The 51,842-nt window shown below is 38.0% G+C and overlaps 1 protein-coding gene across 1 annotated transcript; it reads right to left on the reverse strand.

Moving 5' to 3' along the window:
• Nucleotides 1–336: 336 nt before the first annotated feature.
• Nucleotides 337–51,143, reverse strand: LOC139740944 (nuclear pore complex protein Nup85-like). Its single transcript, XM_071651529.1, has 19 exons — nucleotides 51,105–51,143; nucleotides 48,605–48,716; nucleotides 47,499–47,603; nucleotides 32,484–32,544; nucleotides 21,194–21,267; nucleotides 19,330–19,443; nucleotides 12,808–12,929; nucleotides 11,350–11,436; nucleotides 10,676–10,846; nucleotides 10,203–10,346; nucleotides 8,089–8,192; nucleotides 7,135–7,218; nucleotides 6,517–6,582; nucleotides 5,316–5,366; nucleotides 4,172–4,272; nucleotides 3,374–3,592; nucleotides 2,296–2,395; nucleotides 1,580–1,742; nucleotides 337–447 (listed from the first exon to the last, which is right to left on the reverse strand). Exons 1-19 carry the CDS (start codon nucleotides 51,135–51,137, stop codon nucleotides 337–339), a joined length of 2,022 nt encoding a protein of 673 aa, XP_071507630.1. The 5' UTR covers nucleotides 51,138–51,143.
• Between the last annotated feature and the right edge of the window lie 699 nt (nucleotides 51,144–51,842).

A 51,842-nucleotide genomic window follows, 5' to 3' on the forward strand; every position in this document is an offset into this window, starting at 1 on the left:
CAAAATTCAAACTTATCTGTGCTGTATGGAGGAAGACCACTGTTGGACAGTGGTCATACACATGGTGAGTGGTCAAACACACGGTCAGTGGTCAATTGTGGTAAACTGCCTGTGTTAAAAGAAGATACACATGCACACAGCCTATGATAAAGTAGGGGCTGTCTCCGGGGTAGAAAGTGTCCATGGTTTCTCTCAAAATTCAAAATTGTCTGTGCTGTATGGACGAAGGCCACTGTTGGACAGCGGTCATACACACAGCCAGTGGTCAAACGTAAGGTCGGCTGTCACTCACATGACCAGTGGTCAAACTCATGGTACAGTGGGACAGGCCTGGCATCACGAGGCAGGGAGACAGCCACAGCCTTCCTTCAACACGGCCTGGGCCAGGTTTCTTGAGAGACCAAGCTGGAGTAGTTCTAGCTTCTCCTTCTCCAACTCCAGCTGACCCTAATGACACAAACGGAGAGACAAGCAGAGCATTAGCAAATCTTGACAATGCTACAGTCACACACGGACGGGTCACAAAACGGATTTGATCTGGGTAAAAATGAGCCGGATTTGTCCCGGAATGGAGGGTAATTTCTGTATGCTACAGTTATACATGGCCGGATTTCGAACTGGGTCCATAAAGAATTGAAACCGTATCGACCCAGTTTGAGCCGTAGAGACCTGTATTGACCCATATCCAACCGTATAAAAATCGCTTCAAATCCTTAAATGAATCCTTTCTGATCCCAATTGACCCGTGTCAACCCACTTCGATCCGTACCGACCTGGATGTAGACCTTGTCATCATCCGTTGCATGAAGGCAATGCGGTACACGGCAAGGGTCCATATGGTTTTGCGCTGTGGGATGCAGCGGGTCGATGCGAGGCAATGCGGTTCGAACCGGGTCAATTCGGATATCCCTACGGAATTGAAATCCGTAAGAAAATTTTGAACATGACCAAAAGATTTTCACTGCCGTATCATAGCCCCCGGAATCTTATCAGGAATTGACACGGGTTATGATGTGGGTCAATGCTGGTCTCTACAGCTCGAACTGGGTCAATACAGTTTTAATTCCTTATGGACCCGGTTCGAAATCCAGTCGTGTGTGACTGTAGCATAACTGTGAAACAAGAAATATTTGTGGCATATTTAAGACTTTCCTATTAAAATTGGAGCTGGCAGCCTTTTCTGTAGCATGTAATTTTCACGAATTGCTGACCACAAAAAAATTATGAACATACTACATATATGGGTACTAGTGATAGAGGAATTTGTTGAACACACACAGTTGGTCGATATAAAACACACAACAAACCTGAATGCCCAATACTAAACACTAGCATGCAGCAACATACTGGCATTCAATTTAATGTAAAAACAAATTTTTTGCATGCATTTCACTTTCATGACTCTTGGCTCTTCGCACAATTCATAGATCCCCCCCCCCCTACACACAACATCAGTTGCCCTGACTAGAATCGCATTTCCCACATCTCCGACTGGGTAAATATAATTCTAGTTCAGGCGATAAATGTTGTATCCCCTCAAGGCCAGTCCATATCATTTAACAGTGCCTTCCATCCTCACCTTGCTCTTCTTGGGGAGAACATCCCGCTGGTATTCCTCTGACTTGAACCACCTGTCAAGCTCCTCGTGACACTGGAGGAGCTCGTAGGTCTGAGCGCTGCTGAAAACCAGTTCGTCCAGCTCCAGGAGTGGGAGGGCGTCGGTCAGCAGGGTCAGCCAGAACCTGCAGGTCAAGGGGGAAAAGCAGAGTCCCTCGTCAAAAATGGAGAGTCTGGAGAATTGTGGCGTGACAGGAAAAACAGCGACACAGACGACATGACCCTGAACTATTTAGGAGGATATCCCATATTCAATTGCTGATCTGGCCCCATTCCATACAAGATGTAAAAATGACACCTCCTGCAAGAATGGCAAATGCCCATAGGAGCAGCCAAAGCATGATTCTTGTTATTACCATGACACTTGCTACTCCAGCAAAAAATTACTTGGGTAGCAACTTTTTAATGAAATCGGGCCCAGGCAGAGATGACAACTTCTTGGCATTAAAAAATAAACAAACACACAAACAGAAGAAATATCATTAAAAATCAGATCTTTGAGAGGAAAATCAGATTTCATGAAATCTCGACACAACTTGCCCGTTGGTCCTGGGCCAGTGAATATCTTATATCTAATACGTATACTAATATCTAGTTGCGCAAGATACCCCCAAAATTTGTATGATCGAGGATGATCAAAGGAGACCATACTGTACTAAAGCCAGCACATACACTCACTGTTTGGGAGCAAGCCTCGCTCGTAGCAGCGACAGAAGAAGAGCCCCGGCTTCCCTGAAGTCACCTTGCTCGTACAGTCGGTGGAACTCTCTGTACTTACCTATACAGATGGAGAAACACAAAACAAAACCAAAACCAAAACCAAAACAATGAAAACCCATCAAACATTTGTGTGGTCAGAAAACTCTATCTCTGGACAGGCATTACAAGTTTGGAGGTACAGAACTTTATACAAGGGCCACACTTCGAATGAGTTTTGTTCACGGAAAACTACTTTCCTATTGGCACTTTTTCAACTTCATTTTTTGTTTTTCCCCTCACAAATTTCCATGGGAAAAAAGAAATACAGGCTAAGAATAAAACACAAAAACAACTTTACTGAAACATGAAGATCAAGATTTCTGTCTAACAACTGAAGGCGCATATTCCTGAAATCCTACAAAATGCAAGATACAATTTTCAGGGTTTACATCAAGGTTATCCAGAATTGCTCCCTTTAGTATGTTACTGTTACAATGCATATTATCTAAAGATGCCAGTTAAATTGAATACTTTCTTCATCAAGTATCTTTAAAAGATAGAAATCACATTTCTTAAAGCTTTTGGGAGGAGGGGCAAAAACCTAGCTTCCTACCTATCAATGTGGATCTAAATGGGGCACTTTTCTTAATCGCAAATATTCGTTAAAGAAAGACAAAATATTCTGTAAAGATTTTTGGAGGGGGGGGGGGAGGAGCTTACTCCCTACCAAGGAATTTGAGTCTAAATGGGACACTTTTCTCATCAAATATTCATAAAAGACAGAAAAAATATTTCTTACAGATTTTGGGAAGGGGGAAAAAACTGTCACCATACCAAGGAATGTAAATCTAAATGGGACACTTATCTCATCAACTATTCATTTAAGACAGAAACTGTATTTCTAAAAGATTTTAAGGGGGGAGGGGCGGGGGGACCTGTCTTCCTTCCAAGGAATGCAAGTCTAAATGGGAAAACATTTTTCATCAAATATTCATAAAAGACAGAAACTGTTTTTCTTAAAGATTTTGGGAGGAGGGGAAAACACTTGTCTCCCTACCAAGAAATGTGAGTCGGTCACTGAGGAGCATTCCCGCTCCCAGATTGTCCAGGAGGTCGATGTTGGTGAAGCCCCCCTTCAGGCTGTACTCCGTCAGGAACTTGTCGGCCAGGTAGGTGGCGAACGTGGGGTCGTGCGACCGGAGGCACCACGACAGGGCGGAGCCGAGGCGACCCTGACGGTAGCAACGCATCCCAAGAACTTTGCAAATACTCTGGGCTGTGAGGAAGAAAAAAGAAAGAAAGAAAGAGGGATAGTGAGATGGATATTCTTGCTGTATTCTTCTCTACTTTTGGCGCGTATCAGGCAAAGGTGACAGATGTAGAAACAGTAAACCATACAACCATTTTTATCACCTCCACAAAGGGAGGAGGTTTGCTTTCATCAGTGTTGGTTTGTTTGTTTGTCTGTCTGTTTGCAAAATAACTCAAAAAGTTGTAGACGGATATGAATGAAACTTGCAGGAAAAGTTGATAATGACACAAAAAAACAGATGTGATTAAATTTTGGCAGTGATCTGGGAATTTTTATGGATTTTTGAAGGATTTTCTATCTTTTGGCAGATGAGAGTCTAAAAGCCCTTGCATACGCGCTCTAAAGCACACGCTCAGGCGAGGCGCCACATAGCTGGAAGCTGATGACGTATAAACAAAAGGTACTATACTGGCGAATTGCTTTTCAGCATGCACGTACACGAGTAATCTGAGGAAATGAGCTGCTTGGCGGAGGTCTGCACTCTACAAGTGCTTTTCTAGCTTATTATTTTTTTAAAGTGTAAGTCAGAGCACCACTTTTTACCTTGTTCCTGCATGTTTCGGTCCTCACACAATTTCAGGACCTTTAGAGCTTTCCTCTCCGTTTGCAGGGGAATCCTCTCGATGAACAATTCCAAGTAGTGCCTGCAAAGGAAGAGAGAACACACTTAATGTTAGAGATAATGAGAGGTACACCTACTTTTTCTTTCACTCTTTGTGTGTCATGTTGCAATAATTTAGAGAATGCAACATATGAGCACTTTTGGACAAAATTCTGTTTTCTAAGACAACATACAGTCCTGGACTTCTCTCCAGAGTATGGCCAGCAACAGAGACGGGTGGAGAACCTTCGTTGCTGCCCTACACTCCAGGGGGTGTACATGGTAAAGGGTTGACCGTTGAGGAGCTGTGGGATAGTGGATAAGACTCCCGACTCCCGATCGAAGGACCCTAGTTTGATTCCCGCCCAGTGCTTACGTCCTTGGACAAGATGTTTTTACCCACCATGTCCCTCCTGACCCAGGTGTATAAATGGATACCTGGTAATGCAAGGGTAATAATGGCAGGGCCTTCTGGTAGAGCAGCGGCAATACTAGAGAGGCTACCCTGGATAAAGAAAACATTATTATTATTTCTGCTAATAATGTAGTACAGCCACGTTGCAGAGAAAATTGCAAGCTGCACTGTACTGTGGCATACTGCAGTTTATCCATCCGTTTGCATGTGAATGTGCATTTGAGCAAAATACGCAAAGTTGACAGGTCACTGAGTGAGTCAGGTGTGCAAAGGGGGCACACAAAGGGTCAAAGGTCACAGGAAATGGACTGAGTCTTGTCTTTTTTGCAGGTATCTTTACAGCGGCATCTCATACATCAATTGGTTTTGCAGAATGCTGGAATGTGTTATGCATTTGCTCTTCATCCTTCAGGTTTGTGGTATGATGCCTGTGAACTGTATTCAGAGCAAACTGCATAATTTTCACAGGAAGCAAAATTTGAGAGTAAGATCTATGTTCTAGGTTTCAAACTTATAGTAAGGTATCCGAAAGCATTAAACAAACTACTGACCTCAAAATACTCTCAACTTAATTTCCATTAAAATTTGCTTCATGGTTCTAATTATGCATTTCCATCTCACGTCCCCTCTCCCCCCAAAAACAAACAAAAACAGAGGTTAAATCTACGTACCTTCCAAACTGATGACAGTAATCGAAGTAGTCTGCAACTATATGCCATAGACTGGAAATAAAAGAGAAGACAAAACAAGGAAGACAAAAGAAAGGGACAGTGATGTAATCCACAATCCAGTGTTTGAGTGTCTTTTATAAAATGGGTTCAAGAAAGTAGCCAATTGGAAGCGCTGAAATGAGTCACGTGTGCGTGAATTAATTTCTCACTAACGTTACATCCACGGCCTGACGTCACAATGTTTACACTCGCAGTGCGCACTCAATCAGTTGTTACTAGTGCATCGCGCGCTACTATACGCGCTGGCAATCCTGTAAACAACTTCTAGTTCGGGCTGCCGGCCGGCCTTTCTTGTGTACGTGTGCATGCATAACATGTGTGGCGTACGTATACTCTTATATGTACAGTACTTATATGTGCGGGATTTCCGAGTGCGACGTGCGTAAATGTTTGGGCCCACAAAGGTACGTGAAAAATGCTGTTACAGTGTTAGTTTTCGACCCATTTTATAAAACAAATGATGCACAGGATTATTTCGTGGCGTTAGTGGAGATGCAGCTCACTCTCGGGTACTTACAATGTAGTGCAACATGCACTCGGCTTCGCCTTGTGCATGTTTCACGATTGTAAATACCCTCGAGTGTGCTACATCTCCACTAACGCACTCTATCCTGTGCATCATTTGTATAATGTTGCTTGTATGAGCTGCTTTTAGTCACAGTCAAAACTACACAGTAACTAACATCATCAAAAAATTAATTCAATTGTCTGTCAGAACTTAAGACAAAACACTGCAAGATTTTGTATGATACCTTATTGCAACTTTTTAAAGAACTACTAAGAAAATGTGTTGAGTACATATAGAAAAAAATAAACAAAAACATAATATATTACGTGATATACCGTCATGCTTTTAGTGGAATCGTACAGTAGTTCACTATACAAAAAAAGCATATGCCAACTGGCAATACAACAGAGCACAGGAAAACTTTAGCTCACCGGAATGTTCTTCAATATGTACCCAACACGTAATTTTTACAAACTTTGGGCAAGCTGTTATTGATCATATGACAGACAAATGACAGTTATCATTATTCCACAAGATTTTAAGAGCACCTGACCAGTCATTGGTCCATTTGATGTTGAGATGACATGGCATGCGTAAACAGCTGAGAAGAGAATCATGTGTGACGCAACCTACCTGTTGTGTGACATCAACGTTGACGCATACTCCAGAAGGAGGAACTCTCGTAAATCGGAACCAAAGCTGGATGGAAAGAAATTGTGGAGAGATGTCACTGTTAATTCTAAAAGGGCTCAAAACAAAACAAAACAAAATTAGGTATTCTTTCATGTTCAGCTTTCTCTTGTTTGGTTGATTACTTAAAAAAACAAATCTCACAATTGGAGGTAAAGAAAACACACCATACAATTCTACCAGAATGAATTGCACACTTTTTAAAACCCAGCGTAACATGATGGTTACCTCTTTGATTCAAACTCTTGTGGTATTTTGTTGGAAGCCACATACGATGCATAAATCTTAAATCTCAACATATCGAAGGTATGCAAAACCATGTGCACTGTCAACAGTCATGAAATACAGGAGGTGCAACTATTGCCAACAGGAACAGGGTGTTTTAAATTGTGAGAAATTGCAATATCTTGTTGTAGGCAAAGGTTTGGAAAATGTGTGCAAGTTCCCATAGAGTGGGCATGGTAACATGGTGGCACAGCGGCTTCAATTGTCTGTACAGCGTGAATGGGCCAATGGGATATCTAGATATACTCCCTATAGAGATCAGTGGTTCCTACTCACTTGAGTTGGTGTGAATCCAGTTGGCCACAGTGGTGTAGGAGGTCCGCCAGGTGGGCTACAAACCACCAGTTGCTCATGTTTGCGCTGGTTGATACAACAACAGGGGAAAACAAGAAAGTGATAATGGAGCTAGTAACATCCATGGATCAAAAAGCATACTGATGCACAGTCAGAAACAATACATGTATTTTGATGGCAAAAATCACATTTTGGGTAAAAAATGGGAAACTTGCACATATCAAGCTTGCAAAGTAAAAGTTCCACAAAATATACTTCTACAATACGTTCATGAAGAACATCTCTTACATTTTTAGAAGAAAAAAAAAATACACAACAGCTCTCATAAAAAATAACATGAATCTGAAATAAGTTCTGTTATAAGAGAAGAGCTGGCAACATTAACATATGACAATCACAGAGGTTTCAAGGAGGATTCAGGGAGATGTACCAATGTTTTATATACAACTAAGTATTTGAGAAAGAACCTAAGATCAAGGAGGCCTTTGAAATTTAGTTTTTTTCCTCAGAGCATTTTAAAGAGAGATGTTTCAACTCTTCAAGGAGCCTCCTGTGCAATCGGGGAGACTCAGCAGGTCTGTGAGTGAAGGACGTGATATAGTCTGGGCAAAATATCACAACAACCTTGCCCGAGGCATGGACATTGGAATGGACAATGGGATGGATATTGGGATGGACATTGTGATGGACAGACAGACAGTTGGAAGGAGAAATACAAGTGATCAGTCCAACACAACTTCAAATATTCATATCTTTGCTTGAGTGGGAAGTTTCGTGAGAAGTTTGCAGTCACACTGGCAAAACTTCAAGATCTTTAAGATCGTAATCTTAAACTTCACAACCTTTTCCCAGTGTGACTGTGGCTATCTGTGATCATTCAACTATATGTGGTACATGTTGTGCCTTTGTTCTGAATTCTCTTGAAGTTCTTCCCACCTGCTAATTTTGATCATCTGATAGATGTCAAACTCCAGGGCCTTCTCCAAGATGGTATCCAGAGGGGTCATCCTACCAGACACGCCCAGGGCATCCATGCTGGCCTGGAAGATCACAATCAATCAATCAATGTTAGACACTGTATAAACCATATCTTTCGTGGGGTTTTTATTTTCACGAATTCTGCGAGTTGGATGCTACACTTGTGCTTGCAAATTTCACAATATACAAAAATATTATCTGGTCCCAACATGAAAGCAATGTGCACACATACATTTCTCTGTACATTACTGTACACCATGATCAAAAATTGAACCACTTGTGAATTCCCGATTCGTGAAAATTTAGACTCGCGAAATATATGGTGTATACAGTATAATGGTGTATACAGTAGTGTGAATAATCGTAACAAAAACCACATAAATATGAATGTGAGCGTAACTTTAAAAAAAAAAAATTAAGAATTTTCATTAAGCTCCCATACTTTATTATGAATGCATTGTATATGAGATTAAATAATTCCTACTCATTACAACAACAACAAAGGAAACAAGTATAATCCTACTATTAGGATATTACTAGCATTCTGCAATCCTTTTGAAGTATTTGCTTTAAATCACAAAACAAATCTGAAATGCAAAAAATAAGAATCTGCACAGTAACTACAATGAAGCGTTTTACAAACTGAGGGGTGGGGGGGGGGGGGGGGACCCTAAACCGGTAGTTTTCTTCTCTACCCCTCCCCCCTGGAGAATATGTATTGTCAGTTCATCTTGACTATGCAAACACACTTTGCTGAGTACACATTCTGAGAGACACATCCTGATGACATGACTGCTTCTCTACGAGCGAATGGCAAAGTTTTGTCAAACACAACAGTTGATTACACAAATGTGCCATACTTTCTGGATTGTGTGATAGAGTATTAAAGTCAATATGACAACTAGCTCTGTATGCATGTAGTTGTGGGTCATGCATGTACCATGTTCTAGCTTGGTATGCGTGTATGTTGTTTGTTGTGGGTCATGTATGTTCCGCGTTCTAGCTTGGTATGCGTGTATGTTGTTTGTTGTGGGTCATGTATGTACCGCGTTCTAGCTTGGTATGCGTGTATGTGGTTTGTTGTGAGTCATGCATGTACCGTGTTCTACACGTAGCTTGGTATGCGTGTATGTTGTTTGTTGTGGGTCATGTATGTACCGCGTTCTAGCTCGGTATGCGTGTATGTTGTTTGTTGTGGGTCATGCATGTACCGTGTTCTAGCTTGGTATGCATGTATGTTGTTTGTTGTGGGTCATGCATGTACCGTGTTCTAGCTTGGTATGCGTGTATGTTGTTTGTTGTGGGTCATGTATGTACTCTGATAATGCAACAATGCTCTTCCCTTGTTTTACTCTCAAATTCTGGCAGAGCATCCCACTCGCTGTTTCTGTCTTATATTATTTTTCGTGGAATGTTAGTTGTGTAATGACAGCCTCGTTGACGCGTTTTCCCAACCACACTGAATACTCCCTTACCTGTTGAAGATGAATAGAATTTTTTGTGATGTGTTGTGTGGCTCGGTGTGGGTTTTTTTTTTTTGGTGTTTTTTTTCTGTAAAACTTTAGGTAGGCTTGTGTCCTTGCTATATATACATATATATTTTTCTTTCTGTTTTTTTTTTGTACTTAAGATTTCGTAATATATGGTAATTTGTAGAGTTAAAGTTTGTATTAATTGTTTATATAGTATGTTTGTATGTGATGTTCTGTGATGGTTATGATATTATTCTGTTTATATTAATATACAATTTTTGTATATCTGTGTAATTCGACTTTCAGTCGCCCACTCAGATCTTTTTTTTAATAAAGACCTTTTAATCAATCAATCAAATAACCAATCATTTCTTTTTTCTTTCTTTTTTTTTCTTTTAAAACAAGAGCTTGATGTAACTAGGCCCTTTCGGATGAGAATCAACAAGCTTACGCTTGAGAGCGGAAACAGCCCAGTGGACTAATACAGATTGATCTGTGCCCATCAACACTTGAAGCACACACATGGGGTTAACAAGGAAAAGCCTGTCACTCGATGACTTGTAGTTTGAGAGAAAAGAGATTTGACATTTGTCCACTGACCTTGGCGTGAAAGTGCAGGTCCAGGGCCTTGACTGTAGGGTTGGTGTACAGGAGCCTGGAGACCATGAGGTGGTACCAGCCACCCAGCTCCTGGACCAGGTCTGACAGATCCTCCAGGAGTACCTTCTGGTTCCCAGACAGAATCTATGAGAGAGAGAGAGAGACATGGTAATACAGAGATACACACACTCATCGGATACGAGGGAGGTTTGCTTTGCACCTCCCCACCTAAAGCAGTTGGATTACTCCTATTTTTGATTAATAGAAAGAAACTTCATGTATTTGCATTGTAGTGAAAGTCCATTCTTTTTCCTATTTATACACTACAAATTAAACTATTATTACATTACTTGTCCTTTCCGGATCTCAAGTTATCACTCGCTTCTACAACGTGCATTTCCCACAGTATTTTGTGAATGCAGCATCTATAATATCAGCAGGGGTAAAGCACAATAATAAAATCAAGTACTGACCTTGCAAATGACCTCCAGCCGTGGGTAGGAGGTGAAGCTGTGATCCTCAAGGCACTGCCGACACAGGTCTTGCCAGTGGCGCCACTTGAGGTCGAACTCGGTGACCGACTGCCGACCGAGGGCGCCAAAGACAGGCATGCGTCGCATCAACTCGTCAATTTTGCCAAAGGCCTAATGGAGATGGGAGACAGGGGATCGAGTGAATAAGTGTGAGCAGCAGAAATTCATATTGGATGAATCTACTACAGCAAAGTGGCTTAATCGTAACAAAATGAGGCAAATAACAGATAATCAAGGAAAAGTTCATCACTGAAAAGGTATGTTTAATACTTGACATTCACCATTTGCCCCTGGTAACACTTTGAGAAAAGAAACAATGAAAAGTTGCCCTTGCAGAAAAGTTTTGAGTGTTTAATATCTGACATCTTTTGCTCTCTTTCTGTCTGTCTCTGTCTGTCTGTCTGTCTGTCTGTCTGTCTGTCTGTCTGTCTGTCTATCTATCTATCCATCTATGTATGTATGTATGTATGTATGTATGTATGTATGTATCATCTATCCATATACGCTGTATCTATCTTTTCCTCCCAAACAGTTTGGGAAACTCTTTGTAAGGGATATCACCTCAATTGGGTAGAAAAGAATCTTACTGACGCATGAGGTGCATACATGCTTACCCCGTGGGTGTCTTGCTGAAATTTTGGGTTGAGGGACAACAGGTGCCGCGCTTCTGTCAGCCTTCCCTGCAAAACGTAGATGTAGATCTGCACAGAGAAGATCACAAAATATGTTTAAGAGTAGAGTGAAGAATCACGAAAAACCACAAAACAAGCAAGCACAAAGGTGACCACAGATTTTTTGGTATACATTGTAGAGAAAAGGTTAACGCCATCTTGAACAATTTGGAAGAATCAAGAAAAGTCACTATCAACTTAATCAATTAGATATAATAATGCAGATCAAGCATGCAATCTTACTTTAATAGGGAAAACTGAAATACAGTATGTCCCCAACAAATTACAAAGTGAGTTAATCCATATGCAACTTCAGAGTATGAAACTATGACTCATTGCCCACATCTAAACAAAACAAAAAAGAAAACTACAAATGTCGCTACGGCGACTGGTGTATGCCTCCGCCATAATCCATGGTTCTCCTAATAGGTCTATAGTACATTGTCTTGACAATGTGTGATGACAGTTTCACACAATTGGCAAAATATTAAAATGACAGGTTTGCCACAAATGTGCTGAATGTTCAATTTCCTAGAACTAGGTTCAATTGGATAAATGATTAAAACGTCAGAGTGCAAGAAACTTCCCACAGAATATATATTGGGTTATACATGCATACATCAAGTTAAAAAAAAATCCTTCAAGCATTGCATAAATATAAGGAAAGTAGTGATATTTTGAGGAGTTGACCTTGACCTTTGACCCCCTGACCTTTGATAGATAATCACTGCCCATCGGTGCATGCATATACAAATTTGTATACTAAGTTCCATGAAGATACCTTGAACCATTTGCGAGATATGTAGAAAAACATGAAATTTCAACCTTTTTTTCACAAAATAACCTGTGACCTTAGACCTTTGACCCTGTGACCTTAAAATCCAAACAAAGTATTATCCCCCCAGGTTATACCCTCATACCAAGTTTGATGTAAAACCACCACATGGTTCTTGAGATATTGACAAAAACAAAACGGGACGGACGGACGGACGACCCGAAAACATAATGCCTCCGGCCACTTCGTTGGCGGAGGCATAAAAGACATTTGATTTGCTTCAGTGGTCAAAGAGAAATGAGGAGTTTTGTAGAGCATGTCAGAAATCCCTTCCCTCCAAGTTCTGTCCATTATCTTTACACATTAATATGCAGTTCCAAAAGCATCCAAGTGCCAAACTTGGAAGAATCTGACACATGACATGCTTTAATTACAACAATCCACATTTCTCTGTGACTACTTAACCAAATTAAATGGGGTTTCCTGCAAAATCGAGCTAAGATGTTTTATTTAACGACCCATTAGACAGTTTAATCACATTGGGAGTTATCAATGCGAAAAACCGATTGTAATGCTTTTTGGGACATACTGTACAAAAAACATCTATGAGAGATAATTGTCCTCACCGCTGACCAGTACTCGTCATTGGTCTGGATCTCCTCCGCCGTCAGGACGCTGCGGGCCTTGGCATCGCCCTCGGTGAAGTGGAGCCGCACCCAATCAAGGAGCTGCTGCAGGACCACGCCCCCTGGATGGATACAGGACAGGGCAATCTCATTAGTAGGTGAGTGAACACCATGTACACAGTGTCTCCATGACAACAGGCACTTCTCCCATTAACCCCTTGGATGCCTTGACTGCTATTTTGCATAAAACCACAGCCCATTGTATACACTGTCCTACAATATGTAAGTCCCTGGCACAGAAAGGGTTAACATGATTTTCTTGTATTGCATCATTCTTTCAATGTTTTTCTCTTTTTTTTAATGTGCCTTCTAATTCAATCTGAAATCACATCATTTTTGGTTATGAAACAAAAAGAAGCAATATTAAGTAATTAGCAAGGATATACATGTACATTGTAGATAAATGCAAAGCAGAAAAGCTAAAATACTTAATGATCTAATTTGATATCATACATTTCTATTATAACAACCTAAAAATAGAAACCATATGCAGCAGTACTCATACCTATGCATGTACAGCTGTATCACATAATATATGATTATGCTACAATACATCCATAATGAATATATTAAATATGTTGTTCATATTTCAATCATTACACTATCAAAATATCGCAACAAAAATTATGTACACCGTATGTACACTATTGCACTTGGATTATGCCATGATCATACTGTGACATATATAAAGAATATCTCTTATTTTTCTTTAACTACAAGTACTTTGATCACAAGGATACAAGTGTAAGAAAAGGCAAATTCAGCAGTCATTACATTACCGAACATAACATTCAGGGAGAAACATGTGAGATCCATGTGAATGACATGTCACATGAGTAAAATAAAACATATTTTGCTGACAAAAAGTCACCGCATAATTTATTCGCTCAGTTTCCTGAAGTCAGCATGATTATGAAAATGCTCCCATTGTACACCAACTCTTGCTTGAGCGAGCGGAAGGAGCTTTGTGTGTGACCGATAGCAAAATTATGACCTTGCTCTAAATCGTGGATTTTGTGCACCTACATTTGTATGCCACAGGTATTGACAGACAGCCAACCTCTATTTTGACATCTAGCACTCGGAGAAAAGCATACTGAGTAGTGATCGACCGGTGCTTTTAGAGGTGGGTTTTTGAGTAACATGAATGAACGCAGGTATAAAGAGTGTGATGGGCACAATGGTTGATACTGATCATCATATAATGCACGAGCTCATACATAACCTACTGACCTTCTCGCAGTAGCACAGAGACAGCGACAAAGATAGAAAGAGACAGACAGACAGACAGACAGACAGAGAGACAGAGAGATACACTGTAAATAGAGAGATAGATAAAGTGAGAGATAGATTAAGATATATATATAGATACAATCAGTAGATAAAGAGTATACATAAAAGAAGGGTTGCAGAAGCTTAGAGAATACCAAAGTTATAGAAAAATGAGGAATAGAAAAAACAAACAAACAAGCAAATAGATCTATAATCTCTTTAAATCTGAATCTGAACTGATTCAAATCTGAAACCAATCAAATGGAAAATACTGCACAAAACCATTTTGGATTGGTTAAAAAAAAAGAGTGATTGTTGGTGACCTACACCAGAATCTACGTGTACATGTACACGTACAATGAGAGAAAAGATGGGGTTAAGATGTATGCGATACTGTAAAAGAGGATATTTTCACGTGACTAACCTTTTTTTTTTTTTTTTCTCGGCCGGACAAGAAGGGTTTCTGTGTTTTTAATTCCGCGGAATCAAGACATCAACTGCTGGAACACGGAAAAGTGTATGGGCAGCAAAAGTATTCACATGCTTTTATTTTCACACTAGTTTTTGGTTGCGCAAAATGCGCGGAAATGTCAACACTGCGAAAATTTCCACTTTTACAGTAGGAGGAGAGGAAAAATGAACAGGAGAGAATGGGTCCAAACAAAAATGGTTATAGACAAATCACCTTCATCCAAGTTTGATATGAGTGCTGGATCAAAGTCCATGTTGTCAATAAACCATTCAGTAAAGCCAGAATAATTTGAAAAGAAATATTTCACGGAATGTATGCATGAGTATTATGTATTTTCTGAGGGTACCATATCATACAAGCTTTGCTTTTTGGTGGGACCCTCCATTTCCATTCCCATCCTTATTTAATTTGTAGTATGGTATATACATGTACATGTATATATCTTTAAAAATACAATTATGTTGTTACTCATGATCACATGTATTTTGTTGATTTACATTTTTGAAATTAATACAAACATGTTCTGTTAATGCATTGTATATAATTTTCTGTTTAGTTGATGGAAATGAAAATAAAGTTGAATGGAAATGAATTGAATGTGTACTGTACACTGCCATTGAAGCAAGTCTAATTTTTCCTGAATCAAGACTTTTAGACAATTTCATGAGTGGTTTAACTTGCTATCGTGGAAGACATCGTAATGAATGAGGGAATGCATGCATGCCATCACATTCATGTCGGGATGAGAGCGTATACAATGTACTTCTGGGTGTTGTAAAATTTGTGAATAGCACACGACTTACGATATTCGCAAAAATAAAAAATAAAAAACTTGCAAAATAGCTGGCGTACAAAGTACATTGTATATGCTTCTAGATCTACATGTACACCCACTCCCCCCCCCCCTAAAAAAAAAAAAAGAACGCAGACCTCCGCCAAGCAGTTACTTTCCACCGATGATCTTGCTCTTCCATACAGACCAGTGATTTCCACACACTGAAAAAGCGCCCGATTTCCCAAATATCAAAAATCCTTCACAAAACCCATAAAATCTTCCGGATCACTACCAAAATTTAATTATCTGTTCCTCTTGTCATTCTCAACCTTTGCTGCAAGTTTTATCCAAATCCGGGAAAAAACTTTTTGATTTATTTTGCACATAGACAAACAAACAAACTAACTAACTAACAAACAAACCAACGGTAACGAAAACATAACCTCCTCCCTTGGCGGAGGTAATAAAGTGAAGACACACTAACACATTGATTGATGGTATAACATAATAGTGGTTCCTAAACCACCACAATAAGTGCATAATTCATACACAGCTCTGACATCCCCTTTTCACTGCAGAATCTACCACTGAATTTTTTGCAGCTCTACATCAATCAAGTAAAAATACTATCAATAGAGAGTAGCACACACGTTTCCTTTGTGCCCTGTAACGCTCGCTCTTACAGAGAGGATAACAATAACAAACCAGAAAAGCACTCGCAGAGCGCAGATCCCCGCTAAGCAGCTCTCTTTCCACCAAACAGATTTTAGAGGTACCCATACACGCGTGCTGAAAATCACCCAATTTCCCAATGATAAAAAAGCCCTTGATTACCGCATCAGCTCCCCGCATTCTGCGTGGTACCTTGAACAGAGCACGCGCCTTAGTACGTGACATGCAGACCTCAAGTTATACGCACAGCTTGAACTCCCAAGTTCATTGATCCTATTTGCCAAAGTATTAAAAAAAATCTTTCAAAAACTCATAAAAATTACTGGATCACTAGCAAAATTTATTCATCTGTTCCTTGTGTCATTACCAACTTTTTCTGTAAGTTTCATTCAAATCCCTCCATAACTTTTTGAGTCATTCTGCAAACAGACAAACCAATGCCTACAAAAGCATAACCTTCTTCCTTGGCAGAAGTAAAAATATGAGCAAACATAAAATGTTCCATAAACTTCATACATATGTACATACAAACTGTATCGGGTTTAAAGTTATCTGGGGATTAAAATATCATTGAGGAGGGAAATACAACTTCACATACACTTTGGAAAATACTGCCAAAGTGGAAATTTTTTAGAAGATTTCAGTGAACTTTAATTACAAATTGTAGTTAAAATTTTGCAAATGAGAACACTTTTTGTACATATTTGAAAATCCCCCCCCCCAAAAAAAATTATACAAGTGCACACCCCGTCCCATTTTGGTGTAAGTTCAGTAAGATAAAAAGAATTCATCAAAATTCTCACACCTTATGATAATCCCCACTCACATTTATGCATTCTGAAGGTAAATAAGGCTAGTTACTAAATATATAGTATCATTTTCTACTTTGTTGCTTTGCAACCAAACTGTAGATTTCATTATGAGACATGTAAACTTCTCACAAGTTTCTTTGTGATTTCTTCTCATAAGATGCATCACCATTCCCCCCCCCCCCCCCCCCGCCCTGCTCTCATCAGGCCTTTTAATGGTTTATTTTTCATCCCCATGGCAACAAGCTACATTCTTAGAATGACATTCTTGATGATAACAACAGTTTATCGAAGTACATTGTAAGCAAGCAGATTGCATTTTACACACAACCTGCAGTTTTTTGAGGTACATTTAACTCTGGTAAGCTTTCAACAAGCATCAGAAGACTCTACGGAATCCTAATTACTGTTTTCCTAATGTTTTATATCATATTTTTATCTTCTTTCTTTTTAGATGTACATCTGGCACATCACATGATGAATTACAGAGTGAAAAAAACAAAAAACAAATGAACAAATTTGGAATTGTGTTTCAGTGTACAATGCCAGCAGAGAATCTTGATGTGAACACAGCCAAACCAGTTTAAAATGTGATCAGCTACTTGTATTGGCAAACATTATGCAACCTTGTACAATCATGCCCTTGCAGGCATCACAGATAGTGCGATGACATCAATTGGAGTTATGCTGCCCAAGTGAACAGGGGTGCGCGGAGTGTTTCAGTGCAGCACCAGTCTTTACCGTATACTACTTTTAATAGATTACTTGGACAAAAGTTTTGTGTTTTTTTTCCTGTTTTTACTCAGTCTTCAAGGGGGGGGGGGGGGGGGGGGGAGGGGAACATCAACTGAACATACATGACCATCTGAAAGTTCATTAAGTACCATAGATCATAGGTCCTGAGCATTATTCATTAATATCTAGACCCATACTTCTCCACATTTAATGTTAAATGAACTGAACATACCCATTTCCTATGCAATGTAATGTGAGGACGGTCTTAAACAGAATTCCAAACAATAATTCAATCTTGAACGCCTCACAGGCATCAAGCAGAATGCCAGGGTCACCGACAGAATTAAAGAACTGTTCCGTGGCTGTTGCCAAGCAAAACAAACATTTAAAAAAGTGAATGAAAAAAAAAAGAGTGATAGAAATAGAAATGATAATCTGATGAATAATTCTTTATGTCGGAATCTTACAATCACTAGCACAACTTGTGCACATCTGTACCGCTTCCCTCTCAAATTGTGTGTGTGACGCAAAGCAGCCGTCTATTGTGACTTGACGGTTGACAAAGAAGGATCTATTATTTGCAGAGCAGGAAAGGAGGCTGAAGAGCTTGAATACAAGCAGCAAAATTTTTCTGGTCGATCAGGCATTTATTATGCCAGTCAAGGTTACCTCAGTTTGGAGATGGAAGAGAAAAAAAAAACAAACAAACTGTGATGACAGAAAACACCATGATAATATTCATTAGATTGAGTGGTTGGAGGGGGAAAGTGAGGCAAGATTTCATCACTGGTTCATCTTGTAAATGAAAGCGGTGAATGTTATTTTTGAGAGGAATGCCGTACAGGAACTGGCAAAATGCCAGTATGCTGTCTCCACATGGACGTAAAAACGCCTCATGATTGCCATCAAGGATGTTTGGAAACAAGGGAAAGGCATGCTCTGAGATGCAGCTCTGATGAATGCATGAGCCAAGACAGAGATGGGAATGAGAAGTGATGAAAAAATTCCAGCTAATCTCAATTTTGTGTCACCTACCAGAGAGTGTCCTGATGATGATATAAACTAAGGCTGTGTTTATCTAAAGAATTTCTGATTCAGAATCATGATCCAGAGGGAAGCTATTGCTGTCAGTCTTAGATAAGTCAGCCACTCATGACTTTTGTTCATTTCAGCTCTTCCTTTTACTGTCTTCCCCTTCCTCCTCCTCCTCCTCTTCTTCCTCCTCTACATACTTCTGCCATATCTTCTTTCTCTTCTTCAATTTCCCCTTCTTTCTTTAGTTCTCCTTCATCTCCTTTCTCTCCTCCTTCTTCCCTTCCATTGTCTCCTTCTTTACCTCGTCCTTTCATTTTCTTCTTAAATTCTTCTTCGTCTTTTGTTTCGTGATCATCTCGTCCTTGTTGGTTGCCCTTTACTTCTTCATCTTTGCTATCCTTTTTTTTTTCTCTTCTGTCTCTCTACTGTCTTGTCTTCATTGTTATTTGTATGCGCTCAATTTCTTTCTCTCTTGTGCTCTTGTGAGGCTATTCTGTTTTTAGTTGTTGTTTTTTTGTTCATAAAAATCTTCTATATACTTGGGTAATCATCAACATTGTCATTTGGATAAAGTTCACTCTATGATGTTGTTGTTTTTGTTTGTTTTTGCTGTGTTGTTGTTGTTGATGTTGTTGTTGTTGCTGTTGCTGCTGCTGTTGTTCTACAATGTATTAAATAAAGAAATTCCATACCTGGGAGTGTCTCCACAAAGAGGATTTCACACAGGCTCCAGATGAGTCCGATAGTCTGGAAGATTTCGCACTGATCGGCGTATTCCCTTGACTTGGCTTCATGCTGGTGAGGATCTGTTAACACATCCACAATAGAATTACAAAAATATCTTCAAAAGTCAAACATTTTGGAATTAGCTAGTATTGAATCTCTCATTTTCACAAGATGCATACAAATTGGAAGTGGCGGAGATGCCATCGTCTTTTTACTCTCCTGCTAGCTTAAACACAAAAGAATTATTATCTTTCCTCTAAAATTCGTCGTTGCTGAATCAATACCTACAGCAAATGAATTCATCATAATACTCTGATGTTACAAAATTTGCAAAGTGTGATCATAAGGCAGAAAAAAATGGTTTGTTTGCCCTTAAATCACAGGGTTAAGAGGGTTTAACCCCCCCCCCCCCCATTGTGTTTTATTTTTCATTCTTTATATTTTGCTTGTTAGCAAGCTTGGGGAGAGAAGTTGTAGCAGAAAATGTGGAGACTTTTTTTTCCCTTCTTCTTGTTATGACCTATTGTCATGGAGTCACCTCACCCACCCCCACCCCAGCAAAGAGGTAGATCCACCCCTGTCTACATGTATTTGTTGAAAGATACACCGTATAATATGGTGTGGAACTGGATGTGGCAGAGCAATGAGGGAGTTTTGCCAAAATTCACATCTATGCCTTCTTCTGGATTAGGCAAGTATCATGTAATGTTAAATACCCCCCCCCCCAAGTCCAATTCTAACTGAATTTATCAGTTATTGTTAGCTAGAACAGGGTCATAAGTGACCCTGTCACATGTGCTTACTGGATGTCTAGCAAACGTCCATTGTTTCTTGCATTGTGGGTTGGAAATTAATTCAGTAATTGTGCATTACAAAAACACACATTCAAATTCATGACATCCTTCTGCCGAGTTGTTTTTACTGTGCGGACTGACAAATTGCCCTACATTGGCGAAAATTACGTAGATGTAGGGCAATTAGTCAATCAGTTGCAATAACAACTCCCATATTCAACAATTTCATGTTTTCAAATGTATACAAGCATGTTTCATCACGACACACCGAGCAAAATGTATTTTTTTCATAATACCTTAATATTAAACATACAATCACACTCTGGATACCAGTACATTGCTGACATTTTCTAGATATATTCCATCTTTTTAATACCAAACCTTTTGTGCCAGTGACTTTGGACAACGTGTACAAGGCTGCTGGGTCTAAGCACATGAAGAGTTCATGCAAAGATTTCTCCTGCCATCAATACAAGCTTGCCTGACATAGCAGCAATACCATAGTGCTTTTGAATATGTACATGTTTACAGTGTGATGTCATAACCATTCTTCACCATGGAAACTGCTTTTAAACAACCTTGAGTACCCTCAATATCTGTGAACACAATGGTACAATGTACTGTAATGTAAAAGTGGAAATTTTCATGCATTTCGCGCGACCAGAAACTAGCGCAAAAATTAAAGCACGCTAATATTTTTGCTTGTCATATGTCCAGTAGCTGATGTCTTGATTCGGCGGCATTAAAACATGCAAAACTCTTCTTACCCGGCTGAGCGCAAAAAATTAGTCACGCAAAAGTATCCACTTTTACAGGCTAATAGCTATTAAACCATGCTTGTACCCAGTTCCAACCCACTGCCCGGAGCCTTGTGCAAGAGCATTTTGTGTGGAACCAGCACTACGCCATAACAAAAGGTTATGATGCCAGCATCACTTTGGAACTCTTTAATATTGATGAAAATTGAATGGAGAAAGGGCTGATGAAATTTACATCATTTGTCAATGGCATGGAATATTCCATAGTTGTAGCTTACCTTGGGATGCCTTGCGTAAGTCCTGCACGCACTCAGCAATGAATGCTCTGTACAGGCGGCTACACTTGATAAGCCTGAAAGAATCCAAACAAAAAACCTTCAGGATTGCTATCGATGTCACTGTATTGTTAAAGAGATGGCAACGTTTCGCTTGAGATAAGAGCTTCAGGTTTCCATCGTTTATTTATTCATTTTTTTTTAGATAGTGAGAAACAACTCAATTTTAAATTCATAAGATATGCTGTAGAGCTTTCTCGTATCTACCATACTTCTCGCTGCCTGTATATGTTACAGCTTTAAAGGGCTCGTATACATGTAGTTTTGGTTGATACCTGACTTCAGGTTTTTAACATTTTGGGGTGAGATAATGAGAAACCTCTTATGAAATATGAAAGAGCATGCAATTCTAAGAGGGATTCAACATTTATTTGATGGAAATTCGTTATAAATGAAATGGCTGAGATACCCAAAACAGAGCAATACTAATAAAATAAGGGACACACATTTTACTATGATCGCTAAAGTTTTACTTTGTTTTTGGATGTCTCAGCCATTTCAAAACCCATTTTCATCAATAAACTTTGAATTCCTCTGAGAATGGCATGCTCTGTACCATTTCATAAGTGGTTTCTTGATATCTCGCCAAAAGTTAAAAGCCAAATCCTCAGCTCCACCAATACTGTACCATCCCTTTAAAGTTCAGTGACTGCAATTCAATTCAATTCAATTCAATTCGGTTTTATTTCAAATCAAAAGAAGCATAACAGTTAGTCCGCAGACTAATAGTGGTATGCGTACAGAATAAAAATACATGCATGATTACAGAACATTCACAATCCAAGAAAAAATCAAAAAGTTAAAAAACCTATTAAATTATTCAGTCATACCAATATCATACAAAGCGTATTCCTTACAGTCCTATAATTACACATTACATTTACACAAAATTACACATGTGGTGATATTGCTGTAAACATAGATGCAGACATTCAAAAACAGACAATATACATGTACTATGGCTAGAGCAGAATAAATTTCCAAATGCAACATAACGAATAAAAAAACAACAAAATTAAATCAGCGGATGTATAGTGCCATATATGAAAAAAAAACGAAAATACAACAGTTCATATCTTTGAAAAATAAAACAAACAGAGATTGCACTGATATCAAATCACCTTTCAGCACTATATATCATTAGTATCATATTACTATTGCACTGCACTTCAGAAAAAATATATATTTCACATGGTGGGAGTATGAAATTGGACATACCATGTAGGTAAAATGTACACATACACTTACAACAGGGAATACATGTGTGTATATCATAACAAATTTAAAAACCATGAGTCCAGAAAAAAAAATCAATGAAACATACCCCTTTTACTAAAATATTATCTTCATCAACATAACCATACACAGATATACGCTCATAACTATATATAATAAACAGATGTATCATGTACATACATATAAACAGAGTAAAGATAGAAACGCCAGTTTCAATCTATTTGTTCATTATATCGTTATTACTAACAGATATAATTTCGACAATATATGATATTGAAATCAAATTTCATTCAAATATAAAAATTGCAATTCAAATTTCCAAAAATTGATTCTACGTAACTATTGATTTCTTGGTTTATCAAATTACAAAATGCATTGGGCACAATGAGGCTATATCTGTTCAACTTACCAATGAGTAATGTTATTGCAAAATGTTCAAAAGTTTCACAATTACCGGAGTACTTGATTACCCAACTCTATAAAAAATATAAATCATGAGATTCCAAATGCAAATACATGATGAAATAACAAATTTCTCAAAAATTTCATAATTGCTTAAATACTTGATTGCACACATCTTATTCTTAATACAAAATGCATTGGGCACAATGAGGCTTTGTCTGTTCAACTTACCGATGAGTAATGTTATTGCAAAATGTTCAAAAGTTTCACAATTACCGGAGTACTTGATTACCCAACTCTATAAAAAATATAAATCATGAGATTCCAAATACAAATACATGATGAGATAACAAATTTCTCAAAAATTTCATAATTGTTGAAATACTTGATTGCACACATCTTATTCTTAATACAAATACATCAATTCACGTATGAAAGAAGCAAAATAAAATTTGTTATTGCTCTAATTATAGTTGAGTGATGTATATACAATTACAGAGAATTCAAGAGGTTCACAATTGCTGGGATGCTTGATTGTGCGTACCTTTTCGTTCTGATTTTTGGCAGTGTTAATTTGTGACCATTTCGGAGTCCTGTTCGAGATACAGATTGTCTACTTGAGGGAAGCAGACCTCTATGTCTGTCAGAGAGCAACAGAGATTTTCCAAAGCTCAGGATGAGGTCTGTTCGACGAGACTCCAGGGTTGGGATGTCATACAACACTAAGAGTTCATCATAATGATATTTCTCAGGAGAGGAGATCATGCGAAGAGCCCGCTTTTGAACTCTCTCGATTCTGGTGGACTGATGTGCTGTGATGCTGCTTCCCCAGACTGGAGCACAGAATTCCATCAAGGGGCGAATGTAAGTTGTGTAGACGAACACCAAATCACCACGAGAAACTCCGAATGATTTCAACATGGTAAGAATGTACAGGCGGCGAGATGCTTGTGAGATCATGTGATCAACCTGAGCATCCCACTTCAGGTTGGCTTGTATAATCACACCAAGTAGACGAAGGGCAGGTACTGCTTCCAGTGCTGTGCTTTCAAGCATGATAACAGGCGGAGCTGGAGCATTGCGTAGGAAGCTAACATGTATGATCTTGCATTTCTCAGGTTTGGGCGTCATACCATTGACGGAACACCACTGTGACAAGGTGTCCACCTGCAACTGGAGCTGACCAGCATGAGATTTGTGTCGTATGTCTACAAGTGACAGATCATCAACATACTTCCATCTCCTCTCGGTGCTCATTGCAGCATCGTTGATCATGATGAGGAAGATTATGGGCCCCAACTTGGTCCCCTGAGGAACTCCACACGTGAGCTTCTGCTCGGTCGAAGATGTGCCACAATACTTCACTGTTTGAGTGCGACAAGACAAGAAGCTTGAAATAACAGGAATGATAGCTGGGCGGACACCATGCTCCATCATCTTGCAAAGTGCTATAGAGTGATCAATTAAGTCGAATGCTTTTAGGAAGTCAATAGTGCAGAGAGTGGCCTCGTATCCTGGTCTCTCAAGACATCGATATACCTCATCGAGAAGGCTCACAAGATAGTGGCTCACAGAACTGCCCCTCATATTCCCAAATTGCTGTGGGTCAATCATCGGCTTGACATCTGCCATCATCCATTCTGCTAGGAAACCCTCAAAAACACGGGCAAGGATAGGAGTAATTGAAAGAGGTCTCAGCTGACTGAAATCGACAACGGGTGTTGTTTTGGGGACTGGACATACAGACGCAGTTTTCCAGCAGGATGGGATGTGTCCTGTCTGTAAGCAGTTGTTGAAGATGGTGGTCAAGGGTTCAGAGATTTCATATGCGAATTCTTTGATGAGGCGAATAGGTATGTCTCTAGGATGTCCAGCCTTGGATGCATTCAACTTCTTGAGACGCTTGTAGACTTCATGTCGATTGATCTTTGGAGGAGGTAGGGAAGGTAGATATGCGGGCAAGGCAGATACATCAAGGCTAGGAAGTCGGTTGCAAATACTGGCAAAATGGCAGTTGAGTTCGTGGGCAAATTCAGCCGGCATTTTATCAGAAGCCAGCTTAGAGACAGAAGACTTGCGCATCCCTGTAAGGCCCTTGATTTGTTGGTGCCATTTTCCAGGTTCAGTCCGCCTAAGGTGATGTACTTTTCGAGCTCCAAAGTTCTTTTTTGCCTGAGAAATCTCTCTCTGAACAACGTTACGAGCCTGCTTATAAGATTGCATATCACCCCTGTCATGATGGTCATTTCGGGTGGTTATGAGTCGTCTAATGCGGTTGTTCATCCACACCTTGTCATTCACTCGACGTTTGATGGACACCTCATCAAAATGAGAATGATAGCGAGCAGTAAGGATTTCCTGGAGCCGCTCTGCTTGCAAGGATGCATCGGGCTGTTCATCAACATCCGACCAGTTGGCATGTGTTATCCATTGACCAAAGGAGCGCACGGATGAATCACGATGAGGTCGAACCGAGAAATTGACATTTTGGCGTGGAGCCTGTCGAGTCAAAGGTTGGAGTGATACGATCAGGTGGTCACTCTTACCTAGGGGAGCACACGTAGTAGGCTCTCTGTAGTCACTCCCCATGTCAGTGAAGATCTTATCAAGGATGGAATTGCCTCTCGTTGGCTCCAGAACGACCTGCCGAAGCAATGTGTGCAGCTCGATGGGCTGGGTATCAAGATCATTGAAGTCTCCTGCTATTAGTAGTGTGGTACTATTGGACAGTGCTCGAACTAAGTCTACAACATCAACGATGTGATCGCACATTTCATCACCATAGGGACAGCGTGGTGGGAAATACACAACACCGACAACTATGTCATGTCGCCATGCTGTATCTGAGGATGACTTTAGCTTGACCCACATGATTTCCAAGGATGGAGGGGTGTTGGCTTCAAATACCATGGTGGCGGTGATATCATTGCGTACATACAGTGCCACACCTCCGCCAATGCGACCGTCAGAGCGATCACGATGTAGCAGTTGGTATCCAGGAAGAAGACATATGCTGAGGCAGGTTTGTCGACGGAAAACCAAGTTTCTGTGACTGCAATCAGATGCACATCTTGAAAGTGTGTGTGTGAAGTTGCAAGGAGTTCATCTGCCTTGTTACAATAGCTTGACAAACATCAGAATGAAATGAAAATGAAAGTCAGAATGCTACCCATACACAGACATTGACTAATCACATTCATACTATTGTACACAAAGTTCTTTACACGAGCAAAGTGACAACAGGTTTGTCTTTCCCCTTATTGTGCACATCAAATGCTTGGCTTTCATATCTAGATGACATTTCATCTGATTGACAAGGGGAAATCTGTTAAAATATCTACCAGACTTGTTACCTCTGTCAAGGGTGGAGGTTATGTTTTCATTACCGTTGGTTTGTTTGTTCGTTAGTTAGTTAGTTAGTTAGTTAGTAAGTTAGTTAGTTAGTTACTGTAAAAGTGGATATTTTCGCGCGACTAATTTTTCGCGCTCGGCGTTGTTCGAAGAGTTTCGCGTGTTTTTAATTCCGCGGAATGAAAACACGAACTTCTAGAACATATATGGCAAGCAAAAATATTCGTGTGATTTTGTTTTCGCGCTAGGTTCTGGTTGCACGAAATACGCGAAAATTTCAACACCGTGAAAAATTCCACTTTTACAGTAGTAATAGTTACATTTGTATAGTTTGTTTTTTTGTCCCTGTGCAAAATAACTCAAAAAGTAGTTAACGGATTTGGATGAAACTTGCAGGAAAGGTTTAGAATGACACAAGTAACAAATGATTAACTTTTGGTAGTGATCCAAGAATTTTGGGGGAATTTATGAAGGATTTTGTATATATTTTGGCATGTAATGTCAGTGAACTTGGGAGTTCAGGCTGCGCGTATTTGAGGTTTGCATGCGCGCACTAAATTGCATGCTCTAGTTTCTGCTACAACCTGTAGGGCGAGGCGCGCCGTGCAGCTGAGGGCTTATGAGGTAACGAAGGCTTCTGTTTTGGGAAATCGGGCGACTTTCAGCACACAATGCTAGAAGTGTGTATGGGTGGAAATCACTGATATCTCTATGGAAGAACAAAACCATTGGTGGAAATGAGCTGTATGCTTGGCGGAGGTCTGCGTTCTCAGAGAGCTTTTCTAGTTTTAATTGATGTCTTACTGTACATGTATGTTTAACCCGTTGAGGACGGTTTGATTTTGCTACAACATGAATTTCCCCCAGACATCTGCCCGAGTACACTCGGGACTCATCCCAACAGGTTAATGACCCATATAGCAATGCACCAATTAACTCACTACACAAGGCCATTGAATCAGCTTTTATTCTTATTTGCGAAGCCCCCAGTTATGGCCAACATGAGTTACAGTGAATTTAATCTGAATTGGCCTTATATGGTTCCTTATCTCTCACATTCTTTTTTTCACTAGATTTATGTGAGTGGAGAGAAACTCTTTGTCTTATTTCTTGTTTCCCCGTAACAACATTTCCCAGAATCAGATGTACTGTATTGGGAGAGATTATCTTATTACTGAACTATTCTTTTTTTCTCAAAATGTGTTCATGCTGCTATCTAATGAATATAAACTTCCAATGAAACAGGATGAGTGTGGTTGCATTTGTAGGGCTCCACATGATGATGTATATGGGTAGGCTATAAAAACTTGTCTGCCCTGACGATTTCATCAGATGCTAATGCATTGCGTACTCAAGCCTATTAGTATTTCTCCTTACTGCTAGCAATGCGTTCAAACGCAAAAAAACAAAAACAAAATAAAACAATTCAAAATGCCATTCGGCCAACAACACTGGGAGAAATTAGGAGGCCATTACTGGCTGTTTTTCTGGAGAAAACAAGGAAAAGTAGAAATTACGCGGTGCGTAATATATGTGACCGTGCACCTCAAAACGAACATAAAGTCGCACACACTGATTTTGCGTGAGGACTGAAAATAAGTGAAATGGGTCAACCTAGCCGAACTTGACTTTTTCATATTTTCTGAAAGAGCGGGTTTTTTTTTACATTATGCTAAAATTTGGTATCATAAAACGGGCAGGAAAATGTGTTCTTTAGCAGTTTATCTCGAACATTTTTTGGTAGAATAGTGTGATTAGACCATGTGTGTCTTTAGAATCCCTTTTTCATTTCTGAAAAACCTTGTCCACACTCTTCACTTTCAACTCTAATAACTTTTGAAAGGAAACTTCTACTGCTTTGAAAGTTGGCATTAATTATGGACAGAATGTGTTAACGAGACATGCTTAATTTCAGTTTAATCTGATAATCTCTTCATTGTTGTTACTCTGGTGGTTTACTTCCTGTTTTTTTTTGTCCCATTCATCGCACAGCCAGCACGGTTTGGTAAAGATTAAGCGCTTGAATAGACACTGTACTTCAGAGCCTCTTTTCTCAGTTCATACTTTTCCTGAGTTTGTGTTTTCTTTCCAATAGTTAGATAGGTTAGGAGAGTCCATTTGATTTGAGTTATACATCATTTTAAGGCTTAAAGTCTGCTCTTTCAGAATGTGATCTTAACTAAATATTCATGTCTGGCGACTTTTTGTTTGTTTTGAGGTGCAGGGTCACATATGTCCCCGCCGGAAGTGGCATTTTGTAGCAAAATGTGCAATACAGGTCAACAATCAAGGTCAAAGGTCAAAGAAGTCAAAGGTCAAAATTCTGTGTAGAAGTTTTGAAGCCCTCACCTAGTGCGATCACATGAAGCAAACAGAATAAAAATCGGGTTAGAAATGGCAAAGGAGTAGCATTTTGTAGCCAATGTACAATATAGGTAAAAATCAAGGTCAAAGGTCAAAGAAGTCAAAGGTCAAAATTCTGTGTAGAAGTTTTGAAGCCCTCACCTAGTGCCATCACATAAAGCAAACGGAATCGAAATCGGGTTAGAAATGGCGAAGGAGTAGCATTTTGTAACCAAAGTACGATATAGGTCAAAAATCAAGGTCAAAGGTCAAAGAAGTCAAAGGTCAAAATTCTGTGTAGAAGTTTTGAAGCCCTCACCTAGTGCCATCACATAAAGCAAACAGAATCGAAATCGGGTTAGAAATGGCGAAGGAGTAGCATTTTGTAGCAAAATGTACGCTATAGGTAAAAAATCAAGGTCAAAGGTCAAAGAAGTCAAAGGTCGAAACTCTGTGTATATTAAGTTCTGAGGCCCTCACCTAGTGCCATCACATAAAACAAACAGAATCGAAATCGGGTTAGAAATGGCAAAGGAGTAGCATTTTGTAGCAAAATATAAAATATAGGTCAAAGGTCAAGGTCAAAGGTCACAACTGAAATTCTGTGTAGAAGTTTCAAAGCTCCCATGTAGTGCTATCATATAAAGCAAACAGAATCAAAATTGGCTCATAAATGACACAGAGAAGAAGCAAATTGAAGATTTTGATCACACACGGACGCACACACGGACGCACGTACGGACGGACGGACGGACACACGGACACACACACGTACGGAGCCCGTTTCATAGTCCCCTGCTCGAACTCGTTTGGCGGGGAAAAAAAATGATTGGGTGAATTTATAATGCATTTCTTACATTTTATACTCACAGTGCCTCACAGGACAAAACGGAGAGCTACAAACACAAATGCTATCATTTTTTAATTTTCATCAAAGCGAGCACCTCAACTGTTCATTTTCAAATATAATTTCATGCAATATGTATAGGCTCTCACAGATTCACCGCAACTATTTCTCTAGAACGAGTGAAATTTGTTTTCCCCTTTCTTCATGTACACAGTATATCAAGTCAAAAGGAATTTGGCATTGAGAGAATTCTGTTTCAAGCCAGGCACTCAATAATATGAGCAAAATTCCTGGAGTTAATATGCATTGTACACTAAAGATCTTTTTCACTATTTGTCGACAGCTCAAACGTAGGAGGAAGGGGCATTATTTGATGATTCACACGCTGCAATAATGTCAATATGAAAACATATTTAGATTTCTGATACAGGGTGAAACAGCCACTTCAAGTTCCTGTAAAATCCCCTCCAAGTTCAAATTGTCTTTGAGCAAACAGATTTAAAATCAAACTATGTACTGTAAACACAGAAATTTTTGCGGTACATTAATTTTTGCGTAATTCACGCATTTTTTGGGCAGTACTAATTCTAAAACCCACAAAAATACCTCCACAGTTTTATCTGCACATTTTTGAAAGGGCTGACAATTGCACAGTAGAAACTCAAGTACCCGCGAATATGTTTTTGAGCCGCCCAGCGTGAAATATACACTAATCGCGTGAAAATATTGACGTTTACAGTAACAGAAGGAAGTTTATCAAGCTTCAAGTTCTAAAATTTGAATGTTGCAGAGATCTAAAGTACAACTGTGTATCATGCTTTCTCATACAATGTACATGTACTGAAATTGGTGGAAGCCACACCATTCAAATCTGTTGAGACAACAATATCACTCCCTCTAGAATCATTGGTTTCTGTACAATGTGAAAGAAATTAGAAATATCATATTTTTGGTCAATAGTTTTACAACTACAATTCCTAAAAATGCCATCATTGCTACACATCAAGTCATTAAAATTGTACAATAACTTGATTTTGAAAATATTCATTCATCCGGTTTTATTTCATTTAAAGAAAAAAAAAACATTTTGGTAATGTACAAGATTCATGCATGTGTATTTAGGGTTATGGGACACTTTAGAAGAGGTGATGACGTTATTGCATCATCTACATGTAGGTACAGTGTACATATTGTACATGAACAGTGTACAAGTATGTGGTATACATTATAGTGCTTGTGACCAATGTCAATGTACCATGAAAACACTGGAGACTTCAAATTCATTAACCTTCTAATCTCATGTCAGAGTTAACTCTTTTACACTTTTACTGTCGTATAACCTTTTCTGTATTATTTTTCTACAGTGTACTTCCTGCTGTTTGCTGAAGTAAACATGAATACATTAGAGTTTTTCTTTTTCCCTTTTATATACTGAATAACAGTCTCAAAATACCAAAGACATTGAACACACACCCAGGTTGTAAAATGTCATTATTGATTTAACAGCGCAACACTATTAATGCAGTTTGTCCCCCGAAGCAGGGATATGCAGTCAGGCAGTCAGTTCTAAAAGAGCCAAAAAATGCGGTTGAGCATGACATATCACACGTCGATTCCGCAAGCCGGATACAGTTCAATTCAAGATCAAGTTGTTATAAAAGCAAGACAGTTGTACGTTGTTGTGTTTTTTCTTTAAGGATTATATCAGTCCTTTGGGAGTGAAGCAACACAGGAGGGGAAATTTGAGTGAAACTAAGCAGCTAATTTAACCAAGGTTCATTTTCACTGCATGATCGACTTGTCAGCCACTTCTCACAGAAAGCACTCAAGTGTTCACGACGCATGAAGGAAAATCTACTCTCACATGAAATGAAAAAATTTTGTTGTTTTTTGTGGAAGACCTTCCATCAAATGCATTTCGAAATTGCAACAAAAACCAATTAATATGTGTGGGCTGATGAGGAAAATCATTAAAATAATGAGGAAGCATCAACAATTTTCCTACATCATTTGTATGCAATTTAAGCATCTCAAAACCAGGATTACAATGTGTGCTTGCCATATTTTGTAGCTGTTGTTGTTTTAAATAGAAGGAAAAAGAAACTCAGCTCTAGAGCGATTTTATGAACACAGCAACTCATCAAAACTGGATGTTCCTACGCAAATGAAATTCATGACAGCAATCAAGTATCAAAGAAGAGAACTCTGAATTTGAAGGTTCGGATATTTTTTGATTTCTCAATTCTATGTGGATAAAAAAAAAGTCATGTATTGCAAAACTGCCATAACAACTGATGTCAAGAAAACTTAAATTTAACTTAAAAACCCAATGGTTCACATTCTAGACAAAATCATTTCAAAGTTGAATACTAAAATGCTGATTTGCTTTATGAAAAGTTTGAGTGCATCTATAGCCACTCCAATTTGTACATGTTTGCACAGAGCGCCCCTATACTGTATTCCTGCTGTCAATCTCTCAATCAAGGTACCCGTGTTGATACCAGGCACGTAGGAATATTACCCAGTTTTGAAATTGAGATATAATCATAGCTTTTCTTCAATTTTTCCACTGTCATGCCTGTGATGAAGATTTGTTCACTGGAGATGTGCAAATACAAAATATGTATATACCCAGAGGGCGAATTCTTTGTACATCACAGAATCACTTCCGAAACTCTTTCAGAGTGCAATTTGAAAGTGGCAGTTAGGCAATTATCACGGCTGATGTTTGAAGGACAGGAGTTGAAAGCAGATTGCAATTATTTCAGCGTACAATGACAGCTGACATAGAGAATACATGCATCACTTTATTAAAGAAGATGTCTGTCTCCCTGTATTTATGATACCAAAGATCACAGGTATTTACACACACACACACACACACACACACACACACACACACACACACACACACACAAAGAAGTTTACAAAAGCTGCATCCTGCAGTTCACCTACACAGTAAGTATACATGATCTCATCTTTACCAAGATCATAAAACTTTGACTAAGCAAAGCTCCTGCAGGAGATGAATAGAGAAAAGAGATTTATACGTACTGAGGCTTCCTTGACATGTCTTTTTCATCAGGGGTGTGTCTCTGGAGGGAGGTGAAGACATCTGCCATTGGAGAAAATTAACAAATAAACACACAATTAAAAGGCATAATTTTCCATATACATGTATTTGTAGAAGAAACAAAAACCCAGCATTAGTGCTCTAAAACAGTTCTAAAATGTGAGTTAGAGATTTATAAAAACACCCACTGTAAAAAATTTGAATCCGTATAATCGATGTTAAGGATTGTTAAATACACAAAATGTGAATAGTTATAATAAAATGTTTCCAGACTAAACTGTCTACAGTTACGGTTTAATGAGAAATACTGATATCTCCTTTCATATTTAAGGCTTTATTGCAAAAATTGTATGTGGTAGGATGTTTTGTGATACAACAGACCTACACATATGCATCAAATGAGATATAAAATATCTTGAACATTTTTTCAATCACTGCTCCCAAAGGCAAACAAGACCTTTAAGAAATGAGTATCTAATTGGTGCCAACTTTTCTAGCTTACTATATGGTCAGTTTCACGGTAAAGGGTGTAACTTTCAATTTTTAGCCTTTTGGCCCACCCTGAACACATAGATTTACAGATCTCAAAGATTTTTTCCCATGTGAGTCACCTTATGAGTAGCCACCTTGGGTAGCATAATCAGGTCCAGGTATTGATGCGTTTTGTTTTGACAGTCACATATGTACCCTAAAAATGACTATTTTGTTGCATTGAAATTTATATAACATTTTTGAAATGTTCATAATTTTCTACAGCAACTGCAGAGATCTAATTTTTTATGTTAAAAGCATAGTTGTATGGTCAATTGAAATGACCAAATTAGTTTGGTTTGCATCTGGCCCTTTATTTTAGAATGCTATGACTTCAAATTTGAGGTTTCGGAGGCTTCATTTTCCGTTAACAATTGTTTACAAACTTTGATGGACAGTAATGATCAGTGGGTGTGTTTTGGTTACTTTCTTTTATGCTGAAAATAGTAAGGTACATCTAAACTTTAGACTTACATCAAAGTTTACTTGATTCTAGGGCTATTTGAAATTTTGTGATAATTTGATTCCATCAAGTGAAATTTCCGTTAGCAGTTTTGAAGCCTCCGAAACAAAGTGTTTAGTCAAATAATATGAATATAGATAAGAGAGGTGACCTAATCTATATGTCAAAATGTAGGATATGGGGCCCTAACCTAATAGACCAAAAATAGTTAAGATCCGCCAAACTCTCTGAAAATAGGAGACAATACAAATTTTCCGTTAACACGTGAAGCCTCCGAGACGCATTGAAGCCTCCGAAACAGCAAAAACATCTAATTTGACATTTCTGATAAATTCTTTTAGTGTCTGCCCCAAATTATGCCATGAAATCATCAACAGACATGGACAGACAACAAAAATGATAAAAACATTATGATACTGCATTAATTTTTTGAGCCAATACACTTTATAGAGAAAAAGTGGTTTCGGAGGCTTCAAACGGATGTTAACACTGCATTTTTGTGATTTTCTCTGGACAAAATCAAATTAGATTTATTGTTCACCCACCCAATGAGTGCTTATGACATATCTAAAGATATTTAATCACATTCAGTTTTCTGGCTGCTTTGTTTACTCACCAATATAGATTTACTATACGATTTAGGGCAAGTCCAAGATATCGCGCACCTTACGTATGGGACATTCAGAGATTTCAAACCTCTGAAAAATAATGAAGGAGCACTTGGATTTTACTGTTTATCATCAGGAGGACTGGTAGCCCTGAGAAGAATATTGTGCTTAAGTTTGATGTCATTTGACCATGGGTTAATTATTTTATTAAGAAAAATATGGCAACTTACGTATGGGACCAGAGAAAAACTGGATTTTTCAAAATAAAGTTTGAATTGAAAATTCTCTGAAAGTACCTTACTGATCAAGTTCTGTTTAGAAGTGAAGAAAGGTACAATACTGAAGTATCTTTCAGCAAAGTTTCACTGCAAAAGAATAAAGCATATTTTCATGAAGTTGGTTTAATTAACGAAAGTACACCTTACGTATGGGACATGGCTCAACTTACGTATGGGACATTTGTCTTTAGTGCACAAGTGTATTCATGGGAATGACCTTAAATTTCCCCATAGTGTCATATTCAGTTCCACAAATCATACTACAACATGTAACAAATGAAATAGACTTCCAAGTGGGTACTTCCCCGGTTCAGGTACCTAACAAAAGCTAAAATAAGACAAATAAAAGTAATTACCAATTTACAATTAAATGTCTTAGTTCAAAATGGATTCCATCATGCATTAACACTGTCCTCATGATGTCTGGTATACAGATACAGTATACATATACTGACACTCTATTTCTAGCCCATTTGTAATACTCTGGTCAATATTTTTTATCAAATGAAAAAAAAATGTGCAAATTCTAGCTTGTGACCTTGATGTAGCATACGTGCACATGTACCATGACTAATTTGTAGTCTTAATAATTTTAACTGTAAAATCAAATGTCATGTACAGTGTAATTTGCAAATTTTATACAGTTTGAAGTGGGTACTTTCAGTAGTTCTAGGCTTACCTTGCAAGTTGTCTAAGTTTTTATAGAGCTTTATAATTGTTTGAAATGCAGCACAAAACACAACAACAAGAGTAACTCATTTTGCTCTGTAATCATCATGTTTTGCCATGTGAATTTTAGCTTCTGCAAAATCAATCAAATTTTAATGAAACTTTTAGATTTTAAAGGCAGCCGATCGCCATCCCTAATGGTACGTAAACTCCGAACGACCGAAGTTTGTGCATGCAATTGCGCAATGCTACCACTGAGACAAGTGTGTGTGTGTGCGTGTGTGTGTACGCATCATACACAAACATTGTCACCGCGAGCTGCGGTGATTGGAGGAGAGAGGCCAGAAGACGCTGCGGCGTGTGTGTGTGTGTGTGTGTGTGTGTGTGTGCGTGTGTGTGTACGCATCATACACAAATATTGTCACCGCGAGCTGCGGTGATTGGAGGAGAGAGGCCAGAAGACGCGTGGCTCTTTCGGCCTCTCTTCATGCGCATGCGCACTGAGAGTGTGCGTCCATTCGGAAGCTCTCGTGGCTCGCTGGGACAGCCATTTTGGGTTAGGAGATAAGCACAGGGAGCTCTCTTGTAGCCTATCGTATTTTCGCTGACCCATTGAGCCAGCGCTATTCTCATTCGGGGGTCACTACATTTGATACAGAATGGGGGAGGCAGCGTGTTGCGTTCGTCTCCGTGCCGCACAAACCACTCGCCACGACTGAGTGTCTTTAAAAGCTGTGGTAGAACAAAGAGATAGAAGAATGTATGTACCAATGCTGGCACACTTTTTTTCAAATTGCTTGGTCTATGCTACCAAAGATGACAAAATTAGTGTTTACTTTGTACATGCTTGTGTAGTGATACAGGAAAGATTATCATTAATTGTACATTCAAATCTTAAGGGAAAAGGTAATTCTAGATTTGAAACACTTAAGTAATTCACTGATCTGAAACTTACAATTTTGATAAATTCTAATAACCTCATTTGATCATACACTACCAGATTGGAATGCATGTTGATAATTGTGTAGATGTGGGGACCGTCTACAAAGTAAGTATGAGTTGATGAAGGTGTCTCAGAGCACATCTGTCTCTTCAAACACAAAATAGAAAAGAAAATTGAATTCCCTATTTGTTTGTGTAATTTGTGTTTTTAGCACTCCAACCACAGAACCAGTATTGATATTGTGGTTCATGGCAATGTAAACTACAAAAGTCTTCATTTTACAGGATTTTCAGAAATCATGCTCATGACCTTGATAAGTCATGATATATTCTGAGGGGGTGCAGTTGAAATATTAAACATCATATCAAAATAAAAAGTATTCTCGTAGGGTTTTTCCTTTGCTATCAACTCTAGTAATGACATTGAAGTTACCTGCTGTCACCTTGATTAATTTTTCTTTTCAGTAAGATCGGTAATGTTGTCATTGATGAGCACCACAAGCACAATTGTTTTGATTTCCCTTTTGAGGCTGTACAGCCTGTAGTACATGCTGAACAGTGTACTGCACCTAAAATGACACTCAGAGAATCACATTCTCTTGGACAAAGTCATTTTGTAGAGAGGTAAAGTTGAAAATGATAACTGAATTAAGAAAATGTCCAATATCAATATGTTAAAAGGAGGAATGTTAATTTAAGGCCAGCTGCCCAGCCTGTATTGAAAATAATAAAATACATATATAAATGAATATTCTTTATTTTCCTTTCTTAATCATAGAAAGACTCAATAATGCTGTTCTTACACTCTCCCTGAGGTCAACTGAGTAGGAGAGGCAGATATATAGACATATCCTTCAGAGTAGGTGCAAAGATATCCATTAACCAAACAAATGTAAGGACATAATAGCATCCATGTCAAAAGGCGGTTTTCCCATTCACTTTGCATGTAATGTCCCATACGTAAGGCATTTGTCCCATACGTAAGCAAACTTTAATTAGTTATAAGATGAAGGACTAATTAAATTTTGACATTTAGTTTTGCTAATCTGGAGTTGAAATTAATAAATTAGAACTTCCTAAAGTTTGATTGGTCAATGTTAGAAATCTTAAGAAAAAACTTAAAAAAACATACTCAAATCCTTACGTATGGGACACTTCGTTCTGGGAAAGTGCATAATTTGCATAATTAATGTGCTGACCTTGTCTTACCAACTGGAAATTATACTAGCTCATACAGGGGTCATGTCCATAAAGGAACTAGGTCAAGGACAAATTCAACTGATTTTAGATGAATATTTTTGATTTGTCCCATACGTAAGGTTTATTTTTACTTTATGCAAATTAAGGCCATATTTCTTGCATAAATTTGCATAATTCAATATTTTCTTTGCTGGAAATATATGATTTAACTCTTTGGCTACAACATGATATCAATAACTTTTTGATTAGATCAAGATGAATTTTGAGCATCTGAGGGGACATTATCTTGGACTTGCCCTTTACCTATTTTTCTTAAACAGTGCAGACGTGTCACACATAACTCACCTTTTCATTCAGCAATAAAATATGAGCAGATGAGGATGTTGCCCTACAAATATGTTTAAACAGTGTATATCAACTAAAAAAGACACAATTTATCCATCACTTTCTACATAACATACATGATTTTCATAAAAACATAAGGCATACCAAATTAATTTTCCAGATGTTTCGGAGGCTTCATTTTATGTTAACAGCATGTAAATGGAATGTTTTGATTACAATTGTGTAATTCTAAGTCTATCAAATAACTGTTTGGACTGAATGAGACGTAATGATTCCTCAAGCAAGGTGTAGATAGTTGCTTAAATGTATGAAAAGCATTTATTTTGTAGGTTTCCTTTTGAAACAATGGAACAGGCTAGATATTGAGAGTAATGAAAGTGACTTCCAGCTTGCGTGCATGCCCACATCATGCAACAGTAGTGCAACAAAGCAAGTAGTTGTGGATACATCAATGTTCTTAAGTTGGATAACTCATTTTTACTCTTGAGAGAAGTTGAAGTGTTGTGACCATATTTGTATCACTCTTTTGACTGGTTACACTTTGATGATGAAGACCAAACAATTACTTGATTATTTAGTGTTAAATACACTTTTTTTTAAAAAGAACTGTCCTGTCCTGAAGATTCAAGGACTTTAATAGATGGTTATTCAAGAGGGAAGCATACACTTAACTAAGAAATATATTACTTTTGAATTTAAGGTTCTATATTTTATGCATGATCAAGAGCAAATGGTGGAAAATATTTTTTTTTGATTTTTACACTTTCGACTCACTATCATCTGAGTGTAATAGTTTCGAAACACAATCTTTTACATGTCCATTTATAACCCATTGACAAATCCATTCCATTGTTACTCACATGGCATTTGATTTTGCCATACTAAAATCTTGACTTTTTTAGCTTTCCATTTCTTAACAAGTTCTTTGGCTTTCATTTCCAATACTTATTTGGAGGAAAGTAATTAATCGATAAATTTGTGAGTGCAGATTATCATTTCTGTGGTGTGACTTGGATCACAGGGTACTATTTTGGAATTTTGACATTTGATTACTTCATTCAGACAGGTTTTCATGTCAGTCTGTATGTCAGATCTAATGCATGCTAGGTGCAACACAATCTTGATACTATATTATACCTATTTTCCATACTTTATCATGCTGGCATGGACCACTTGACTATTTTTGATTAAACAAAATGTAACTTGTGTTACGAAACATCTCTTTGCATATACACGTGTGAGACTCTATGACATGTTTGCAGATGTAGTTCTCAGTGCAGTAAATGGACAGTAATGGTTGGGATAGGATTGTTTATAAATGACATATAGACCTCTACTTTAAATAGCCTGTTTTCATGGGGTACATGTACATGTAGTTTACATGGGTGGTTGACTGGAGAAGTTATGTTCATGAAGAACAATATTGAAATGATTGAAATCTTTATAATCTGTTTAATCCTGGCTTTTCTGGAAAAAGTTACAAGCCCCTAACTATTTTGAAATTCAAAGGGTTAAAACTGTAGTCTGTGGGTTTATATACTATTTAAAACAAACTTGTGGGTTTCTAACAAACTTAGATATATAAACACATTTGCTGCTTTTTAATTTTTTGCTAAAAAGGTCATTTTTATAAACAGTAAAAGTTCTGTGAGCAATTTCTCAATGTGTACCTTCAAAAACAGGCCTCCTAGCTGTCACAGGAGTCACACAAATTGGAATTTTATAAAATAACTAAAAAAAAGAAGCCTTTGAAGAATTAGTAAATTAAAAATTAAATTATATGAAACAGGGGTGACTTGTATACCACATAAAAAGAAAGTAAAATTCTAACTATCATATATTATAGGGAACTATACATTTGGTCAACATTTTTTTTTAAATTCAAATTCATACACAGTCATGGGTAGGGTATGTACATTTATCTTTTCAACAGGTGATTCAAAAAGATGAATGGGATCTTGACCATTTCAATTTCTATCGAGCTCCATGATAATATCACCAATATATTGATTATTCCAACTCCATTTTGATGATGACAGTTTGATGATGACCCTTACATGGAATGGCTGATCGGTGTTCAAGATTGCTGTTCTATGACCATGATCACTGCATTTGATAGCTATAGTAGGGGATATCAGGCATGGTCCATATGCAAAAGAATGTTTATAAGCCTTTTTTCCCTTTCTATATTTTACAATGCTATGTTGTAATCTAACCGTCATGCCATCACATACAGTTGTAGTCTATTTTCTATCCCTTTCTCATCAACAGTTGAAATTGATTTCACATAAAAACAATTATGATGGGTGGTTTATGTCAATATACATCCCACAAACTGCACTTATAAAGCAAGCAAGCATAATCTTTAAGTCTAGCTACAGTTCTAACTCATTGAAAGTAATTCTTACTGCATTATGATGAAAAGTTTGACAAATGCATACAGCTGTGGTTTGTACGTGTGTAGCCTCATCATGTTCTGCATTGCCAAAGTCATGCATATGCAAATACAGTGTACTATGTATACAACTGAGCATAAAGATTTAAAATATTTTTCTTTGTCTCTTAACATATATGTTGGAAAGTCTTTTTTCTGCATACAAATAAATACTATTTTACATGTTACAACATTGTTAGTTGTGTATTTGGAAACAATCAGCTGCATTAATGTACTTCATATCATCTTAAAATGGACCATTTTTGCATGTTAACAGTTATGATGAAGCCTCCGAAACATGCATTGCTGCTAACTTTAAGCAGCAAAAAACTAGAAATGTCGCTATGGCGACTGATGCCTCCGCCATAATGCATAATTCTCCTAATAGGCGTATAGTACAATGTCTTCACAATGTGTGATCCATGACAGTTTCACATAACTGGCAAAATATTGAAATGACAGGTCTGTCAGAAATGTCTTGAACTGGGTTGCTATAATTTTCTAAGAGTGCAGGTACACATATTTGGGGAATTGAGAATTTTTACTTGAATTCTGACGGACCTTTTTATTAGTTTTTGCATTGAGTAATTTCCAAGGTATGATGAAAGAGTGTAATGATGGTACAAAATAGATTTTTTTTTTTTGTTGTTGGGGGGGGGGGGCATTGAAACCTGGCCTTTGACCCTTAACCTCTGACCTTTGACCATCTAGCTGGAAATTTCCCAGAGAATCTCAGGGTAATGCATGTATTAAGTTTTGAAACTAATAATGCAAGCATTGCATATACTAGTACATTATATATGAGGGAAATAATAAAATTTTGCGGAGCTGACTATTGACCCATGACCCCTAAATTCCGTAGATAATCCCTGCCAGTCAGTACATGCGTATTTACCAAGTTCCACGAAGATACATTGAACCATTAGCGAGAAAAGTGATATTGCAACATTTTCGTCTCACCTTTGACCTTTTGACCTTTGACCTTATGACATGAAACTCTCTCTGGAGAATCTTTACGCAGTTGTACACGTCCACACCAAGTTTCAAGAAAATACCTTTTGGGCATTGCATAGATATGGGGGAATTTGCAACATTTGTGGCATTTGACCTTGACCTTTTGACCTTTGACCTCTTGCCAATGTCACTAAAATCTACTCAACTAATTGTCCCATCATACATCATCCTTGGACCAAGTTTGGTGAAAGCTGCTTCTTTCAGTTTTGAGTTATCACGTAAACAGATAAATTTTAGGATTTGACCTTGATCTTTGACCTTTGACCTCTGTCCGATTTCACTGAAGAACTAATCAAGTAATTGTCCCATCATACATCATCCTCCAACAAAGTTTGGTGAAATTTGCTCCATCCAGTCTTGAGTTATCGCGTAAACGGATACAATTTCATGATTTGACCTCGACCTTTGACCTTTGACCTTTAGCCGATTTCACCCAAAATCTAATCAAATAATTGCCCCATCATACTTCATACTTGGACCAAGTTTGGTAAAATTCCAGTAAATATTACTCAAGTTATCGCGTAAACGAAAGCGGACGGACGTACGGACGTACGTACGGACGGACGGACAACCCGAAAACATAATGCCTCCGGCACCACTTCGTGGCGGAGGCATTAAAAAAAAGATGTTCCTAATCAGTGTACTTTTATTGCTACTGTTGCAGTTCCCTTTAGAATCATATTGCCTCATGTAATGTCACAAATTTGAACTTAGCATTGCTCAAAGTGTACACAGTTTGTTATTCACTTTTGTGGAAGCCAATTTCCTTATAATAATAAGTATGAAGGGTATGCACTGCCAAAAAATGTACATCTGTATACTGTTATTCACATTTTATTGATGCCCTGTTGTTATTCTAGCATGTAGTGATAGTTGCTTACTGTAGTTTTATTATTTTAAGTGAATACAAGACTAGAACTTTGTGTTAGCAGTTTTGAAGCCTCCGAAACACACTAGTTTGTTAACTGAAGCCTCCGAAACTCACAAGTCTGAAAATTTCAACTTTGTCAAAAATAATCGAATTTCTTCGGGATTTTGGTTGATAAATGTTTGTTACCAAGAGATAATTTAGGGCTATGTTTAGAGTGGCTCTTGCTTCTAGAACATTCTTTTAACTTAAAAATAGTTTGTCAGGTACCATTTTTACCTTGGAATGTGAAGTTCACATCCAAATAATTGCAAGAGCGAATATCTGTTGGGGGAAAAGTGTTTTGATATTTCAAATACATGTTCACAGCAAATGAAAAGTTGCATTACATCCACCATTTATCTTCATTTGGTTGCTGTGGGTGACCAAAACATTCTTGTTGTTTTTACCTAAATTTATCTAAAATTCCATAATAGTCACTTCATTGTTCATATTTAGCCAAAGAATTAAGCTCTGGAATGACAAAATATTGAAAATATAGACATTCCTATATAAAATAAAGGCAAAGATAAAAATGGAAACACAACTTTAATTTTTGACCCTTGCCACATCAAAGTTACACCCTTTACTGTGAAACTGACCATATACAGAACCTTGCTACACTTGTAACAGACTCTGTACAACACTTTGAATACTCAAAGAGTGTTCATTTTGAGAGAAAATTCACAGTATCTGTTGGAAAATTCACAGTATCTGTTTGATATACCGATAATAATAATAATAATAAACCGTATTTGTATAGCGCATCAGAATCACAAAAATAGATTAATGTCTCCATGCACACTGATGGAAGGAACTAATAGAACTTAGGAATATAGACATGAGAGAGAGAGAGGAGGCAAAACAAGATGAAAGGTGAAAGAGCAGCAACAAACATCGTATGTGACCGTGCACCTCAAAACGAACATAAAGTCGCACACACTGATTTTGCGTGAGGACTGAAAATAAGTGAAATGGGTCAACCTCGCTGAACTTGACTTTTTCATATTTTCCGAAAGAGCGGGTCTCCTTCTACATTATGCTAAAATTTGGTATCATAAAACGGGCAGGAAAGTGTGTTTTTTAGCAGTTTATCTCGAACATTTTTGGTAGAATAGTGTGATTAGGTGTGTCTTTAGAACCCTTTTTCATTTCTGAAAAAAAAAACTTGTCCACACTCTTCAATTTCAACTCTCATAACTTTTGAAAGGATAGTGCTACTACTTTTAAAGTTGGCATTAATTATGGACAGAATGTGTTAATGAGGCATGTTTAATTTCAGTTTAATTTGATAATCCCTTCATTGTTGTTACTCTGGTGGTTTACTGTCTGTTTTTTGTCCCATTCATCGCACAGCCAGCACGGTTTGGTAAAGATTAAGCGTTTGAATAGACATTGTACTTCAGAGCCTCTTTTCTCAGTTCACACTTTTCCTGAGTTTGTACTTTCTTTCCAATATTTAGATAGGTTAGGAGGGTCCATTTGATTTGAGTTATACATCATTTTAAAGCTTAAAGTCTGCTCTTTCAGAATATGGTCTTAACTAAAAATTCATGTCTGGTGACTTTTTGTTTGTTTTGAGGTGCAGGGTCACGTATAGTGTTAAACCTAGTCCACAGACAAGTTAAAGAGATGAACGTTTTCAACAAACGCTTAAAATCATCTACTGTGTTGGTTTGCTTGAGATACGTGGGTAATTTGTTCCATAACTCTGCTGCTGCCAGTTGAAAAGATCTTGCGCCATAAAACTGTATTAATATTGTGGGGGTGTACAACAGAAGTTTAGACTGAGAGCGAAGATTTCCTGCTGGACGATATTTTGTTATGAGCTGTTGAAGATAAGTAGGGCCTAGTTCATAAATGCCAGAATTGTTCAACTTTAACACTTGATAGGAGAATATAACACACATTATCATGTGGCTTAACACATACACAAAGTTCTGATCCAATTATTTACCTGATGAAGCAGAAGACTTGTATATCCAACCTTGTTACAGCGGGATTCCCATTTATTTCCAAGTTGGTCTCCCTAGCACAGCCCTCTACTCCTTATTTTCAGACAGTTACATGTTACATCAAACAGAATTTTAAATCCTGCTGAAAACTGGTTTCTTTGAGTTTTTAAAAGCAAAGTAAGCAATAGAATTAACCCTGAATATCAATTTAAAAGGAACTAGAAATGTCACTATGGCAACTGGTATGCCTCCGCCATAATGCATGATTCTCCTAATAGGTCTAGATAGTACATGTGGACAATGTGTGATTACATTTTCACAAAATTGGCAAAATATTGAAATGAAAAGTTTGTCACAAATGTGTTGAATGTTCACCTTCCTTGACCTAGGTTTAATTGGATGAATAGGAGAGCATGTATTTGGGGATTTAAGGACTTTAACTTTACTTTGACCCATTCATACGTTTAAATGCATTGAGTAATTTTCAAGGTATGGAGAAAAAGTGCAATTTCTGTATTGAATAGTAAATTGTTACCATTTTCATCTGGCCTTTGACCCTAAAATTCATAAGATAATCACTGTCATGCAGAACATGCATAGATATGTAGTAAGTTTCAAGATAACTTGAGCCACTTCCAAGATATGGAGGAAAAATTTAATTCAACACTTTCACTTGATCTTTGACCTTTGAGGCAAAAAAAAAAAAAAAAAACTTTGCAGAGAATCTCTATCCGATTATACATATATGCATGTATACACCAAGTGTAAAAAAAAAAAAAAAAAAAATCCTGCTGGCACTGCATAAACATGACGGAAGTAGTAAAATCTTTAAAGTGTTGCCCTTGACCTTTGACCCCAGACCTTTGACCCCATGTACCCTAAATTGTCTAGATAATCACTGCCAGTCAGTACATGTCTATTCCATGAAGATACCTTGAACAATTTCCAAGGTACGGAGAAAAAAGTGAAGTTTAAATATTTTTACTTGACCTTTTGACCTTTGACCTCATGACCCCAAACTTTCACCAGAGAATCTTGATAGGGTAATACATGGATACACTAAGTTTCTAGAAAATATCTTCAGGCATTGCATAGATGTGGTGGAAATAGTGAAATTTTATGTATTTGACCATGACCTTTTGACCTTTGACCTTGAGCATGTGCACCCAAAAGTTGATAGACACAACTTCACCCCCTAATACACATACATGTACATGCCAAGTTTCATTAGGATACCTCAAAAGGTTTTTTAGTTTAATACGCTGTCCACAAAATTCATTACGGACGGATGGAAGGACGGACGGACAACCCGAAAACATAATGCCTCCGGCACCACTTCGTGGCGGAGGCATAAAAAGGAAATGGTATAAGAAAACCAACAAAAAAGAAGAAGAAAAAGAAAACACACAGAAAGATCCTTTATAACAAAGTCTGGGTTTGATTTTATCAGCTAGTACATGTGAATGCAGCCTAAAGCTGAAATTTAAGCATCACATTCAAGAGAAGTCAGGACAAGTAGAGCCATGTTAACGATATGTTTATTCAAGGGCAGAGCAATCAATTATGCAACAATGCCACATACAGTACATAATGTCATTGCCATAAAAAGCACATTTTGTGCAGCTATGTGTCAGACATTCATGCTCACATCAGGTATGTTTGCACATAATTCATGAAGCAAATCTTCATGCAGAAATAGTGTATATTATTTCACACACGGAAAGTTTTTTCCTTTTCTGACTTTTCTGACTGTATTCACTTGTTCTGGGACTTTCTTGGTAATACAAACATTAGGAAACAAAGTGCGTATGTGGTCTGCTTTTATGGATAACTATTAGAATGTTAAATAACAACACAAAAGTGTAACTTAGCAACTTGTCTACTATCACTTTACAATTGTATCCTACAGTAAATTTGACATTGCTTTAAAGTTTAGTGACGTAGAGTAATTTGACTGCTAAGGTGTGTGCTTTTATTTAATGAACACATTATACATGTAACAGGTTTAAACAAACCTTCACACATCACGTTCAACACACACACACACACACACTACATGCATTTATTAAAAGACAGAAAAAATGACATATTATTAGGAAAGGGTCTAAGATCAGAATACAAAATAAAATTGGACATAAATATCATGTCTCTTCTGTGAGCTTGCTTCAAGGTGGCACTTTATTCCTTGGTTTCATTCCACAGAAAAAACAAAACAGAAACTAGAAATGTCGCTATGGCGACTGATGCCTCCGCCATAATGCATGATTCTCCCAATAGGTGTATATGGTACAATGTCTTCACAATGTGTGATGACTGACAAAATATTGAAATGTCATGTTTGTCAGAAATATCTTGAATGTTTGAAGGTTTGCTATAATTGTCTTAAGAGTGCAGGTACACGCATTTGGGGAAGTGAGGATTTTTACTTGACTTCTGACCAACCCTTTTGTAAGTTTATATATTGAGTAAATTTCAAGGTATAAAGAAAGTTACAGTATAAAATAGATTTTTTTTTTTTGCATTTAAACCTGGCCTTTGACCCTTAACCTTTGACCTTTGAGAGAATCTACATTAGGTAATACATGTATAATATCAAGTGTTAAAAATGATAATGCAAGCTTTGCATCTACTACTAGTTAATGAGGGAAATAGTGAAATTTTGACGAGTTGACCTTGACCTTTGACCCCCTGACTAATGACCCATGACCCCTACATTCCTAGATAATCCCTGCCAGTCAGTACATGCGTATGTACCAAGTTCCATGAAGATCCATTGAACCATTTGCAAAAAAGTGAAATTGTAACATTCTCACCTAACCTTTGACCTTTGACCTCTGACCTTATGACATGAAACTCTCTCTGGAGAATCTTTATGCAGTAGTACATGTCTACACTAAGTTTTTTTTTTAAATACCTTTGGACCTTGCATGGATATGGGGGAAATAGCAACATTTTTTGCATTTGACCTTGACCTTTTGACCTTTGACCTCTTGCCAATGTCACTAAAATTGACTCAACTAATTGCCCCATCATACATCATCCTTGGACCAAATTTGGTGAAAGCTGCTTCATCCAGTTTTGAGTTATCATGTAAACAGTTAAATTTTAGGATTTGACCTTGATCTTTGACCTTTGACCTCTGTCTAATTTCACTCAAAAACTAATCAAATAATTGTCCCATCATACATCATCCTCAGACAAAGTTTGGTGAAATTTCCTTGATCCAGTCTTGAGTTATTGCATAAATGGATACAATTTCATGATTTGACCTTGACCTTTGACCTTTAGCCGATTTCACCCAAAATCTACTTAACTAATTGCTCCATCATACTTTATACTTGGACCAAGTTTGGTAAAATTCCAGTCAATATTACTCAAGTTATCACGTTAACGAATGCGGACAGACGTACGGACGGACGTACGGACGGACAACCCGAAAACATAATGCCTCCGGCACCACTTCGTGGCAGAGGCATAAAAAACCCAACACATATAACCACAACGGAGTTGTGCAATATACTGTATACTGACTGAACAGAGGGAAAACAATGAGCATTAATACAATGTACATTACAGTGACGTATCCACAGGGGGGTGCATCGAGCGCGCGCCCCCTCTTTATTTTGGAAGTTGGTTTTCCAGGAACTTACCATGAGACTGCACAACAAGTTTCCTTGTGTGAGGGTTGTGCATGTCTGTTTGCCATTTTACCACATGGAGCTTTGAAGGAGTCCTATGAGGTGTAGCATGATCCCCTGCAACATTTAGAAAAAAAAGTAAGAACACATTTCCACTGACCTGAAATATTCTGCAGCAGGTACAAGTGTACTTGTAACTTAGAAATGGTAACTTGGTAAAAAAAAAAAAAAAAAAAGGTAATTCTTTCAGATGAAAATGAACATTTTGAAGACTTTTTCATGCAGCTATATACAAAACGAAATACAAAGGAATTTCTCAGTAAATTTTAATAACAATTTGAAGTGGATTCTGAAGATTTTTATCAAAACTGAACATTGAAACCAGTGGTATAACATAAGTTTTAAAGGACAAAGTCACCCAACTATATGAATGCAGCAATATCAATAGACCACATCAGTGAAAGTTTTGGGGGAAATTGGACAATACGTTCAAAAGCTATGAATTTTTAAGGTTTCTTTGCAGCCATTGCTGAAGGAGAAGACTACTGTGTCACATTTAATTATTCAAAGAAAATATAAAGGGAATTAAAAAAAAATCATTTTTATTGAAATGTACACATTCCCTCGACTTTTTGAAAGAGGTATGTGTTGTAAGTCAGGCCCCTTCATTTTGCTGAAAATATGAAAATATGTTAAATTCTTTTTATTTTGTTTATATCTTTGTCCTGCAGTGACTTTACAAACCGTAGTAGTTGCACTGAAACTTTAAAAATCTAATAACTTTGTAAATTTGTTTGAGTGTTTGATTTTCCTCAAACTTCCCTCAATCCACACAAATACTACAAGTATATTTGGGAAAACTTGTCCTAAAGCTGATCCCAATTTTTAAGATCGACTTTAATGCTTTGTAAAGCACCGCTAGGGCATTTTATCCCAAAGGAGCATTTGGGCACCACAATGAGGGGAAGTATAACAGGACTACTATGCTGCAATATTAAAAGAATCAATTACATTTAAAATTAGGGAATTAAATACAGTATAGCATAACAGTTTGTTCTAGATATCAAATTAGACTTTATTTCCGCAGCCAAAACACAAAGTTGGTAGGAAAATCTCACCGCTGCCTTCGGCCTGCTTCTTCCGACCACACCCCACATGCAGCAGAAGCTCATTGCCCAGCCCCCATACAGCTGACAAGCCATGGACACTCGCTTCCAGTCCTGGTATCGTCTGCAGTGGACATGTAGATAGAGTGGTAATTAGTTTTACCCTACTAGATAAGTGTTGTTCACAAGGCAAAAACGATAGATGAAAGATGTAAGCTTTATCATATCTTCTAACTTTTTCTGGTATACTCCACAGTCTATTAATGACATTTTCCTTTAAGGGGTTGATGGTTTGTCATGCTCTCCAAATTGACATCTCCAAAAAGTTTCCTTGGCATTTGCAATGTATGTTGATTGACAGTCAACAAGCTAGCTGTACATCATCGATCGATCTTTGTAACGACTAACAGTAAACTTACATGTGCTATCATGACTGATTGTTTGTTGGTTTTAGTCTGAAACAATGCATACATTGCATTCTAATTCTGTGGTTTTCCTGTCTGCAAAAATAACTGATTCACTGATGTGGATTAGTGTGGCATGAGCTCCCCATTCACAATATGAGTATAACCAAAACTACATGTACTTTCAATTTCAAACATTTCAAATTAATTTCAAGCATATTTCTCTTCTCTTTTTTTTTTAGCGTTACTGTTAACCCGTTGAGGACGGTTTGATTTTGCTACAACACGCATTTTCCATAGACAACTGCCCGAGTATACTCGCGACTCGTCCTCGACGGATAAGAAGATGAGCAGTATAACTTTACTACGTCTAGGCCATTTTAACTTTAATATAGTATAAGGTGTATCCGGGGTCTGGTGAAACCAGCATTGGAATATGCATCCACAGTTTGGAGTCCTTCAGTTACAAAGAAAGACATTGAAGCATTAGTCTTTAGGTGCAGACAAGATGCTTACATTTATGTACCGGTAGCGACAAAAAAATCAGACTGGTCATGGAACCTTTTCAGGGGAGAAGAATCAAGACTGATCTTCTCGAAATATATATACCAACATGTACAAGTTTCTAAATTAAGATAGCCAAACCTGGAGGGTGTTTCACGAAGATTCTAAGTCGAACTTAAAATCTAAGACTGACTAAAAATTATGGTATGCTGTGTGTGTCTTCACTGTTGCTCAACTTCTGAAATTGAAGATTTTGGAGACCTTTTTTCATGTACTGGTACATGTAAATTAGGCCCTAGCCATTGATGATACAAGATAAGATAAATAATGATGGAATTATTCTGGAAACATTACTGATAATCTACAGTGGGTGAGGATTAGCCTTATGAAATAGATTGATTAGAACAGGGAAACCAGTGGCATACCATAGTTTTTAGTCATTCTTAAATTAAGTTTGACTTCGTGAAACACCCCCCCCCCCCCAAGATATTTTCTTCTCTACCCCACTCAAAACACTGCGAGAGGTCACTCTGAGACTTGACTTTAAAGGGACTGTACAGTACTGGTTGAGGTAAGGGATTTATGTTTTGAACATAATTCCAAGTGAGATAATGAGAAACCTCTCCTGAAATTTGAAAGAGCATGTAATTTTAAGAAGGATTCAACATCTATTCGATGAAAAAATTAGTTTTGAAATGGCTGAGATATCCAAAAAAGTGATAATAATAAAAGGCGACAGGCCACAACTTTAGCGTGGTTATAATATTAGGATCTCTTTGTTTCACCTTGTTTTTGGATATCTCGGCCATTTCAAAACCGATTTTCATCAAATAAACTTTTGATACCCTTTAGAATTGCATGCTCTTTGACATCTCATATGTTATAGAGTGGTTTCTGAATATCTCGCAAAACGTTAAAAGCTAAATTAAATCCTCACCTCGACCAGAACTGTACACACCACCCTTTCTGATCATGCTTCTATTACGTGTATGGTGGGCAACTAGCATTCTTAGTAGCAACTGCATTGCATAACACACCTAACTTTACTGATAAAAGAACAAACAAAAAATCCCGCTGTGAGGTAGATATAGTGGAACTGGTAAAAGTTGAGGGAAGTTCTGTTTGTCAAGTTCCGACCGGGATACGGATGGCCGATGCACACTGATGCAGGCGATGGATGAGAATAGAAAAGATGCCAGATGCTCGTCGATTAGACAGAAAGATCCGTCTGTCCAGAGGACTCTTTTATATTTTGCCATTTAACGCTGTCGGAGGGGAAAGAAGCCAGACGCAGTCTCCGCGGAACATTCCCCGACGGACAGACTAGCTATATACAGACCGATCTTTCGGTCAACTCGTCGATATGCCAGCACCACGACTAGACTAATGGCAATGTTTATGCAGTCCCACATGTTTTTATTACTGTTGGTTCATTCGTTTGACTTGTTGTCTAGTTTAGAACGGTGACTAAAGGTGGGTATGGACGCATTGCACAGACAGTAAACGATTACGCAAGTTACAATCATACTTCATGTGTGTAAAGAGACTGGAAATATTAATAAGACCGATATAAATCGACCATTTAAAGCTGTGTTAGCACTTACCTGCAGAAGAATTTCCCGCTCGTATGCTGCCATGATGATTCAATATGCTGACTCCGCGCGAGGAACGTTTCATCGATGCAAACACGCGTAAACAATTCACCGAACGTGAACACTTGTGGAGGCAGCGAACAGAAAGGATTGAAACTGTTTTATTTTGGTGGCAGAGTTGGGGAAAGCTCCATTGGACACACCGATGACCAACTGGGGGGCGTTTCATCAACGAGTTCGTCGGAGTTTTCACCGACAAATTTGCTATCAGCCAATCAGACCAAGGATTTCATTAGCTTTTGACAGTTGTCAGTATAAATCCTTGCATCTGATTGGCTGATAGCAAATTCGTCGGTGAAAACTCCGACGAACTCGTTGATGAAACGCCCCCCTGAAGTACTAGTATACAGTAGGGCCTAACAATACTGATTACTAAGTAGTCCAATGCCTTTCCCTCACCAAGTGGGGGGGGGGGGGGGGGGGGATCTTCACAAAAATTAATAGATTGCATGTAGAAATGCAAGGCAATGTCTGAATAAAGCTAGAGGAAGTAAAAGAAAAAAGGACGAGAAGGATGACGTCAGAGACGATGGTAAAATGATCATAGTCCTATTTAATGTTAGGAAATGAAAGGGGAACTCTTAAACATAAAAGACCGGGAGGAATGGAGAAGAGGAAATCTTTTAGTTGTATCAATTTCCCAAAATACAACCAAGTGAATAAACAAACAAAAAATATCACATAAAACTA

The sequence above is a fragment of the Diadema antillarum genome, unplaced genomic scaffold, assembly GCF_040938485.1.
Source record: "Diadema antillarum isolate AM-2024a unplaced genomic scaffold, OU_Dant_1.0 seq00000891_RagTag, whole genome shotgun sequence".
Lineage (NCBI taxonomy): Eukaryota > Metazoa > Echinodermata > Echinoidea > Diadematoida > Diadematidae > Diadema > Diadema antillarum.

Excerpts from the sequence above, each read along its gene's own strand:
- LOC139740944 (XM_071651529.1), bottom strand. The coding sequence starts at position 51,137 with ATGGCAGCATACGAGCGGGAAATTCTTCTGCAG. Across the intron at positions 4,273-5,315 it reads TACTGTCATCAGTTTGGAAG|GCACTACTTGGAATTGTTCA; the intron begins GTACGTAGATTT and ends CTTCCTTTGCAG. Across the intron at positions 2,396-3,373 it reads TGACCGACTCACATTTCTTG|GTAAGTACAGAGAGTTCCAC; the intron begins GTAGGGAGACAA and ends CCATCTGTATAG.